At 44.8% G+C, this 69,527-nt stretch overlaps 6 protein-coding genes across 8 annotated transcripts in view; 3 read left to right on the top strand and 3 right to left on the bottom strand.

The window, feature by feature from the left end:
- pigq (phosphatidylinositol glycan anchor biosynthesis, class Q) overlaps positions 1-454 on the top strand; it is a 7,515-nt gene extending 7,061 nt beyond the window's left edge. The window contains exon 15 of the mRNA XM_068578143.1: positions 1-454. This exon is cut by the window's left edge and continues 554 nt beyond it. The gene's annotated coding sequence lies outside the window, so the exon portion shown is untranslated.
- Positions 455-2,104: 1,650 nt separating this feature from the next.
- On the top strand, positions 2,105-11,267 carry rab40c (RAB40c, member RAS oncogene family). Its single transcript, XM_068578147.1, has 6 exons — positions 2,105-3,329; positions 7,882-7,942; positions 8,165-8,225; positions 8,336-8,413; positions 8,509-8,731; positions 9,275-11,267. The coding sequence occupies exons 1-6, from the start codon at positions 3,176-3,178 to the stop codon at positions 9,544-9,546; spliced, it is 849 nt and encodes a 282-aa protein (XP_068434248.1). The 5' UTR covers positions 2,105-3,175; the 3' UTR covers positions 9,547-11,267.
- Positions 11,268-18,890: 7,623 nt separating this feature from the next.
- On the bottom strand, positions 18,891-21,944 carry sstr3 (somatostatin receptor 3). Its single transcript, XM_068579204.1, has one exon. The coding sequence runs from the start codon at positions 21,773-21,775 to the stop codon at positions 20,345-20,347; it is 1,431 nt and encodes a 476-aa protein (XP_068435305.1). The 5' UTR covers positions 21,776-21,944; the 3' UTR covers positions 18,891-20,344.
- Positions 21,945-35,574: 13,630 nt separating this feature from the next.
- On the top strand, positions 35,575-46,341 carry LOC137786645 (cytohesin-4-like). 3 transcript variants are annotated; one of them, XM_068578655.1, is made up of 13 exons: positions 35,575-35,861; positions 36,619-36,701; positions 37,065-37,126; positions 38,878-38,944; positions 40,661-40,779; positions 43,439-43,519; positions 43,673-43,785; positions 43,953-44,101; positions 44,364-44,475; positions 44,588-44,664; positions 44,759-44,830; positions 45,070-45,218; positions 45,840-46,341. In XM_068578655.1, exons 1-13 carry the CDS (start codon positions 35,822-35,824, stop codon positions 45,916-45,918), a joined length of 1,203 nt encoding a protein of 400 aa, XP_068434756.1. In that variant the 5' UTR covers positions 35,575-35,821; the 3' UTR covers positions 45,919-46,341. The 3 variants fall into 3 exon arrangements, with proteins under 3 accessions (XP_068434756.1, XP_068434755.1, XP_068434757.1); XM_068578654.1 differs by having other exon boundaries at positions 37,062-37,126; XM_068578656.1 differs by lacking the exons at positions 35,575-35,861; positions 36,619-36,701 and adding an exon at positions 36,825-36,886 and having other exon boundaries at positions 37,062-37,126.
- Positions 46,342-47,057: 716 nt separating this feature from the next.
- Positions 47,058-58,253, bottom strand: fam83fa (family with sequence similarity 83 member Fa). The gene is made up of 5 exons (XM_068578653.1): positions 57,428-58,253; positions 51,183-51,350; positions 49,398-49,519; positions 48,119-48,984; positions 47,058-47,325 (listed from the first exon to the last, which is right to left on the bottom strand). Exons 1-5 carry the CDS (start codon positions 57,899-57,901, stop codon positions 47,276-47,278), a joined length of 1,680 nt encoding a protein of 559 aa, XP_068434754.1. The 5' UTR covers positions 57,902-58,253; the 3' UTR covers positions 47,058-47,275.
- A 1,698-nt stretch (positions 58,254-59,951) lies between these two features.
- Positions 59,952-66,192, bottom strand: grap2a (GRB2 related adaptor protein 2a). The gene is made up of 8 exons (XM_068578873.1): positions 65,984-66,192; positions 63,634-63,733; positions 63,459-63,550; positions 63,176-63,295; positions 61,504-61,693; positions 61,312-61,410; positions 61,068-61,178; positions 59,952-60,463 (listed from the first exon to the last, which is right to left on the bottom strand). Exons 2-8 carry the CDS (start codon positions 63,709-63,711, stop codon positions 60,284-60,286), a joined length of 870 nt encoding a protein of 289 aa, XP_068434974.1. The 5' UTR covers positions 63,712-63,733; positions 65,984-66,192; the 3' UTR covers positions 59,952-60,283.
- Between the last annotated feature and the right edge of the window lie 3,335 nt (positions 66,193-69,527).

Here is a 69,527-nt window from a genome sequence, read left to right as displayed (position 1 = left end):
TAATTATTTCTTTATATTTTGTGTTTAAATCCTTAATAGTTTTAGTTCAATTAAATGATTTGTGTTTTGATTTAAGTTCATTTGTCGTCATTTTTCTTCTAACCAGGAAGTGAACGGTCGTCTTCTTCCTGTTGCGATGTTGACAAAATCTTTACAACAGTGTGAACGTCAGCTTTTGTGTGTTTTTTAAGTAACTTGTTATGTGCCAATTAATGTTATTTTAGTTAAATATTGTCCTTTATTGAGTCTTCATAACAACCGACCTCTCCTTAAATGTAACACTGATGTAGAAACCTGAACCGAGGAAGATTTTTACAGTTTTTGTGCTAAGCTAAGCTAACCACGCCGCGGCCAATCAGAGATGAAAGTGATGTTTTAATCCGATGATGTATTTACAGTTTAAACTGTTGAATGTGAATTCTCCTTTTTGTTTATCGTTTCAAACTAAATGTTCCTTCATCGTTTAATAAAAATCTATTTAATATTCCTCTCTTCTTTTCAAACAAGGCTTTTCTTTGTAAACTGATAATAATATAATCTCATTTTTTGGGAGCTTTTCTTCTGGTGTCAGAAACGACCTCTTAAAACACGCGTCTGGCTGTAACTGCAGAATTCATTTGCTAAATATAAGAAAGCTTCCAGCAGATGGCTGACAGCAAGCAGGGATTAATGAACCAAGAGGTCAGAGGTCGACTTCTCTGTGACCTCGTTTCTGTTCTGACCAGGCGGGAGGTCGTGACCTCGTTTCTCAGCGTCTTGGTGTCGCAAATTCTCAGATTTAATGTCTTTATTTTTATCATAATGCCCCATAAAGCAATTAATTAAGAGGGGTAACACTCGGCTCTAAGCAGCTTTTCAGAATAAAAGCACTTGGCTACCTATAATTAGTTGTGACAGCTTGAATGTTGTGTAGATGTAGTTTGACTCAAAGCTTCAGGTCACGAGCAGCGTCCTGTGTGGAAGATTCATTCATCTGTATCAGAACTTTTTATTTGTGATAAATTGGATTTTAAATATCAGTCGGGTCATTTTTTAATCGTATGGTAATTGAATAACTACTTTCCTAATAGATTCATCTTTGATAAAATACCAGATCTAAACGTATAGCTGTGACCTGTCAGAGCCTTTTGTGTACTAGAGATATAGATGTTGTATATTCTGTATAGAGTAGATCTCCCTCGTTGCTTTACATGTGAGATCATATCTTCTACTGGAGAATGTTTTCATTTTATGGGCGATAACTAACTAATAAACGATCAATTGATGCGACTCTGCAAGCTCCTCTTGACAGGATTTTTATGATCTTTATGATCTCATTCAAGTTGTCTCTTCCATCCACCTCTCTGGTGATGTTTACGTCGGTGTTGGTCCTCTGAGCTTCTTCTGCTGTCAGCGGTGACTCACGATGTTACAACAACAGCTTTGACTCAGAAGCATCACACACACAGTGTTACTAATGTGGCGGCAGTTTCTCTCCATCAAACCACAGGGAGCGGTATAAAAACGGGTTAGAGGAGTGAGTGAAAGTAAAAGGAAGGGAAGGGTAAATATAACTGTCGGCTCCATTAGATCAGTTAATATGAAACTAATGTATTATTTTATTGACTGAAACTAATTAAAAAATACACAATGTATTCTGTAGTCCCTCTTGGAATAGAAGGATATACGTTTGATAATAATATGAAATAATGTTCACAATATGTATTTTCTTGTCTATATTAATGCATAATAATAAGTGATGCGTCCATGTGTTGTCCAAAATCACCAAATATTGTGTCTTTAATTTAGCTAAAGGCCCTCTTAAAATGTCAGAATTGTACCCTGAACAAAATAACGTGTCTTCTCTTTAATGTAATCATGTTTTTCACGCGTTATTTCCATTGTTCTGCTTGTATTCATAAACATAAATGAATCATCTTTGTTGTGCACGTTCCCCCTCACCATCTGCGTGTTGTTGACAGCGGGCTTTGACGGACGTCTCTGCTCAGCCAATGGGTTCCCCCCCGCGGAAGCGACCGCGGAAATGGCGTCCAATCGGCTGCGCGGAAAGGCGGGGCTTGTAGTGAGAGGGCGGGAACCAAGAGAGTGCGGTCGAGTAGCGCGATCTGTCAGCGGCGCAGTCTGCGTCGTTACGCGGCACGAAGAGTCACAGCTGTGATTATGGTTCAATGCGATGGAGGAAAATGGACAAATCACGGACTGAGATTGCTGAGTACTCCCACGGAGATTTGGACTGGACTTAAAAGCGACGCGAGCTTCTGATCCCCTCTGCAGATTTCGGTGTTTTCTGGATAACAAAAACGCAGTGAGGTTACGGGAATCTTTGTCACCCCGGACTAAAGAAAGACCCCCGAAAGCGGCCTGAAAGCTACGCAGACGTGGGTTGAAGTTGAGCTAAGTTAGCGTCGGTCTGCACAGTTTATATCCAGCGGGACGTGGGCTGATACGGGTCGTTATTAAGGTTGTTATAACCGGAGCGTAACGCGCGACCAGTGACGTGTGTCTTTAATAACTAGCGAGTCTGATGCCAGCGTTAGCTTCGGTGCTAACAGCTAAGCTAGTCGGCTAGCTTGTTGTTCCCCTGAGAGCTTTCTCTCCTAAACGGGAACAAAAAGGTAGCAGAAGCGCGTTTGCTGGCTAGAAAACATATGTCAGCGCAGATATCTGCTCCTAACACTGGCAGAAGTGTCTTTTAATAATTCTGATACTGAACAATGAGCATGTTTTTCTTCCCTTCGTAGACTTTTTGCAGCCCAGAGGCATCCTGTCCGGATGCAGCTCCAGTTACACTCCGACGCTTCTACTCTTTGATATATTCTAATATATCGTGTTTTTATGGCTCAAGAAGGGAATTCATCGTCACGTTGTGGTTAAACGTATTTATAAGCTGCCACTCATCCGCTTGAAAGACAAACACCATTTGTTTACGTTAGTTCAAAGTTCCTCTGACTGAGCAAACTATTCTAATTCTTGCTTTCATCAATAAGGATGCGTTGCTCCTTCAGAACCACGTGGTTGCCCTCCAGCTGGTTGATCAACTAGTCTGGCCCTTCTTAGCGCTGCCTTTTTCTGGAGGACTTTTTAAAGCTGGTGGACTCACCCCTTTTTTAAGCACGTTCATGGGCTAAAAGCCAGCGCTGCGGTTGAGTGAGTGGAGGCGACCCTGTGCGCTCCGATGGGAGACAGCATGGTGAGCCAGGGCAGCCCGGTGAAGAGCTACGACTACCTGCTCAAGTTCCTGCTGGTGGGAGACAGCGACGTGGGCAAAGGAGAGATCCTGGACAGCCTGCAGGACGGATCAGCCGAGTCCCCTTACGCGTACAGCAGCGGTGAGTTACTGTCCTGCTTGAGGTGATGATGATGATGATGATGATGATGAGCTCCTTGTGTTACATCATGCTCGCTCCTGAGAAAGGCCTTGAACGTACTAGATGTGCATTTTGCTGCGTGGACACAGTGGAGGACACACACAGCTCAGTGAGCGGCTGGTGAGTCTCTCTGTCCTGCATTGTAGTCCTGCTGCCGACGGGACAATAGAGTTTACACACACAGTAAACACACTGTACACACACTGTACACACACTGTACACACACAGTAACACCTCAATGACACGGTTCCTCCTTTAAAAGCAATACAGGAAGTGTTGTGTACTCGTGTGTGTGAGTGCAGGCTGCTTACTCAGACCCATGAGGAGTGTGTGTGTGGTTTGAGTTGGTCCAATACATCCAGGATGTTATCGCCGAGTCGGCTGTGTTGTTACTTCAGAGTAACACAACCAGTTTAACGCTTCCTGCTGGAGGAGCTTTAGTGAGCTGGAGGTCAGCGGCACACACATGGACCCACACATACACACACAGACTCACACAGACTCACACAGTCCATCAAAGTGAAGCCCGAAAGAATTAAACCTCTAAAGGGACCAAACACCAACGCTATTAGGTTGTTTCAGCTCATTGAGGTGAATTGTTTAAGCTTTTGTTTTCATGGTATGGTAGTGACAACTGTGTGTGTATATATATATATATATATATATATATATATATATATATATATATATATATATATATATATATATATATATATATAGTTCTATATCTAGTGGACATGCTTGGTGGTTATAAATAACACATTACTTCTGCTCCCAGAGGTTTGCTTTGTTGTTACTTCACTGTTTTCTGTTTTTATTTCTTTAAATGATTTACAGCCTGAATGAATAAATAATACATGAACAAATACCACAGAAAGCCTCGTTTATGTTCCCATAAACTTCATGTGACGGCTTCTCCAAATGAATCCTACACACAGAAAACACTTCAGCGTGAGCTCCATCCTGTTGGTGGTGCCTTACTTCCTCCTTAACTTAACTTAACTTAACTCAACTTAACTCAGTGGCCTGCAGGTGATCCTGATGCATTGACATGAAGTGCAGCGGCTGCACAGAAGAAGAACGAGGCTCTGAAATGTGAGCAGCAGTGTAGTTGCTGTGTACATGTTGGTCACCGGTACTTCTGTGTCTCTGCTGGTCGGGTTTGTGACGCGGCATCGGACCACCTTCCAGCGTCTGAGAGGTGAAGCGTGAAGTGGTGAGGTATTCGCTCCACAGATCGATGCTGCCCTCAGTGTGTCATGTCAGGAAATATACACGAGTCAGCAGAACCAGCGCGCCTCAGGAATCCTGCTTCCTGTCGGCGTTCGGCCGTTTCTACACACACACACACACACACACACACACACACACACACACACACACTCACTTACAGGAGGCCGACACTTTATTCACTCAGCGGGGATTTTGTTTTAATTCTTCGTCTGCTTTAAGGCGGGTTGACTTCCTGGTGTCGTGATGTTTTTAATGGCTCATGAATGTGTGTATAATGTAGGAGGTTGTGATCTGAAAGGGTTTGAAATGTGTTTTCACATATCTGATTTTCGGGGTGAAAAGATTTGATGAGTCGATCAGCAAGTATTTAGATAATGAAAGGGTGAATAAATCAAACTCTCTACTCATAAACATGGAGTAGATGTGGATGTGTGTTTCAGGACTGTTGGTATTTAAAGACGTCGTCTCGACTGATGAACTATTTCTGCTTTTCTCAACATTTAGAGACAAAACGTTGTCAGATTAATAATAATAATGAAAGAAAGAAAACGTCTCATTGTTTTTCTGTTCTGACATTTTCTAAACAAATGATAAATGGTAAAAGTCTGCAGATGAATGGCTCTGGGATGAGTTGTTGTTGTCCTCTTATTATGGGATGTAATGGCACATTACTGTCTGGGACCAAAAGGACCGCTGGAGATCAGACGAGTCATTAAAGTCATTAAATATGAGCGCAGCAGAAGAGGTTTGAGCTCTCAGGAGCCGCTTCAAGCTTCAAGAGCAGAGAACCAGGACACAGGAGCAGCTGTGATTGGTCGGCTCGTCCTGGGCTGTGATTGGTCGGCTCGTCCTGGGCTGTGATTGGTCGGCTCGTCCTGGGCTGTGATTGGCTCCTGGTTTCTCTTGGAGCCGGTCGGTGACTACTCCTCCTCTGAGAGCGTTATTGATCAGAAGTGTTGCTGCTGATCAGAGCGCTGACAGACACCATGAGAACCCCCAATCTATCTATCTATCTATCTATCTATCTATCTATCTATCTATCTATCTATCTATCTATCTATCTATCTATTCATATATATATATTTATATATAGTGTTGATATGCATAATAACCACAAACCTCCTGAGGAGCATTCCAGCAGATGAATGTGTGATGTCGCCCACAGAGGCTGAACGCAGCAGAGCTTTCTGGGTAATGAGCGTGTGACAGTCTGTCATCACAGTAATGAACCCCAGCTGATGCTCTGGGGGATGATGGTGATGATGATGATGATGATGATTTACCAGAGCCGCCTGAGAGACTGAACTCTGTGGTTGGTTCGGTGCTCGCTAACAACGGGTCGTTCCCCCGGGAGCCTGATGCCGGGAGAGGAAGGTCTAATCCTCCTGACACACACACACACACACACACACACACACACACACACACACACACACACACACACACACACACACACACACACACACACACATATTCTTGTGTTGCCTCCTCTGCTGCAGATGTTTCTCTCTGGTGTTCATTTATTTTACATATTAAACCCAAAGAGGAGCGTCTGGTGCTACAGGAAGCGCTGCGCGGCGTTAGCTTCAGCTCCTCTCCGAGTCAGAAAGCTGAACATTTATATTTGTAAAGCGTCCTCGCGGCTCTGAGCGCATCCAAAAGAACAACAACAAAGTAAGCCGAGTCCCAGAATAGCAGCAGCAGCTCAGACGTCACATCAGAGCAGCCATTGATTATCTGAGGCTGAGCAGGAAGCAGCGCTGGCTACCAAGTCCTGCACTCTCTCTAACTCAATTAGCTTAGCACGAGCTCAGCACTTTGCTGCCTGGAAAATTGGAAGATATTGCTAATTTCGTTAGCCGGCAGCTTCTACCTGCCAGAGGCCAACGCGGCCAGAGGCCAGTGTTTTATCCCAGGAGTCTGAGTGTGTAACGGGAGACTCCTCTGGTTGCATAGAAGTCTCTGCTTCATGTGTTAGAACTGCATTCTCTCTCCTGACCACCAGGGGGAGACTCCTCTGGTTGCATAGAAGTCTGTGCTTCATGTGTTAGAGCTGCATTCTCTCTCCTGACCACCAGGGGGAGACTCCTCTGGTTGTATAGAAGTCTGTGCTTCATGTGTTGAAGCTGCATTCTCTCTCCTGACCACCAGGGGCGACTCCTCTGGTTGTATAGAAGTCTGTGCTTCATGTGTTAGAGCTGCATTCTCTCTCCTGACCACCAGGGGGCGACTCCTCTGGTTGTATAGAAGTCTATGCTTCATGTGTTAGAGCTGCATTCTCTCTCCTGACCACCAGGGGCGACTCCTCTGGTTGTATAGAAGTCTGTGCTTCATGTGTTGAAGCTGCATTCTCTCTCCTGACCACCAGGGGGCGACTCCTCTGGTTGTATAGAAGTCTGTGCTTCATGTGTTGAAGCTGCATTCTCTCTCCTGACCACCAGGGGGCGACTCCTCTGGTTGTATAGAAGTCTGTGCTTCATGTGTTGAAGCTGCATGGTCCCCAGTGAAGATGGTTCACCAGTGTGGGCCTCCGTGGCGGCGGAGGAGACGGGTTTGTTCTGTTCTTCAGGCCGAACACGAGGACTCTCACTTCCTGCTGTGGTGTCATCACTTCCTGCTGTGATGTCATCACTTCCTGCTGTGGTGTCATCACTTCCTGCTGTGGTGTCATCACTTCCTGCTGTGGTGTCATCACTTCCTGCTGTGGTGTCATCACTTCCTGCTGTGGTGTCATCTCCTCCGGACAGACGCCACACTGAGCTGCAGAGAAACAGCTCAACAGCTGATTGTGATGACGTGATGACTCACACATGAAGAATAAAGACATAAATGAGCTGAATAGTATAAAATAATTAATCTTACACCAGCAGCGTGTGAAGGAAATCTTGAAAATGATCAGAAATATAAATTCTAGTGTAAAGTTTTCTAAAGCAGCAACATAAATGAAAGAGTCACGACGACCCCAGAGTGTAATGAATGAATATTATATCTGTTATGTTATTATATATGTAGCGACGCCTCATTGAACCCTCACTGACATCAAACATATATTAAATATATAAAAATATGTCTTCAGAGTCAGAAACATCTCTTGTTGTCGCCCGTAAACATGATCGTCATATTCTCTGGAAGACAATCGCAGTTCTGTGCAGTGCATTGTGGGTAAAGATGTACACTTATGTATGTGTCATTTAGCTGATCTCTCTCTCTCTCTCTCTCTCTTTCTCTCTCTCTCTCTCTCTCTCTCTCTCTCTCTCTCTCTCTCTCTCTCTCTTTCTAGGTATCGACTATAAAACCACGACCATCCTTCTGGACGGGAGGAGAGTGAAGCTGGAGCTCTGGTACACACACACACACACACACACACACACTATTGCAGAGCCTGTGACCCTTCTGCAGCGTCACTTCTCTCTCTCTCCCTCTCTCTCTCTCTCTCTCTCTCTCTCTCTCTCTCTCTCTCTCTCTCTCTCTCTCTCTCTCCCCTCCTCTCTCTCTCTCTCTCTCTCTCTCTCTCTCTCTCCTCTCTCTCTCTCTCTCTCTCTCTCTCTCTCTCCCCTCTACAGGGACACGTCGGGTCAGGGCAGGTTCTGCACCATCTTCCGCTCGTACTCGCGCGGCGCTCAGGTGAGAACGCCGCCTGCTCGAACCCGACTGGCCTCGTGTGCGCCGCCGCTCTGTGGACGTTGTGTTGTGTTGTGTATCTCGTGGACGTGACGTTGTGTTGTGTGTCTCAGGGCATCCTGCTGGTGTACGACATCACCAACCGCTGGTCGTTTGACGGCATCGACCGCTGGATCAGAGAGATCGACGAGGTGAGAGCAGACAGTCTGTCGTGGGATGAAGAGAGTCTTTTCTCTCTTCTTCTTCTTCTTCTTCTTAATTCCTCTGTCTCTTGTTTATTTCCCAGCATGCTCCGGGCGTGCCGCGCATCCTGGTGGGTAACCGGCTGCACCTGGCCTTCAAGCGGCAGGTTCCCACGGAGCAGGCGCGCGCCTACGCCGAGAAGAACGGCATGACGTTCTTCGAGGTCAGCCCGCTGTGCAACTTCAACGTCATCGAGTCGTTCACGGAGCTGTCGCGCATCGTGCTGATGCGGCACGGCATGGAGAAGTTCTGGAAGCCCAACCGGGGTGAGGACCAGAACCTCTGGAGCGCACCTCCTGCAGGGAAGAACCCTCGCGGAGAGGTTTCTGCACAGCTCACCGACATACTGGAAAGAATCAGAAAACTATTCAAATGATTTGAAAAATATAGATAAGATTTAAAAAAGATTTTTAAAAAAAGTGGAAAAATAGATTTGAAAAAAAAAATCCTAAATATCTGTAAAATGTCTAAATGGCAGAAAAAAAATAATAACTGTTTTTTTAAAATTATATATATATATATATATATATACATATATATATATATATATATATATATAATTTTTAATTGATAAATATCAGAAATATGTGAAAAACTAATTGGTGAAAGATATTTGATGAATATGTGAAAAATGTATGAAAAATATTCCAAAAATATACGTAACACATGTGGTACATTTCTTAAATATTGTCAACATGTTGTACATTTGTTCTAAACACCTGACTCCTCCCTATGTGACTCCTCCCCCTCTGACTCCTCCCTCTCTGGCTCCTCCTCCCCCTCTGGCTCCTCCCCGGCCCCTCCCCCAGTGTTCAGCCTGCAGGACCTGTGCTGCCGGGCCATCGTGTCGTGCACGCCGGTGCACCTCATCGACAAGCTGCCGCTGCCGGTGGCCATCAAGTCCCACCTGAAGTCCTTCAGCATGGCCAACGGCATGAACGCCGTCATGATGCACGGACGCTCCTACTCGCTGGCCGGCGCCGCCGCCGCCAAGGGCAACAGCCTCAAGCGCTCCAAGTCCATCCGGCCGCCGCAGAGCCCGCCGCAGAACTGCAGCCGCAACAACTGCAAGATCTCCTAGTGGAGGAGGAAGAGGAGGAGGAGGGAGAGATGAAGAGCGGCTGCAACAACTGCAAAATCTCCTAGTGGAGGAGGAGGAGGATGGAGAGATGAAGAGCGGCCGCTCGCATCCTGTGGAGAACAGGAAACTCTTCCTTTTCTCCAGAGTCGAGAGAGAGAGAGAGAGAGAGAGAGAGAGAGAGAGAGAGAGAGAGAGAGAGAGAGAGAGAGAGAGAGAGAGAGAGAGAGAGAGAGAGAGAGAGAGAGAGAGAGAGAGAGAGAGGAGTTTAGAGACACAACATTTAGCTTCTCCTCATGACGCACACCTCAGTGTCCACCTTCCTTCCTTCCTTCCTTCCTTCCTTCCTTCCTTCCTTCCTTCCTCTCCTCAGACTCCATTTTGTTTCCTGAGCGTTCCATTGGGTGATGCTTGTTGCCATGGATACGCTCCTCCTCCTCCGGGAGGAGTTTATTAATAACTTGAAGGAAATAAAACACGTTTCCTGTTCGTCTCGTTAAGAAGCACAAGATGGTTTTTCATATATTTTATTTGGACCCCAGGTGCTTTCTGGGAGTTGTAGTCCAGAGACCAGGGTGTCACCCCAGCGTGCTGCTTCTGTCTGTCGCTCTAATTCACATCTACAGCTCCATCAAAAAGCCTTCATCTTCATCTTCATCGACCCTCTACAACCTCTTTCTTTCTTTCTTTAAAGGCTTTCTAGTTTATTATTATTATTATAATTATTATTAATATTGTGTTTAATTGTGGAGGTTTTATATCGAAGGAAAAACAAAGAACGCCATCTTTGTTCTCTCTTCCTCCTTCTCTTCCTCTCTCCTCTCCCCCCTCCCCGCCCTGCTCGATCTCCCATGATTCATAGCTGCTGAATAATAGATGTTCTTCTCTCAGATCTCTGCAGTTCTTCATCGTTCTCTTTCATCTCCTCCTCTTCTTCCTCTTCTTCCTCCTCAGCATCTCTGTACTTTCTGTAAACATTTATTGTTTCAGACTAAAATAATTTCAGAATTTCTTTTCTCATAATTTCACAATTTAAATCAGTTTGTTTTCTCAAATTTTATTATTATATAATCTCAAAATGTTGAGGTTTTTTTTTTTAATGTGACATTTTAAATAATTCATCAGCTTCTAGTTTCCAGACGCTGAACTGGTTTCATCCCAGTTCATTCAAACCATCACTTCTTTACTTCAATAATAATAATAATAATAATAAGTCATATGATCATTGAGTGAAATAAAGCCGCTGCGCTTCACAGGAAGTAGATTTGTTCTACAGGAAGTAGGATGGTTCTACAGGAAGTAGAATGGTTCTACAGGAAGTAGGATGGTTCTACAGGAAGCAGCAGGTTGTCGTGTTGTCAGGATGTCAGACGAGTTTCTGCTCAACAGGAACGGCTTGTTGTTGTTGTTGTTGTTGTTGTTGTTGTTGAGCTTAATAACGGCTTCATGTTTCACTTCACAGACGTCAGCTTTGTTTTTAAAGACTTCAAGTTTGTCTCCAAACGGAGTTTCATTCTGGACTCTCTCTCTCTCTCTCTCTCTCTCTCTCTCTCTCTCTCTCTCTCTCTCTCTCTCTCTCTCTCTCTCCACCTTACAGGTGTAGTTTAGAAGCGTGAGAGGTTCAGGGACACCCTGTGATGTTTCTGTTGTGGAAGTATTTGTAAAAAGAAACAGACTGTTGTGATAATGACGACGACTTAAGACACAAAAACACAAAAACACACTTGTAAAACACTATTCTGTTTTTTGGCTGCGAGTGTGTATGCGTGTGTGTGTGTGTGTGTGTGTGTGTGTGTGTGTGTGTGTGTGTGCGCGTGTGAATGTTCTTAAACACAAAGCTGAACTTGTTTTTTCTTTTTTAAATTATTGATTGTACAGTTTTGAGTCGACGTTCCGATGAGATGCGACTTTTTTCACAATAAAACTTTGAATGTTGAAGTCATGACGTTGTTGTTGTTGTTGTTTTCTTCCTCAGTGTCGTTTCTTGAGGAAACGCTGCCTCCTGCTGGTCGCTGCCGGTCACAGCTCATTTCTTCATGTCTGTCTCCTTTTATTATTTAAAAGTCTCTTTTGTATTCTTACTACATTTCACACTTTTATTTCAATAAATACGACATGGTAGAAAAAGACATTACGACTATTATATTTTACAAAGGAAAATATACACAAACATGTATTTACAGTAAATGTAATATGCACAATATCACAAAGCTGAAAAGCAATCAGAATAAATACATAGAAACAAAGAAGACTACTTATATATTTGATATGAAAAGTCAAAAACTAAAACATAAATGTTTTTAAAATAACCCAAAAGTCTTTAAAACTTAAATCAACAAAAAAGCAAAGTGATATATAAAAGCAATGCATATTTTCTTGAAAAAAATATTTTTTTTTCTTTCTTAAATCCTCTTTATTACTGTTAATCATGTTTCATTCGAAAGGGGAAAAAAGCTTTTATCTATTTTCAAACTAAAACGTTAATAGCTTAAAAATAACCAAAAAGTATATAAAAGTTAAATAACCTAAAGCTATTAACTTGATTTATCAATACTAAACACTTCTTCATTCATTTCTTGAATCATGTTTTCTTAATCCTCTTTAATGTTGTTCTATTAAAAAAGAGAAAAAAAGACGTTCTTAAACCATCAGCTTTTATTTTGAAACCAATAAACTCTGACCGGAAGTGCTTCGCGCCAGCAGCCGAACACGAGCGCTTACGTCACGAGAAGCTGTTGGTGTCGAGTAGCCGTTTTCACGACAAACACAGCGTATAAAAACCCAAAGAAACTCAGTCCGGTTTGGTCCCTGAACGCAGCCGCGGGTCCCTGAACGCAGCATGTCCGGCGTGAAGTGGCCGCAGAGGAGCTGTTCGAGGCGGTCAGAAGCAGCTCCGCCGGCGGCTCGTCAACCCGGAAACGAAGATAAACAAACCGTCAGGTTCGTGAACGAAGCGCGGGGAGAACCCGCATCGCTGTGCGTGTGCGGGAAAGGCTTCGACCGCAAGACCTCCGTCTGCACCTGAAGAGCCACCGAGAAGTGACTCTGGGAAGAGTTCTGTAAATAAAAGCCTTGAAATGTGAAGTTTAATGTGTCGATGTCGTCCTTTCTTTCAAGTTCCTGACGGCTGTGAACCGACAGAAGAGGCAAACTACTGTTTACATGATGAAAAGTGTCAAAACTACGGAAGCCCATTTCTGCCACAAAAAAAAAATTAAGACCAAAAAAAAAAAACTTTTTTTTTTGTTGTCGAAAAATTTCCGCCAAACACAAAAAAGAGGACAAAAAAAAATTATGGACTTTTTTCTTTTTTTTTTTTCGTTGACGAAAGTAAAAGAGAAACATCTAAGCAATTTCTTATTTCATCACTTTGGTTTTACAAACCTTCATTTAAATGTAAATATGTATTGTTCATACAACAAAACAAGTACAAGTCAGAAAATAGTCCAATCTTGTTTCAATTCACGTATTCTTTTAATTTAACATTGCAAGCACTGTTTTATATTCAAGTGCTCGTGTTATTTACCAACAGATAGCTTAGCATTGTCAACCACCTGTAAGCCTGTTGATGGTTACATTGAAGTAAATAATTCATTCATTATATGTGTGGACTTTGCACACATATATGTGTGCTAGTTGTTCTTAAAAATGGCCAATGGAAGGACAACAAAGTATTTTGTGTGTACAAATATTAGCTACAATTATATTTAGGCTGTAACTGTAATTTTGACGATTGTCGTCAGTAATCAAGTTCTCATTTCTCTCCTAGAATGAAACGGGAAACTTTTTTTTCTTTTTCGTTGCCTTTCTTCAAGTCGACGGAAAAAAAAGACAACGAAAAAAAATAAAATAATTTTTTATTTTTATTTGTCCTAAATTGTTTTTTTTTTGGTCCTAATTTTTTTTTTGTCGAAAATGGGCTTCCATACTAAACAACTACAAAGAGATATAAAAGAAATACAAAGAAACACAACAACTACAAAGAGACGCTAAACACAAAGCAAAAAGGTTAGCCTCAGTGCTAAAGTTACTGGGTTAGCCTTTGTGCTAAAGGTGCTAGGTTAACCTTTGTGCTAAAGCTGCTGGGTTAGCCTCAGTGCTAAAGTTACTGGGTTAGCCTTTGTGCTAAAGTTGCTGGGTTAGCCTTTGTGCTAAAGGTGCTTGGTTAATCTTGGTCTTGAATTTACTGGGTTAGCATTCTTGCTGAAGTCACTTTCTCTACCTCCTCCTGCTCCATATATGGTGGTTATCTGGATGGTGTACCGTGCGTATACTACTCATTGAATAATACGTCATATTCATGTGATGTGCTGTAACTCGGTCACGTTGCTCTCTGTGGCTCCATGAAGGTTTCTGCTGTGTGTTTGAAATGATTCATGTAGAAATCATGTAAACCTGGAATGTTAATCGAGACTGGATCGGCTGGCAGCGGCCACATTTACAGGAAACACGCCAGTTAACTCACACCAGAGTTTTGTTTTCATGGAAATGAAGAACAAGTTAACGACAACAATGAAAACATGAGCAGCATGAGGGCGTTCCAGCAGTTAAAGATGTTTCCTCTTGACGTGGAAACGAAAGTGAAAGATGAACAGACGTTTCCTCCCAAGGTGCTTTATAAAGAGGAGTGAACGCCCTCTCTGCACTCCTGGAGGAACCAAGCGAGACTGAAGGTATGTGAACACACTTTAGCTGTTTATGCATCTTTTTGGTGAAGATTATCAATATTTTAGGATATAGTTCTGTTTAGTTTGTTAGCTTTACACAGAGTTAAGGGTCTCAGGACGCCGGCTGCAAAGTAGAAGCTGAAGCTCTTTAGTTCTTGCTCCTGAAATGAAAAGTCACTGAAGTTATGAATTCATGCTGAATGTTCACGTCTCATTCCTGCGTTGCTGATGTTCCTCCTCATGACTCTTTCCTTGAAGGACCCTGACACCAACATGCAGTACGAGTGGGCTGAGGAAGACTTTGTGCTGCCTGAAGGGACTTTCCGCCTGGAGCTCTCTGAGCCGCGCAGCAACAGGAACTACATCATGTACCACGGCACCACCAGGGCGGCGGCGGATAAAATTCTGACAAGCGGTTTTAAACAGTCTGCAGACGGGATGCTCGGCCGCGGCGTCTACCTCAGCAGAGACCTGCAGAAGGCGAGCCGCTATCCCATCGGTCACTCGGAGTCCGACAAGGTCGTCATCAAGGTTAAGGTCAACGTGGGGAAAGTGATCGCCATCAATTACCAAAAACACCCACGTCAGAAGACCTGGCACGACAGCAGATACGGCGAGGCGTTCGACACCGCCTGGGTGCCGCCCAACTGTAGAATGGTGCCGAGCGGTTTGGAGGAGGATTGTGTCTGGGACCCCAACCGGATCCAGATCCTTAAAACCATCAAGCCACGGCCGGTAGCGCGGCAGGGTTGGCAGCCGGGTGCGTGGGGCTACAAGTGAGCCCCACCACATGCTGCAGATTTTACATGTTCAAATGTATTTTTCTATATTTGGATGAAAACAAATCACATTTTGTTACTGTGTCATCGAAACCTGTAAAATAAACGGTTCTTTGCAAATCTGAGTTCTGTGTGTTCATGTTGAAGGTAGAGAGTGATGAGCATGAGGAGGATCACCTGATCACAGCTGAGACACAAACGGAGAAAGAATGAAAGTGACCAAGACCACAGAAGAAGTTGGAGTAAACAACATGATGACTATTTAAAGACAACACATCCAGTAGCTGTTGGGCTCTCTCTGGTGTTGCGTCAACGAGATTTAATTACAAATGAACTCTGGCCTGAAATAAAGGAGCTAAAGTTGCTGTGTTAGCCTTTGTGCTAAAGTTACTGTGTTAGCCTTTAGCTAAAGTTACTGTGTTAGCCGTTGTGCTGAATGTAGTGGGGAACGCTCCCTAGAGAAGAGTTTTTGAATGCAGCCTTCGGGCTGGCTCCGCCCCTAATCAGTGTCAATATAAAAGTCACCTGTTAGCAAGGCCTCGCCCCTCTCAGTGCCTGTGGAGGCTGCTGGTAAGTTTTTACATACTTATTTATTATTAAGTTTGTTGCAGCGTGGTGTTACCCTTTTTAATCTTTGTTTATCATTTATAGCTTCGCCTGCTGCTGTTGTGTTTGCTAGCTGTTTTGCTTGTGCTAGCTGTTTTGCTTGTGCTAGCTGTTTTGCTTGTGCTAGCTGTTTTGCTTGTGCTAGCTGTTTTGCTTGTGCTAGCTGTTTTGCTTGTGCTAGCTGTTTTGTTTGTGCTAGTTGTCTTGCATGTGCTAGTTGTTTGTTTGCGTTAGTTGTTTCGCTTTTGTTGGATGTTTTGCTTTTGCCAGTTTCTTCGACTTCATCTATTTGACCTGTTTACCCTCTGGTATGGAAGCTCATGTCTGCCACCATTTTTTAAAATTAGGACCAAAAACAAAATATGATAAAAATAAAAAAATGTAGAAAAATCTTGACCAAAAAAAAAATCATGACAAAAAAAAAAATATTTTTATGGTCCTATTTTTTTTTTGTTGTCATGCTTTAATTTTAATTTTTTTTAAATATTTTGACAAAAAATAAAGCGCAGCTCTTTTGACATAGGTTCTCTTCTATTTGACACATAAATGGATTGTGAGCACGGTGAGGACTTTAAACGTGGCGTCACAACAGATGAAACACTTCACAGGAATTAAACTAAACGATTTTTTTTTTATTTGGCCTTTTTTCGTCAAAGAGAGAAAAAAAAGTTTCCAAAAATTAATTTTTTTTGTCCAAATTTTATTTTTTTTGGTCCTAATTATTATTCCTTTTGTGCGGAAATGGGCTTCCATACTTTTTCTTTAGTTTTAGTGTTTATCTGTTGTACTGCGCCTGTTTTGCCGTTTTGTCTTCAAGTTGCTGCGTTAGCATTCTTGCTAAAGTTGCTTTACCTCTTTCTGCTTCATGGATGGTGGTATCTGGGTGGTGTACCATGTGTGTACTACTCATTGCATGAATAGTTTCTGTCATACTCATGTAATGAGCTGTAACTCTGTTACGTTTCATGACATCTGTTGCTTCTGTGCATCCTGGAGAGGCTCGTCCTCGGTTGCTCTATGAAGCTTTGCTGCGTTTAAAAATGCTAAATCATGTGAACCTGGAATGTTGAAGGAGGCTGGATCGGCTGGCAGCGGCCACATTTACAGGAAACTCGAGCAGCATCAGGGCGTTTTCAGCAATTAAAGCTGTTTCCTCTGGACGTGGAAGTCCTTGATTAGTCCTCCTCACTGACTTGAAGACTTATCTTTCTGTCTTTCAGTAGTAAATCATCTGACTTCATAATGGAGACCAGGAAACTCCTCCACACTCACATGAGCAGATGACTAAGACCCTGAAGTCCCATAGATACATAAATAGATATGAACCGTGAGCTCTACGACATGGATGCATTGTATTTACTTCAGTGATCCCTTTACTGTGTATGAAGTTTCTAAAAGCTTCACTAAAGATCTTTCATGAACACACGTTAGAGTGGCATGAAGAAACAAACACATCAACATAGTTCCTGGTTGAACGAACACATCCGTGTTTCATTCTGTAAAGTTTTCATGAGGAAACTGTGCATCAGGTTTAACAGCAGCTGTGATGTTTCATCCTCTGGTCTGAACTCGTCTTGCTGACGTGTCGATGATTATTTATTGAAGTGAAGAATGAAATGCTGCGATGCGTTGAGGCGTCTCTCAGCGGCGGCGAGCTGCAAGACCTCTGGAGGTAACTCAATAAACTGAAACGCTTCCTGCTGATCAGAGCCGACAGTGTGGAGCTTCTCGTGATGATCTCAACCTCCGGCCTGCTGACGCCGTCTGCTTTACCTCCTTCTGCTTCATGTGTGGTGGTATCTGGATGGTGGACCATGCATGTACTACTCGTTGTATACATAGTTTCTGTCATATTCATGTAAATCTCTCAGGTTTGTTCCTGTTTTCCCTGTAAAAGGTTTTTCAATATCTTCATCTGGGGAGTTGTGTACAGATCCTAAAGCCCTCGGAGGATGATTTGGTAACTGAATTGACTTTAATGTGCAGCAGGATGAAGCCGTGATGTTTCGTCCGACTCCCAGAAGGGAAACAGGATTGTTCGTCATGCGGCGTGTTAGTTTTTCTTCTTCAGGGTTTCCATAGTTTCTCAGGCCAAAAGAAAAGTGAATAACAAGTCAACTCGTCCGTATTGTTCGTGGGCGAAAGTCTGTGGGCGGAGAATCTCACTGAGTCACCGGCAGCTCATCGACAGACCATCAGGAAGCACAGGTGTGTGTTTATACACACACACAACGAGTAAACACACACACACACACACACACACACACACACACACACACACACACACACACACTCTGTGCACTCGGCTTGAACAAATCTCCGCTCATCAAACTGTCAACACCCCCCGAGGGGTTCTGGCCAATAAAGTGCAGCCAGCGAATCCCTTTTTAATGTCCTGTAACGACGGTTGGAGCTCCTCGCCGGGCGCTGCCGGCGTGGGCGAGCGGGCCGGCGCTCTCTCACCGGCTCTGCAGCTAAATATAACCGACCGGTCGCTGCGTTTGCTCATGAATGGATGCGGGGAGGCCGGCGCCTCCCGGACGAGGAGGCAGTCAGATTGTTCAGTTATCAGCCGAAAGCAGTAAAAGTACTCTTTCCCCTGTTTGAGTCGTCGTAGGAACCCCAAATTAAATCCAATACTTGTGTTTGTTGTTTGTATTTGTTCAGCAAAGTCTTGGGAAATAAATGTATATCTGCAAAAAAAATCACTTTTAAAGATATTTTGATGGTAACTATGAACATCCAGCGTGATATGAGCCAGATTCCCCAAAAAAGCCTCCTGGAGCGTCAATAAGACCTTTATGGAAAGATTATGACCTAAAGAATCAGAACCTGCAACAACAATCACAATAAAACAAAGTCTTGTCCTGTTAGGAAGGAGCTTCAGTCAGAAAACTGTGACGTTTGGTTCAAAAATGGAAAAATTATGTATTTTAAGCCAAAAGATGGTCTGAATGGGGCATGCTGGGACTTAAATTGGCCGCGGGAGGATTTCCGCGCACGGTTTCCAAAACGTTAAAGCTGTGAATGATTTCTTGTAAAGAGGAACACAAGAAGCAGCTGAACCAGAGATTTAGTCTTTTTTTAATTCCTTGTGTTCTTCTTGGCAAATCCGGCGCTTACATTACCCACAATGCAACTCAGCCACCAACACCAAGGAGTGTTGTGCTAGTTGCGGCTAACGTAGCCTGGAGCGTCTGCGTTCAAACTGAGACACGACATCTCTACAAACTCCTGAAGCTTAAAGTTTGATAGAAAACTGAGAACAAAATGGTGAATTATGAACCTTTTTAATTTGAACATTTTTGTACAGGATGAAACACAGAAAATAATCTTAAACAAACTTTGTTGCACTGGATCGTCCACGTTGTGTCTTTTTGTTCATAACAGAAATCATAAAGCATCATCGGCTCCATCGTGTTTTATTCTTCAGTCCAAAATAATTCGTCATCAAGAAGTTTCAGTTACGAGAACGACGGCAACACGGCGCTTTGCATTCTGGGAAAGAAAGAAAACCTTCAGCAGCAACTGCACACGGTGAGAGAAATACACACTAAAGCAATTAATTAGATCTTCGTCTAGAATAGGAAACATTTAGTCAACTCTAACGTTCATTTTATTCTACGACCCAAAATCATAAAAACTAAATTAAACTATTATTAATTATCTGTCTAGGTGAAAGATATCCTCGTAATTACACTTTAACCGAAAACACAACGTATGACTACAGCAGACATGAAGCTCTTTGCTCTTTATATAACTGGAATATTTCAGTCGAACGCCTCCTTAAAACCAAAGATCCTGGCAGCAGTTTTACCTTTAAAACAATATCACATAATAATAATAATAATAATAATAATCATGTTTAGGAGCTGAGGTTGTCGTCTCCTAACAAAGTGACGCCGTCAACGTTCAGCTCCAGGTTGCAGTGAGCGTTTAAGTTGATGCAAATTTTATTTTGAGCAACAGATTGACACGCTGAGGAGAAAGGCTTAAAGTACAACGATCAACAAGATACGTGATGAAAGTAAACAAAGGCACAACTTTGTACGTTCATATTCATGCATATGTACACTATGTACACGGGAATATTTATTTAACTCCTTCAAATGTCACAGAAACTTAGTCCACTGATCCAAGAGTCTCGTTGACATGAAAGACGTGATGATGTTCTGCAAACAGCAACGCCGACGTATTCACACAGCCTCCAGGCTACGTTAGCCGCAACTAGCATAACACACCCCGTTAGCCGCAACTAGTGTAACACACCCCGTTAGCTGCACTAGTGTAACACACCCCGTTAGCTGCAACTAGTGTAACACACCCCGTTAGCCGCAACTAGCATAACACACCCCGTTAGCTGAACTAGTGTAACACACCCCGTTAGCTGCAACTAGCGTAACACACCCCGTTAGCTGCAACTAGCGTAACACACCCCGTTAGCTGCAACTAGCGTAACACACCCCGTTAGCTGAACTAGTGTAACACACCCCGTTAGCTGCAACTAGCGTAACACACCCCGTTAGCTGCAACTAGCGTAACACACCCCGTTAGCTGCAACTAGTGTAACACACCCCGTTAGCTGCAACTAGCGTAACACACCCCGTTAGCTGCAACTAGCGTAACACACCCCGTTAGCTGCAACTAGCGTAACACACTCCGTTAGCTGCAACTAGCGTAACACACTCCGTTAGCTGCAACTAGCTAACACCCTCGTTGGTGGCTGAGTTGCAGCACCACCCGCCTCCTCTACAGGTAACTTATCTCCAGCGAGGCGCTGTGGTCCAGCGGTTCCTCCGGCAGAGTCTTGACGCTCCCGTTCTTGTTGCCGTTGAGCAGCAGCGGGACGGTTAGCGTGGAGCCGTTGGCGGCGTTCTTCCCCTTCGGCTCCCCGGCCCCGTCCCTCCCGTCGGGGGTCGACAGCTCCGTCGCTCCCCTCTCCTCCGCCTGCGAGCTCCGCGGCCGGAAGCCGCCGTTGCCGTTCTGGGCGATCCGGTAGATCTCGGTCATCTCCGAGGCGTCTTCTTCCTCCTCCTCCTCCTCGTCCTCGTCGTTGTGGCCCGCCACCGCCCGGCCCAGGCTCTCGCGGGGCATGAGCGCCGACCGGCTCTCCTTCTGCTGGCGCGCCATGGGCTCGTGGCTCTCCACCTTCCTGGTGGAGCGGCACAGGGCCTTCCGGAAGCCCCGCTTGAAGTTGTCCGACAGGAAGCAGTAGACGATGGGGTTGGCGCAGCTGTTGGCGTAGCCGAGCACCACCACGAAGTAGTAGAGCCCCTGGTACTCCGAGGGCAGCGACACCAGCAGGTTGATGATGTTGAGGGCGTAGAAGGGCAGCCAGCAGAAGACGAACACGGCGACCACGATCACCACCATGCGCGTCACCTTGCGCTCCGACTTGCGGCGCTTGGTGGACGTGGCGTGGACCTTCTTGCCCGAGCTGCGGATCTTGAAGACGATGAGCAGGTAGCAGAGGCAGATGATGAGCAGCGGGCAGAAGAAGCCCACCGTGGACGTGTAGATGATGAAGGCCGCCCGCCAGATGTTGGCCGGCGTCGGCCAGGCGATGTTGCAGGTGCCCCCGGCCTTCTGGATGTTGGCGAAGATCACCACGGGCAGCACCACGAGGAACGACAGGGCCCAGACGGTGCCGTTCACCACCTTGGCCACCTGCGGGCGCCGCCACTTGGACGACCGGATGGGGTGCACCACGGCGAGGTAGCGGTCCACGCTCATCACCGTCAGGCAGAAGATGCTGGTGAACTGGTTGATGGAGTCCACCGTCATCACCAGGCGGCACATGAAGGAGCCGAAGGGCCACGACTGCAGCGAGTTCTGCACCGCCAGGAAGGGGATGCCCAGCATGAAGAGCTCGTCGGCGATGGCCAGGTTCAGGATGTAGATGTTGGTCACCGACTCTATCTTGGAGTAGCGCAGCACGATGTGGATCACCAGCGTGTTGCCGCCGAGGCCGATGACGCACACCACCACGTAGATGAGCGGGATGAGGACGCCCGCCACGCTGGGGCCCGAGGACGCGTCGGCGCCGCTGGAGTTGGCGGCGCCGATCAGCGTCTCGTTCAGATCGCTGTCGTTGAACATGAGCGGGAGCAAAGCGCCGCCGGGCATCGGGCCGCCGGCGCCGCCCGCCGAGCTGCCGTTCTCCCAGGCGTCGTCCGTCATCTGGAGGTCGGCGGTCGCGGATCTGCTCTTTTTCAAACCGCGTGGTTCCTCCTGGCGCCTCAGCTCGCGCCCGTCGGTTCTGCTGCGGCACAAAACATCGATTAGTTATCAAACCGAATGTTTCGCTTTTATTTTTGTTGGAGCTCGGAGGAAACTGAAGGGAATGAAACATCTTTGTCTCCCAAGGACTCGCCACTTATTCTTTCCAAACACACTGGAGTTATTTCCAATGCTAAAGTGCTGCTGACATCAGAAGCATTTATAGATTTATTTATTTATTTTGCACATTTGAACCTTGAGAAGCTCCAGCGGGGACGTCAGCAGCCGCGAAGCAACAAAAGAGCTTTGTGTCTTTCTTTCTTTTGTTTTCAGGGACATTTTGGTCCAATTTATTTTGAAAAGACTCACTTTACCTAGACATTGACTTCAACGGCTCGACAGATTTTATTAGTAGTTCATCGTATCAAATCTGCTCCGAAGTCGTGACTGAACGGGGGAAACTTTCATTCATAGTTACTGGATATATTTATTTATATTTATCTACTTCAGGGGTGTTTTGTGCTTGTAAGAGCATCTCCACACGGTAAATGTTTACCACTTGGTTTTAATTCATGTTAATTCACAAAATAAATGAACACTTTGGTTTCCTCAAAAGAGAAGATGCATTTTTTAACCTTTTGAGCCCCAAAAAAAATTGTTGTTCGGTTAAAAAATGTAAAAATTATAACCTTTATGCCCAAACCTGCTCGGATTGGGGCATGCTGGGTATTATTAGTCACATAAATTTCTGCTTAAGACGTGTGACGCGTTCTATGAAACTTCAGGTACTTACATACAACAAGGTACTTATATACAACCCACAAGGACCCATCATACTTGAGACTCCTACGAGCTGGTAGGTTTACAGAGAGGAGTCTTTTACTGAGAAGACTTTGTAAAGTATTTATTTACCATCTAATGAAACGTTACGGTGAGTTTAATTTGTTCTGTTGGGATAGAACCATTCCCACAATGCTTTGCTGTAGTTTAACAATTTAAATGAAGTGAATCAACGTCGTGCTTCTGGAGATCCTTTAGGAGACGTCACATGATTTATTTCTGTCCGTTAATGGCCGCCGCGGGGGGGCGGGGCTAAAGAGGAAGCGTAAGAACGACTGAAACGTAAATTTTACATATTGATTTTCCCGTTTTCCTGTCGCAGTAAATCGTTCACTGATTGCTTTTTCTGTTCCTGAATGGATCCCACAGAGTTTTTTTAGACCTCTCCGTCGTCAGCGAGCAGCAGCGAGCTCTGAGGGGAAAGTTCCTCATCACAAAGTCACTGACGGTGATGAAGCTGCATTCCTGTTTCCAATACTGTTCAGGTGAACGTCTGCGGCGTTGACACGTGATTAGCAATCATGTCGCAACCCGAGCTGAGCGAGAGCGGCGACACTGAAAGGAGTGGAAGCGTCTGCTCTTCAGTGGCGCTGAACAATCATCAAACTGTAACGTCGCTGTGGAACACACAGGAAGCACCGAGATAACACTCACAACACAAAGAGACACACAAAGGATGAGGCAAAGGTGGACGGGAGGCGACGGCCCGACAGGAAACAATGAAACCGGCTGCAGCCGGATGTTTACAGGAAGATTGAAGCTGCTTCCCGCTGGACGGTCGGCAGGTAGAACAAACACGGCGCGTTCCCACAGCCTGAAGTGAACGTCTCACTGGTGCTGGCTCGATCTGAGCAGACGTTCATGCTCCCCAGAGGATGAACCTCCTGAATGTTACTGCAAAACCATCAGCTGTGCGGCGTGTTTAGCGGCGTATGAGTTAGCGTTAGCGTTAGCATGCTGTTACTGATGGGGGTTCACGGGGTGAATTAATCCACGTTGGTTTCAACGACTAAAAGACTAAAAGATGTTTGTTTGTTGGACTCGTCCGCTTCCCTTCACGCCAACAACACACCTCTCAGGTATTGCTATGAATGTTGGCTCCAGGCTGCTTCAGTCGGGGCGTCTGCTTCCTCTGAAGCGCCTGAAGTCTCACGTCGGCTTCGTTCTCCACACTTTCAGAGACCTTTCAGAGGGAATCTGTTCTGGTTGCCGGTGGTGTCCTCGTCTGTATGGAAGTAGATTTGTGTCTTTTTTTACCCGACCAAATTTCTTGTTTGTAAGTAAATTATATCAAAAATCTTTGCTCTCCAATTCAAAAACTTTTGCTCGAAAAAAAAAAAAATCTCAATTCAAAAATCTTTGCTTTAAAAAAAAAAAAAAAAAAAAAAAACATTTTCAAAAATTTTTTTTTGAGAACTTTTTTTTAAGAGCGATTTTTTTTTTTCTTTTTTTTTCGAGCAATTTTTTTTCTTTTTTTATTTTTGAGAACATTTTATTTTTTAAATTGAGAGCACTTTTGTTTTAGAGTATTTTTTTAAATTGAGAATTATTTTTTTTTAGAGCAGTTATTGGAGAGCAAAGATTTTTTAATTGAGAAAAAAGATTTTTGACATAATTTACTTACAAACAAAAAATTTTCTCGGGTAAACACAAATCGACCTCCGTACGTCTGCCTCTTCGCAGCGGCACTGCGAGCGGCTCTGGGTCACGTGACCCACGAGGTCACGTGACCCACGTGACCTCGTGGGTCACGTGACCTCGTGGGTCACGTGACCCACGAGGTCACGTGACCCACGTGACCCACGAGGCCGTTCGGCCCGAACGCCTCAGAGCTGCGACTCTCTGCGGCAGGAAGCAGAACACTTTGTGGCGACGTCTGATAAACAGGACGACTATAAATAAATCTGCGTCTGATCCGGCGGCGCTGTGGACGGCCGGTCTGATCCGGGTCCAGGACTCGTCTCTGGAGCTCACGCTGCGACCGCTGACACATTTATTCACTTTGTTTATCCACCGATTCAAAGACCGACGGCTTTAAATGATTAAACTCGTCTGCAAAGTCAATAAACAGACAGAAAATACTCATGTTTTATATATGAAGGTTGACTAACTTTCAACCGCAGTTCTGATTTAAAGGAAGTTATTTACAGGCAGATCAGTAGCATGACGAAGAAATGTTCAGTAAAGAATCTGGAAAGTCACAAAAATGTTGGATACTGAATAACGCAGTAAAATGTTTAGTTGGATTTACATTAAAATGTACAATTGTGCAAAATAATTTTAATCTAATATGAATGTAATGCACACCACTGAAGGCCTTGCTGTGTTTTTAAAACCTCTTATTATTAAAACAAATACATAAAACCTTTTCCTTCGGTGGGTGTCCCCGCTGTACTAAGCTAGCGCTGCTGCTAGCACTAGCTAGGTACAGCGGGGAGCTAGCAGCATTGCTAGCTTGCTACGAGGGGACACCCATCATAGGGAGGAGCGGCTTGTAGCCCAACCTTTATGATACTCATTAATTTATTATTTATTCTTTCCCTCGTTTGCTGGTTTGCTCTGCTGTCGCGTTTCTCTGCTGCAGCTCAGCGTCTGTCCATGAAACACACTTTATAAATAAATCTGCCTTTGTTCAGTCAGATTGGCTCTCTCGCTTCGTCCACACAATCTCTCATAATCATAACCGTGTTGTCGCTGCGGCGGCCTGAAGGTGAACGTCTCTTTATCTCAAGCGGGTTCTTGGAAGTGACCGATACGCAGATTAGCGACGACAAACGGGAAGCTCGGCGCTACACAACGAGTCCAGGAACAATCGTGCAAACACCAGAATGTTTCACCGATCAAACAAACCAACAGCGACGTCTGAGAAGATCACGACTCACAATGTGGACGACCACCTCGATGCTTCTGTTTTGTTCTATTGTTAGACGTTAGCACAATGAGTGTGTTGCTTTCCTGATATGATGTTTAGTTGAGAAGACAAAGCGCGCTGTTGTCATACTCTAAACTGTCTTCACAGGAGGAACAATGACCTCGTATAGAACATGGATTCAATGTTTATAGAGTGCCCATAATGTGTTCATGTAAATGTCCTCGGCGCGAACATGAAGCCGTTGATACGACATCAATCATCAGCGACGTGAAGATAAGCCGCGAGGAAGCCAGGCCAGGAAACATTTTGTGTGTCACAGGTTTGAGCTGCAGCAGCGGAAATGCCGACATCGTCAATCCCAAAGGTCAGAGCCTCTGACGCCGCTTGAAAGGATCATTTCAGAGAGGAGGCTGAGGCGAGAGAGGCGTTCAGGGGCACAGCGAGAGGCTCGTCCTGTTCAGTCCTGTCTTTTCATTTTGAACTGGCTCGTCGGCGATGAACGGACAGAGAATCTCCTTCAATCTGACGCTCGCCTCAGCGTCACTATTTCGGTTCACCGTCATTTAAATGTGCATTTTCAAATTTGCACATACTGTAAAAGTTGTCTTATAAGCGGCTAATACTTTCCATGTGTGTCCCTGCTAGCTCCCCGCTGTAGCCCGCTAGCGCTGCTCAAGCTAGCTCGCTCCACAACCACCGAAGGTAGCGAGACGCCTGACTCAGGCAGCGGGCACGTGGACAATAGCAGCTAGCGGGAAGCTAGCGGAAGCCCTCTAGCTTGCTACAGCGTGGCGCTAGCAGCAGTGTTAGCTTGCTACAGCGTGGCGCTAGCAGCAGTGTTAGCTTGCTACAGCGGGGAGCTAGCAGCAGTGTTAGCTTGTTACAGCGGGGAGCTAGCAGCAGTGTTAGCTTGCTACAGCGGGGAGCTAGCAGCAGTGTTAGCTTGCTACAGCGGGGAGCTAGCGGAGCGCATCCGGCTGCAGGTATAACAGCTTGTAATTCGACTTTTACGGTTCAAAAACAGGCTAAAAATGCCAGAAAACGAAGGGAAAAGCATCTCGTTTAGATGATGAATATGTTGAATTTCTGCAAACTGCAGTGAAAACTTTGTGAATAAAAGTTTCCGTCTGTGAAGCAAGTGATTCAACGAGCTGAAAGCATCCGATCTGTGCGATGAGGAGACTGTGACCTTCCTCACATTAATACATAAAAATAATCAGCGCCACCAACTCCAGATGTTCCTCAGGGGACTCGAACACAAAAGGTTCCTCGTGACTCTCGCCGTCGTCTCCAGACGCAGGAGGTTAGCGGCCCGGCTGAACCCGGCGTGCACCTCGTGCACCCGGTGACTCAGGAGCAGGTGAGGGTCACGAGGAAGGACACGAGCGGCTGTTTGATTAGCGCTTATTTGTTTAGCTCTCTTTTGTGTTTTCCCTTCAGAGAGAGAGAGAGAGAGAGAGAGGGGGAGAGGGAGAGAGAGAGAGAGAGAGAGAGGGAGAGATCTGACCGACCCGACGGCCCTGAGCACGAGAATGAAACCTGTTATTATGTTTTACAACACAGAAGGTTAAACACAAAGAAATGTGAATGAATGCTGGAAAAACAAGTCCATGTTGAATCGTGTTTCTCTCGTTGGACTCGTGTTGAGCTGAGGTGACGTACGAGAACAGAAACATACGTTTTACTGAATGAAAGACGGATCTCTTCTTTCTTTCAGCCTGGGTCCAGAGCTGTGTGTTCAGGTTTGAAGCAGGAGGATCCGCTCACAGCTGGACTGTAGAGTCAGCGCTGCAGCGTCTCAGACGTGGACGTCGCTTCAGAGTCTGTCATCCCTCACATCGAGGAGACGACCTGAAGTGTCATGGCACGTTCAGTTAAACCAGGAAGTGGTTGAAGAACGCCATTTATTTGCCTGAAGACTGATCATCATCGTTGTATTTAATTATTTCAATACCGCGTCCCCTCCTCATGCGTCACAAGGCCAGCGGTGAATTCTTCTGTTTCATGAAACCAACATTCAGGATTATTCTAGACTAACGTCTGCGGCTTGAACGAGTTTAACGTTTAAGATTTGACATAATTGGAGCTCCGAGTCTTATTTCATCCTGTAACTGGACGGATCGTCTCGTCTGGCGCTTCCAGATGAAGAGGTGCGTTTGTTTTAACCACCTTGATGGTTAATGAGCTCACTGCTCTGACTTTCCATCAGATCTCTTCTCTTCCTGCAGCGACGCAAAGAAACCAGTTCAAGTATCGAAACCCTGAAACACTGAGGGGTGTGTGTGTGTGTGTGTGTGTGTGTGTGTGTGTGTGTGTGTGTGTGTGTGTGTGTGTGTGTGTGTGTGTGTGTGTGTGTGTGTGTGTGTGTGTGTGTGTGTTATAATTTCCAGGATCACAAACTGAATAACTAAATCTTTTAAATACTATTAAAAGCGTAAAGATGATCATTAACATCAAAGGGTTGTTGTTGTTGTTGTGTTGTTCTTCCTCTGAACAGAACTCATCATCATGATGTCATAAACACTTCTCATCTTTTCCAAGAAAAAAACGAGTTTTCCCCCAAAAAATCTGAAGTGACTCAAAAAAATCCTGATACGATGCTCGTTGTGTTGTGTTGTTGTGTTGTTATGAACGATGACACATCAATTTGAGCCGAACAAAAGGAAAATAATACTCACAGAGGGGAAGATGAGTGTGATAGCAATAAAACTACACAACTGCAGCAAAGGGACACACAACATCCACAGAGACACAAAGCGGCTTCAAGGACACACAAAAAGACCACACACACATTAAAAGTTTGTGAACGCCTCATGAACATTCAGGATGTGTGTTTACATGTCTTAACACGAGGACACACACACGCACACGCACACCTCCTCTTCCTCTGGACTCACATTTCTGAAGACACACACTCTTCCTCACAGCTTTGGACTCACCTTTAAGAAGAGACACACACATCTTCCTCCTCTTCTTTCTCTTCTTCTGGACCCTGATGAAGACTCACACTCTTCCTCTTCCTCCTCTGATGAAGACTCACACTCTTCCTCTTCTTCCACTGATGAAGACTCACACTCTTCCTCCTCTTCCACTGATGAAGACTCACACTCTTCCTCCTCTTCCACTGATGAAGACTCACACTCTTCCTCCTCTTCCACTGATGAAGACTCACACTCTTCCTCCTCTTCCACTGATGAAGACTCACACTCTTCCTCCTCTTCCACTGATGAAGACTCACACTCTTCCTCCTCTTCCTCTGATGAAGACTCTCCTGAAGTCTCTTCCTCTTCAGGATGAATCAGGTTGAAACCTCGCGGGACGAGCGCCGTTATCTCCTGGTCAGCACGCGTCCAGCCGGCATCCTCGGCTCCTCCGGAGTGTGTGAGCGTGTGTGTGTGAGCGTGTGTGTGTGTCTGTGTAAGTGTGTGTGTGTGTGTGTGTGTGTGTGTGTGTGTGTCCCTCTCCGTGTGCTCCGGACCGACTGATGCTCAGAGTCTCTGCAGCATTGTAGCTCTTCTGGTAACTAGGTAACAGCTCAGCCTGCTGGAGGAGGGAGGAGCTGCTGGGAGGGTGTGTGTGTGTGTGTGTGTGTGTGTGTGTGTGTGTGTGTGTGTGTGTGTGTGTGTGTGTGTGTGTGTGTGTGTGTGTGTCTCAGTATGTGAGAGTGTGAGTTTCTGTGTGTGTGCTGTTGGAGCGGTTCCCGTCATGTGCAACACGTGTGCTGCAGTCCTTCACACGCTAACAACACGCCTCGTTGGAAACAGCCGGCTCTGGAGAACAGAATCTGAAATGAAAGTCATGATAAACAAAGTGTTGAAGTGATTTGAAGGTTTTCAGAAAACAAAACGCAGTCAATCGGTTCAGAAATGGAAAAGTTGAAAGTTTCATGAGAAACCGACGTTGCACTAAAGCATGCTGGGAATTATTCTCTCCAGCAGCTTGAGCGCGTGCTGCATGACGCGGTTTGAACGTTCTGACAGGAACAAGAAGGCAACAGGACCGAGGAACGGGACGGAGTCAACAACAACAACAACAACAACAACCCCTCGGTGGTTGTTGGGGAGCTAGCGGGGAGCTAACGGAGCGCTAGCGAGGAGAGCGCGGAAAGCTAGCGGGAAGCGTAGTGCTAGTGGGTAGAGAGCGCAGAACTTTCGGAGAGCTAGCGGGCAGAGAGCTAGCGGGCAGAGAGCTAGCGGGAAGAGAGCTAGCGGTGAGTGAATAGACAGTCGGTGTTCTAACGGGCTGATGTTAGCTCACATGTCCGTTATCTCAGAGTATGAATCTCTCCTGAGGATCCTGAACGTGTTTCTTCTCCTGCGTGCAACAGGCCGACAGCTCCAGAGAGCTAGCGGGTTCCTGCAGCAGCTAGCATGGACGCAGCGTCACGTTACACTCATGTGGCGTGTGGAGGGGGAGCGGCCTCCCGCGGCGGCGTGAAGGTCGTGGCGGCGCTGAGCCCACGGCCTCCTGCAGAGAACATGCCAACATGTGAACGACAACATGTGAGTCACCGCTTAACTAACCCCTCGCAGCAGCCGGCGGGCGTCTTTGTCTCGTGGTCGCGTCTCCGCGATGGAAAAAGGGGGAGGGGCTCGGCGGGGGAGGTGGAGCGCCAGCAGGTGGAGGACTCGTTGGACGGTAATCGCTCCATCACACGCTGTGATGAGTCAGACGTGAGCGAGGAGGAGTGGGCGAGGCAGAAGGAGCATCTCCTTAATGAGAGCTCTGCTTCTCTGATGCGACTCAAAGACTCAAAGACTCAAAGACTCAGCAATCAAACGGATGTTAAGTGTCTCACGGCTTCACTACAACTCAGAGTACGTTCACTCAAGAGGTGGAAGTCACAGGGGAAGGTCCTTAATGCGGCTTTATCCTTCTACTTTCTACTTTAATATTGATGTTATCATGTAAACATCAACGACATAAACACCTGAAACTACAGAAATACTGATGTGACCAGTTATCTTTCTCAGTTTCCTCCGGTTTGGATCTTAATTTGTCTGGGGATTAGAAACTCATCTTTCTTCCAGATTGACTTTGTAACTCAGATTGATTATACATCTCGCTTAGTGCAGGTTTAAAAAAACAAAACAATCATTCTGATAAACAGATGGTTCCACCCTCAAGCGGAAGCCACCAAACCCAGAGAGAGAAGCATCAATCAGTCAAAGCGATGTGCAGCGTTGTGGAGTCAGAGCTCGTTCTCATACATCCAACACAGGAAGGATTGTTTGTTGCATAGCTCAGTAACACAACTCTCCTCCTGCTGCTGCGTTCGGGTGTGCAGGTTCAGTGCTTATCACTCGCTGCTCCAAATTAAAAAAGTGAAGCAGTTTCCGTACTGCTTTTATCCGCTCTGAGGGGAACCGGCTGCTCCTGCGATTAGATAAGTGCTCTCTGTGCAGGCCGCCACCTTCAGGGCGAGCAGCTCGATCTAATCCCACATGGACCCTCTGTGCCTTTTCTCTGGCAGCTCCAGAATGTCAAAAACACAAATGGAGACCAACAGACAAAAGGAAGATTAAGTAGACGGATGTAGTTCTGCTAGCTGACGTTCAACACGTGAACGTTCAACACGTGAACGTTCGACACGTGAACATTCAACACGTGAACATTCAACACGTGAACATTCTCTCTGTAAAGGTTGACTTTGATGAAGTGAAGCAGAACAAAGTTACACAGGGTTTAGAAAAGAGAACATTCAGGTGAGGCCCTAATGGGGCCATTGGACTCATTGGACCCATTGGGGCCATTGGACCCATTGGACCCATTGGGGCCATTGGACCCATTGGACCCATTGGGGCCATTGGACCCATTGGGGCCATTGGACCCATTGGACTCATTGGGGCCATTGGACTCATTGGGGCCATTGGACTCATTGGGGCCGTTGGACTCATTGGACTCATTGGGGCCATTTGAATTTTCTCATGTACCAAACCGTATGTTTCACTTGTATATTACTTCTGGTGTTCAAGACTTCCAAATACAGCAGTTTTGGGCTCTTTTTTCTTCATAAAACAAGCTATGATTCACAGTTTTATGCAACAATGGCTCGGTCTTCCCCTCTGGAGGAGGTTTGGTTTTTAAAAGAAGGATTCTCTCCACACTTCCTCCTCCAGTCCATCACAGACATTCATGATGGACACATGTGGAGATGGAAGGTTCCTCCTGGACAGAAAGGTGGTCAAACATCTGAAGTAGCAGAAACAAGTTGTTTCTACTGATTTAGAGCATGAAACCATATAAATCTTAATGTGTACGGCTCACAGTCCCATGTGATCCAGTCTTCACAGACTCACACTAATCAATATTTCCATATGTGTGCAGATATGAGATGATAACTGTGTATTATTTATTATCCCTTGAGTAACATGTTTTGAATCAGCCATGTTTTTCTTCCTGCACATTGAAAGCAGTTTCTGTGTGGACCGGCTTCATAAATGAGCAACACAACCTTTGGCTTCGTGCTTTGAAGCGCCGGCGTTCTTCTTGGCCGCCGGCAGCGAAGCGGCGAGATCGCTCTCGGCGGATCCCCGATCCATTTTTGTTCAATCTCAGTGTTTACAGCCGACTCGCTGCATTAATTATGTCCAGTTATGGCCGAGAGGAGCTCCTCCTCCTCCTCCTCTTCCTCCTCCTCAGAGATGAATGTTTGTGTCTGTTTCTCATTCAGGAAGCACCGCCAGGGCATCGCATCATCTTCTGCTCGACCGGGTCGTCTCATTGAGGAAAGAGTCCAGAGACACATTCTCACTTTTACACTGCTGCTGGTGGTCAGGACTGGATTAGCAACGCAAAGATGGAATAATTAGACAAGCAGAGATGTCCACTTTCTATCCTCAACCCGGTGAAAACTGTGGAGCCAGTTCTGTCCTCCTTTCCCTGGTTTGAACCCCAAACTAATTCCAATACTTGTGTTTATTGTGTGTATTTGTTCAGCAAAGTCTTGGCAAAAAAATGTATATCTGCAAAAAAAACATACATTAAAAAGATATGTTGATGGTAACTATGAACATCCAGCATGATATGAGCCAGATTCCCCAATAAGCCTCCTGGAGCGTCAATAAGACACCTTTATGGAAAGATTAGGACCTAAAGAACCAGAACCTGCAACAACAATCACAATAAAACAAAGTCTTGTCTGTTAGGAAGAAGTTTCAGTCAAGAAACTGTCGTTCAGTTCAGAAATTGAAAAATATGACGTATTTTACGCCAAAAGATTGTTTGAATGGGGCATGCTGGGTATTAAAATGGGAGCGGGAGGATTTTCACACACGGTTTCCAAAATGTTAAAGGGCCAGTGCATCATTTATGGGGATCTTCAGCAGAAAAGGAAGATACAGAAGCAACAACCAGTCAGAAGCTCTGTCTCCTTCAGCCATGTCCACAGCACACAGCTGGATGTTTGTTCATCACAAATACATTTGAAGTCTTTCGAGGTTTGATGGCTCATAAGACACAGGCCTCCACCAGGAGGCTTCTGTTCATGCTTCATCATGATAAACTGTTTTGTTGCTTCTGTGGTTTTGTGTCCACCAAACAAGGTCAACGTTGCCGTGAACCTTGAAGAAAATCTGCTTCCCTCCAAACGCTCGTGAGCGAGCGGCGAGCGTGTGAAGGACGCCACACTGAAGTAACTTAAACAATGCGCTCGACCTTTGACCCGCCACCCACTGCAGCGCTCGCTCGTCTCATGTGTTCACGAGCGACGTGCAGACTCAGAGCGAGGAAGACCTTCTGCTGCTCACGATGAAGAAACAAGGTCACGTCCTTCAAGCGGCAGCGGTGAGGGCGAGGCGGGACTGATGGAGGGAGCAAGGAGTCAGAAGGAGCTGAAACCAGCTGCTAGGAGGTGAACATGAGGCCGTCATGCACATGCAAATATAAATATATAGATATGACCTGACAGCTGCTTTCATGCTGCCAGTTCATACCTGAAAGAGTTTCGTCCAATCAGATTCCTCCTCCTGTGTCTCTATGGGAGCAAAGCAGTTTAACCCATTGTAGGTTAAAGTACACGGGGAGTGGACGTTGTGGTGATGTCATGGACTTCAACCAATCAGAGCTTTAGTTTGACATGTGGGCGTGTTCTTTACGTGCAGCGCCGGAGAGGTGGCGTGGACGTGTGATTGGTCAGTGGGGCAGCGGAGCTGTGTGTGTGTGTGTGTGTGTGTGTGTGTGTGTGTAAATAAAGTGCATGAACTTGCTGAACTTTGAACAGTGAAGTAATGTACTACAGCTTCAGAAACAGACATCAGCAGGAACATGAAGAGACGACGGACACGAGACGAGCAGGTCCAACCCACGGGGGAGGAGCCTGTGGACACAGGTGGACACAATGAGGGCGGGGCTTCACAGGGACAGGAAGTGCAGGGGAACCGAGGACTCCAACATAAAACAGGAGACTAGAAACACTGATCCAGACGGCCTCCACAGCTTCACTCAGCAGCTGTTGTGTTACAGAGAACAACACAAATTCATTTGAACTCCAACAGCAGCATCCTGGTTTGAGTTTAAATTCACGTCGTTAGACTCGACAGCAGCAGCTCCGGTGCTCACGTGACTCTCCTCATCCTTCATCATCCTTCATCATCCTTCATCATCGTCGTGCGTTGGAGTTGAACCTCCCCGGTGAGCTCCTGGTTGTTTGCAGACTGAACAGCTCTCAGCGGTTCACACATGATGGACGAGCTGTTTTTGGGGGCGTTCAGGTCCCCTCTGGACATCTGTGTTTCACCGCCTCTGACTGACGCTGAGGAGAAGCTCAACCAGGAGTTTATTTATAGGCGCAGCAACACCTTCACTGGGCGAGTCTCTGCTGAACATCGTCATCTTCAGCGCTGAGAGACGAGCGATGTGAAGCGCTGTGCAGCAGGAAATGTTTTGTTTGCCATAATTGTCATCCAATAATATCTATTTCAACTCCATATACCTCCTAAATATATCAAGCGTCGCTAAATATGAACACGGCGACACTATGGGAGGCCTTGAAAAGCTGCTGTGAACACAAACGCACTCTAAAGACATTCATACTCGTTAAGGGACACGTGCGTTCTGCCGCTGTGCTGCAGGGCAAGAAAGGATTAAATATCTTTCAGCAGCGTTAAGGTGAAGCCTTCTGCACACAATGTTACACCGATGGAAGCCCGTCATGGAGGAGCAGCTGCTTGGTTCATAAGAGACCTCCTGAGGTCGGCAGGAGGGATTTGGTTTGTCATTAACGGGTCAACTCAGAACCAGCTGCAGACTCTCTGCGGCGTCTTCGTGACGTTTCATCACCGGCAGTCTGAGACGACGATGTCGGGCTTTTCTGTAAAATCCATGTTTACATCTTTATATAACTCAGCTTTAGTCTCCATAGCATTGTGTCTCGTTTCTGAGCTCCAGTGAAGCTTTAACCCTCCTGGTACCTTCAATGTTCAACGCCTCTAAATATATGATTGACATCTTTTTTTTTGTTTCATATTTCATGACTTTTCCTGATTTAATGGAACAACTGAGTGAACGTGAGCACGATGACATGATGTCAGTGTCCTGTACGCGTCTCGTACACGCCGGTGTTCTTCAGGGTCACTTTGACCTCTTTTGTTGGTTGTCGGGGAGCTAGCGCGGAGCTAACAGGGAGCTAGCCGTAAGCTAGCAGTAAGCTAGCAGTACAGCGGGGACACCGAAGGTAGAGGTGGAAAATAGCAACAGTATGATGACAAAACTACAATAATCACTTTTCGGTCGGCTGCAATGAGCAGCTCGACACCTTTGTCGTCGGTGTCGTGCTGCACGCTGACTCATCCTCTAAATGCAGCAGCTACACGCTGGAATGCAGCGTGACTCGAGCCGACAGGCTGAGTGAAGCTGTGCGTGAAGCGCCGCTAGATGGGGCCTCGTGTTTACAAATGGAGGCTTCGCTCACGTCGTTTCCTTCCTGCTGAACGGAGCGTGTGTGATGACATCACCTCTTGAACAACCAGAAGGAACGAGCTGCATGTCACCAGCACAGATGTACGTTCATCCCTTTAGGGCCGAGCCACCAGACGCTGAGGGAGAGTCAAAGAACACGGAGAGCGTCTTGAAAAACCTCCTTTAAGTTGAATAATGTAACTTTACGCTGTTGGCGGTCACAGTCCTCGTGGTGGTGCATGTTGAGCTTGTTCTGATGTGTGGAGGAGAGTGAATGACATCGCTGTTCCTTAAAGAAACGTCCACACACACATTAGACATGTTGCCAGCGGCTGCTGAGTGAACGTCTGCAGCTTTTCTGTGACGCGGTTCGTTTCCTGCAGCCGTCAGTCGACAACATGGCGATACGCAGGAAGGACAGCTTCCTCTGGGGGAGAGGTACGCCGCTTTATTCTGTTTTTATCATACTTTGTATTAACATGGAGGGCTGCTGCTCCAAAAGACCGATAGCGTGGTCAACGTGGGAGGATTTGGAGTATTTAAAGTGAAATTATTTGTGTGGTTTTAGTCATGAGGACTTAAAATACATCTTGTTTTGCTTTTATGTTAAAAAAAGTTTGACAGTTTTGAATCAAAAACGTAAATTGTATGATAAAAAATAAATACATGTATGTCGTGTAATAAATTATTTGAGAGCTGCGATGCGCAAAAAATGAACCTTAACATATTATTTAATTAGTTTTATTCTATTTGTTTCATTGCTCAGCTTTTAGGATATTTTAACTGTTATGTAAAGTGACTTTGAGTAGCAAGAAAAGCACTAAATCGATGAAATGCATTATTATTATTATTATTATTATTATTATTATTATTATTATTATTATTAATATGCTGCTGTCGTCCTCCTGTAGGAAACCCGGCTTTGAACTCAGATAATACATTAATGACGACGCTCAAAATCAACCTGACTCAATAAAAATTCAAAGATTGTTTTTTAAAAAGGGGAAGAGAAGCATCTATTTTCAGCCTCTCTTCCTCTCATTCACTGACCTCTTCTAACGAGTGGAGGCCTGCTGGTGTGTGTGTGTATATATATATATATATATATATCTATCTATCTATCTATCTATCTATCTATCTATCTATCTATATAGATAGATCTATATCTCTTGTCTAAAGTGTTGTCGCCTCACAGCTCCACTGAAGCTTCCTCCAGCAGAGAAGAGAGACAGTGACACCGTCAAGGTTCACAAGAGTGATCTGCAGGATGACATTCAGGTAACACTGTGTGTGTGTGTGTGTGTGTGTGTGTGTGTGTGTGTGTGTGTGTGTGTGTGTGTGTGTGTGTGTGTGTGTGTGTGTGTGTGTGTGTGTGTGTGTGTGTGTGTCCTCATTATGCTTCGCTGCCTCTGCACAGCTTTTCGCAGTCACACAAAAAGGCTATTCACCATCTTTTAATTGAGGTACGAAGGTCACAGTTTTTTTGTCGCAGGCCTGATTGTCTCTGGGTTTTGTGCGCCGCCGCGGCGGATAGCCGTCTGTGACGTCACGGCAAACCAAACTTTGGCATCGAAGCTAACAGCTAACCGCTAACAGCTAACTGCTAACAACTTCCTCAACTCTCTCTCTCTCTCTCAGAAGCTGAGGCTGGAGATCGTTCGCGTCACGCCAGAAACCCACAACCCCGACACGAAGGAGCAGAGGTGAGAACATGAGGCGTCAGTTGGAGCGGATGCTCTGAGTCAGCGACCGCAGAAGACTCACACTGCACACGCAACGCACAGCTACACAACGCCCACCTACACAAAGCCAGCTACACAAAGCCAGCTACACAAAGCCAGCTACACAAAGCCAGCTACACGAAGCCGCGGAAAGCAGCTGTGTTTTTTTAAATTTCGGTCAGAAGTCAAAACAGTTTCTAGTAGAAGCGACATGGCGGCTCAAAGCTTTCACCTGATGCTCTTCATGAACTCGCTTCATCAGTAACAGTCTCTGTTTGTACCCACAGTCAGATAAAGCTATGCTAACAATTACACCTTTTATTTATGTTTACGTTAAGATAAATACTTGAACTGTTCATCCTACTTTTAGCTAACGATTTCTAATGTTTGTACATTACTTTTACAAGATAATAACTATTCAACTGTTGATACATTACTTTCACTCGGTAACCCTCAACTGTTTGTTAGTGAACTATTTCAACTATATTTCCGTTAGCTCACTACTTTAATGAGCTAACTAGTTCAACTGTTAATACAATTCTTTAAGATTTCTATTTCAACTGTTTTTCGTTAACTCCCTACTTTAAATAGCTAACTACTTCAACTGCTTTTCCGTTAGCTCACGACTTTAATTAGCTTACTACTTTAACTGTTAATCCACTTCTTCAAACTCTTGCAACTCTTTTTCCGTTAGCTCACTACTTCAATTAGCTTACTACTTTAACTGTTAATCCACTTCTTCAAGATAACTATTTTAACAATTTTTCCGTTAGCTCTCTACTTCCATTAGCTAACTGCTTCAACTGTTAATCCAATTCTAACTCGTAACTAATCCTAACTTGTTTATTCATTGCTTCAATAGCGTAAGAAGCCGGCGAGCTAATCCTCTCCTCCACTAATCTTTAAGTTTTCAGTAATCAATACCTTTAGTTACCGGTTCCACCATCTCTCCTCCCGCTATCTACTCTTGATGCTCTCAACCCGTCAGGCTCAGCACTTACAGCCGACTCAATATGTGGATGTTGTGACTGTGAAGTGACCCCTCGTGTCCCATCGTGGTCATTACTGAGACGTCTTCATGGAGGAAGCGTGGAGCCGCACAGCGACTGTTGGAGAGGAAGTCGTGACATTGAGAGCTCGTGTGCTCGATGCTCATGTCGGTGTGTTCGCTCTGCGTTTAGCTTCGACTGTGTTACTTCTCTTAAACGCCGCCCGCCCTGTTGGCATTATCGCTCATTATCGCTCATGAAACACGGAGAAAAGACTCCACACGTTTGTTTTTATAACTCATGGAACTGTAGTTATGAGCATCTTTATCTTTGATGTTGCTCATTATCTTCTGGTTCAAACCCCTGAAACATATCCATGTTTTTATTTGTATTTTAAACAGTTTAAGATGATTACTCAGATTATTACATGTTGTGCATTTACAAAGCTGCAATAAGTTCATACGCAAATGTCCTGAGATCAATGCAGAATTATCAGGAATCAGAAGAAAGTGTGCACTAGATTTATATTTAAAACATTTGTGGAGAAAATAAAAACAAAATATGATTCACAAACAATTTAACACAAATGAAATACCGGTCGTCATATTTGCTTTCTCCGTCTCTTCTACTTCATCTTGTACAAACAATGAAACAATATTATTTTGAGCATTATTGGAACATTAATATTCTATATTTACATGATATTACACATGTAATAATCTATATTTTGGTCTTTCGTTGCAGTAAAAATGTCGTGAGGAACAGAAGGTTCTTACGTGGGAAAAAGAAATTCAACATGGACCCCAAAAAGGTGATAAATAAAGAGTGAACACAGGATTTAAAGGTTGTAGATGCAGCTGTGGAGGTTTCTTATCAAATTCCTTCATGTACTGTCTTCTGGGAGCTAAATCTATAAATATACCATCGTTCATTACATCATTTATACTTTATATTAACATCTGCACAGCAACAAGTAACTACATGAACATAATAGTACCTGGAAACTCAAGTACTCAGTATTTGAGCTTCTGCTTTGGTACATTCCACCACTGCAATTCAGTAAAACCTGCTTGGTACACAGAGTACACAGAGTACACAGTGTAGAACTTCCTCGAGGTGTCTCCTCTTTGGACGAGCTGCGTATCGTTAGATTGAGCTTTCAGGTAGAAGCATGAAGTCCCAGCGGAGCTGAAACCCTCTGAAGGTCAGCGGGGTGAGTCCACTCAGAGCGGATGTGGGTCAGAGAGACTGTGTGTGTGTGTGTGTGTGTGTGTGTGTGTGTGTGTGTGTGTGTGTGTGTGTGTGTGTGTGTTTGATGTGCAGAAATGCAAACCATGCACAGACGATGACTGAATAGCGAGAAAAGCCACATCCTGTTTCCCTGAAGCGGTGCAGAGGCGCCTCCTCACCACGGCGACCGGCGCCTCTCTCCTCGCTTCCTCTCTCTCGGGTCACGAAGGCCGAGCCCCTCGGCCTGAGGACGCTCGGCCTGAGGACGCTCGGCCTGAGGACGCTCGGCCTGAGTGGCAGGGCGAGAGGTTCAAGTCTTCCTGGAGGCGTGCGGCTCTTCTTGAGTGCGATGCTTTGAAGGAGCTCTGCTGATGAAGAGTCGGCCTTTGAGATGAAGAGAAACAATTTATTTAACCTGCCGGCTGGTGAAGAACCACGAGACACAGAGAACTCTTCCTCTTCCTCTTCATCAACCTGCATATTGTAGATGCTATGGGAGTCCATTACCGCCAACAAAAAAGAAGTCATAATTCTCATTATTATGAGATAAATGAGACTTTTGATCTAATATTTTTTACTTTTTATCTAATAATAATGACTTTTTATTTAATAATTTCCATTTTCTTTTCTTTTTTTGTGGCGTAAATGAGCTTCCAAAGCAATCCTCCGAAATAAGTTCCTAATTTAATCCAGACACGCTGGTGGTGACGGGGTTTGTGGCGCTCTACCTGCACAAACTCAGTGTGTGACGTCTTTATGAAACTCTGAAGTCGTACCTGACACTTTGAACACCTGCTGACCTTTTGTCTGCTGTCCTTCATTCATACTTTTTGTTTTATTATGTTTTTCACGGCTCCATTTCCTCCATGTTCAATCTGTACAGCACTGGGTGACCTCTTTGTCTGTGGAAGGAGCTTCATGAATACTATTATTATTATTATTATTATTATGATCATTATTATAATGATCATAATAATTAATCATGAAACAGGAAGTGTGAGTCACACTGGGCGGACAGGAAACAGCTGATCGTGCCTAGAAGTCAACGCTGATTAAACACGTTTATTCATGAAGTTTATTTTGAAAAGTCGCGTCGAGCAGGAAGTCGACACGTGTTGCTGGACTTTTGGAGGAAACGTGTCAGAATATGTGACGCGAAACAGGAAGTAAATAAATGAACGTTTCAACATTAAAAACAATTCAAAAGGGCCAGAACGCTCAGAACCACCACGCTGCTGAGTGTGAACATGGACGTGGCTTCTATACAACCCTCCTCTCTCTCTCTGCTGTTCTGCAGGGCGTTCGATACCTGGTGGAAAACGAGCTGCTGGAATGGCGAGCGGAGCCGCTGGCCGAGTTCCTTTACAAGGAGGACGGACTGAACAAGACCGCCATCGGGAACTTCCTGGGAGAAAGGTACAGCGAACGCTATGGATGCTAAGTATGCTATGAATGCTATGGATGCTAAGTATGCTAAGTATGTTAAGTATGCTATGGATGCTAAGTATGCTAAGTATGTTACGTATGCTATGGATGCTAAGTATGCTGTGAATGCTATGAATGCTATGGATGCTATGTGAGCTGCAGAGACTCTCTAACAGGAAACAGACGTGATGAGGTCATCGCACAGACACGACCAATCAGAAGCCTTCATTTAGATCCATAAACAGACAATTATATTTAGGCTGTAACTGTAATTTTGACAATTATAGTCAGTAGTCAGGTTCTCCTTTCTCTCCTGGAATGAAACAGGAAAGGTTTTTTTTTTAGGACCAAAAAACAAAACAAAAATTCGAACCTAAAAAAATAAATAAAATAATTTATTGACTTTTTTTTTCATTTTTCGTTGCCTTTTTTTCCGTTGATTTAAAAAAAGGCAATGAAAAAAAAGTAGATTTATTATTATTTTTTTGGTCAGAATTTTTTTTTTGTTGATGCGGAAATGAGCTTCCGTAGAGTGTTCTGATGGTATGTAATATAGATTTTTTTTAAATCTCAGAATTTCAAGAGGCGCAGTGCCGATGTTCTGGATTAAAATCAAGGCAGAACGTCCTCAAACCGCCAAAAAGCTCTGAAAACCTGCAAGAAACATCCAAACCACGAGTCTGAAAACAGATCAGTCGTATAAATGTCAGCCAGTGATTTATGATTTGTAGGTTTTAGAGTCAATTTAACTGTTCAGTGAAGCACAGCCGGCGATGTCAGAGGGCGTGGCTAGTGATGGAGGCGGGCCGACAGCATCCACCCGGTTTGACCCAACCTGGAACACGCTTCTGAAAACATGGAGGGACCCGCGAAGAAAACAGTCCCTTCAAAATAAAATAACAGGACTAAAAAAAAAAAATTCAATTTTTTTTTTTCCTGAGCAAAGACCAGCGACCCAATAAAAACAACAAAACAACCCACCAGTTGAGAAACCAACACTTCAAAGTATTTAAAGTGAAAGTCCTGGTTCTTCAGTGATTATTAGATTATTATTACTGATGCAAAACAAACAGGACTTTCAACCAAGAGCCGGTTAACAAGACTGATGATTGAGACCGGTGATCAATGCTGGTGATCAATACTGGTGATCAATGCTAGTGATCAATGCTGGTGATCAATACTGGTGATCAATGCTGGTGATCAATACCAGTAAACGAGATGAGGACTCTGTACACAATATGTTTCTTTAACGTAAGAGGTTGGAGTCAGTTCATGCGTTTCTGTGAGATCATCAGCGGGGAGCTAGCAGCAGCGCTAGCAGGGAGCTAGCAGCAGCGCTAGCAGGGAGCTAGCAGCAGCGCTAGCAGGGAGCTAGCAGCAGAGCTAGCAGCAGCGCTAGCAGGGAGCTAGCGGAAGAGCTAGCAGCAGCGCTAGCTGGCTACAGCGGGGAGCTGCAGGAAGTGACGTGGGATTTCTTTAGTTTTTTTCTGGTCCTCATGGTCCGACAGGAACTGTTCTGGTTCTGCTATTTACTAATTTCTACTTTGACTTTAATATTTCAGAACATGTTTTTTTTTTTTTTGTTGTTGTTTTTTTACCTTTTCGCCCCAAATGAAATAGTAAAAGTATCACACTGGGTGAAAATCTTCAAAATCCCCAATTAACGACTTTGTATTAGGTCTGGGTTGCTTGATGACACGCTGCATTTTAATATTAAATAGAGGCTCATATCTCTCATATCTAGATATGATCCATAGATACATAGATAGATCGATAGATAGATAGATACTTTATTGATCCCCAAAGGAAATTCAAGGTCCAAGTAGCTCGACACATCACACAACACAATATATACACACAGACACTATTACAAAAGATTGTCCAAGAGAAAAATTACTAAAAAACAAGAAAAAATTGGATGGAGGGAGGGGGCGTGTTGTGCAGGCTAACATAGCCAGTAGCTAGTAGGGGGCGTGTTGTGCAGGCTAACATAGCCAGTAGCCAGTAGGGGCGTGTTGTGCAGGGGGCTAACATAGCCAGTAGCTAGTAGGGGCGTGTTGTGCAGGGGGCTAACATAGCCAGTAGCCAGTAGGGGCGTTGTGCAGGGGGCTAACATAGCCAGTAGCCAGTAGGGGCGTTGTGCAGGCTAACATAGCCAGGAGCTAGTAGGGGGCGTGTTGTGCAGGGGGCTAACATAGCCAGTAGCCAGTAGGGGCGTTGTGCAGGGGGCTAACATAGCCAGTAGCCAGTAGGGGCGTTGTGCAGGGGGCTAACATAGCCAGTAGCCAGTAGGGGCGTTGTGCAGGGGGCTAACATAGCCAGTAGCCAGTAGGGGCGTTGTGCAGGGGGCTAACATAGCCAGTAGCTAGTAGGGGCGTTGTGCAGGGGGCTAACATAGCCAGTAGCCAGTAGGGGCGTTGTGCAGGGGGCTAACATAGCCAGTAGCTAGTAGGGGCGTTGTGCAGGGGGCTAACATAGCCAGTAGCCAGTAGGGGCGTTGTGCAGGGGGCTAACATAGCCAGTAGCTAGTGAACCCCGTATATAAGTTTTGAGTGAGTGGGTTGGGGGCTGAGTTCATGCGTTGACCTTGAGTTGGACAATGCGCCTCATATCTTCTGTCTGCGTGACTGTTGTGGTTCCTTCCCCTCAGGGAGGAAATGCACCTGCAGACCCTGAAGGCGTTCGTGGGCCTTCACGAGTTCTCAGACCTGAACCTGGTGCAGGCGCTGAGGTTGGTGCCGCCGCCAGCGGGAGACTTCACTTTGTGTTGTTTCTTACCCGTTGTTCCTGTGACGCACAAATCCTCCTTCTAGCCAGCGTGTGTTTGACATTGTGTGTGTGTGTGTGTGTGTGTGTGTGTGTGTGTGTGTGTGCCATCTTGCAGGCAGTTTCTGTGGAGCTTTCGTCTCCCAGGAGAAGCGCAGAAGATCGACAGGATGATGGAGGCGTTCGCTGCTCGCTACTGCGACTGCAACCCCGAAGTCTTCCAGTCCACAGGTACGACGACAGAGACGCCTTCATGTGTTAGAGCTGCATTCTCTCTCCTGACCACCAGGGGGCGACTCCTCTGGTTGTATAGAAGTCTATATAAATGACTGTACTTCTCTCTTCAGTTTTAATTGTCTAAGTGTGTGTGTGTGTGTGTGTGTGTGTGTGTGTGTCAGACACCTGCTACATCCTGTCCTTCTCCATCATCATGCTCAACACGAGCCTCCACAATCCCAACGTGAAAGACAAACCCAGTCTGCAGAGATTTGTTTCCATGAACAGAGGAATCAACCACGGGGAGGATCTTCCCACCGAGCTGCTCACGGTGCACAAAGCCCTCATCATGACGCTAATAATCATGCTAATAATAATAATATCATCATGAACTCAGTGTTTACTACATCAACCACTACAACACTGCTCACAGTGGCTAACAACTCAAAGTGCAGCCGAGGCTGATGGGAAGAAAGGTCGCTAGCTTCCCGCGGTAGCCAGCTAGCGCCGCTGCAAGCTCTGTGGGCCCTCTGGGCCTTTTCTTTGTCAGGATTACTAAATATTCCTCCCTTGCTGTGGACCTTCTCTTGCAGAAGCTTTACTCCAGCATCCGCAGCGAGCCGTTCAAGATCCCCGTGGACGACGGGAACGACCTCACGCTGACGTTCTTCAACCCCGACAGAGAGGGCTGGCTGCTGAAGATGGGTGAGACAACCTGAAACTAGCCTGAGACTAACCTGAGGACATGAGACTAACCTGAGACTAACTCCTTCTTCTTGTTCTTGTCCTTCTTCTTCTTCTTCTTGTTCTTCTGCAGGCGGTCGAGTTAAAACCTGGAAGAGGAGGTGGTTCATCTTGACAGACAGCTGCTTGTACTACTTTGAATACACAACAGTGAGAATCTGTGTTTCTGCTTCACGTCCATGAGTAGACGTTAAAGCGTCCCGTCTTTAAACTCCTCTTCCTCCTCCTCCTCTTCCTCCTGCAGGATAAAGACCCCATCGGCATCATTCCTCTGGAGAACTTGTGTGTCAGGAAGCTGCAGGACGCCAGTAAACCGGTAGAGACACTTTTACTTCTGCTCTTCCCACTCCATTCATTTACATAGACTTCTATACAACCAGAGGAGTCGCCCCCTGGTGGTCAGGAGAGAGAATGCCGCTTTAACACATGAAGCATAGACTTCTATACAACCAGAGGAGTCGCCCCTGGTGGTCAGGAGAGATAATGCAGCTGTAATATATGAAGCATAGACTTCTATACAACCAGAGGAGTCACAGAGCTGCATGTGTGTTACAGGATTGTCTGGAGTTGTTTAACCCCAAAGGTCAGAAGATCAAAGCCTGTAAGACGGAGAACAAAGGCCGGGTGGTTCGTGGTAAACATCGGTCGTACCGGCTCAGCGCTGCCGGCGCCGAGGAGCGCGACGCCTGGATCCACGCCATCAGGTGAGACGCCTTCAGGGTCGAGACATCAGCGTCACACCAGGAAGAGACGATGGAGACGGAGCTCCAAACCTCCTTCTGGCTTCTTGAATTGTGAAAGTTCAGCTTGGCGTCTCAGTCCGATACGTGAACGCTTGTCTGAGCTTTAAAGCTAGGCTAGCTTTTCTCCCCCGTTTCCAGTCTTTGTGCTAAGCTAAGCTAACCAGCTGCAGCTTTATAGTGAAAAATAAACGACTTGAGAGTTGAGTCCATCTTCTCCTCTAACAGTTTACCAACATGAAACATCAACGTTGTATTTTACAATATTATATTAAGTTATAATATGTAATATTATATGAAGTTATATTATGTAATATAACATTAAGTTATATTATGTAATATTATATTAAGTTATATTCTGTAATATAATATTAAGTTATATTCTGTAATATTATATTAACTTATATTATGTAATTAGCAATTAGAAAATGTTTCTATGGATTCTGGGAATTTTGTTTTTTACAGTATTATTCAACGCTCTGTGGACTCGGCTATTAACCAAGTTAATAACTAATAAACAGATGGATTAATATCCTCTTCAGGTGTAACATGGAAACAGATCTGAACTCTTCTTCTCTGCTTCAGGTCGAGCGTCACCAAGGACCCGTTCTACGACCTGGTGTCTGTGCGGAAGAGGAAGGTCTGCAGCAACGCAGCCGTGTAGCGTCAGGACAACACAAAGACACACAACACAAACGCACAAACACACAAAGACACACGACGACTGCAACACAGAGACACACAACGACTGCAACACAAAGACACACAACGACAGCAACACAAAGACACACAACGCCTGCAGGAGCGTCATCTATTGTCTTTCAGTCCTTTGTCTCCTGTCTGTTGTACTCATTGACATGACCCACATTATAATATTTTAATGAGTTTATTCTGTATTGTTATTCATCATCAAAGCTTCACAAAGTTTCCTCTCATGAGGATCAACCAGGAGCTTCATCCTCTTTACTTTATTTATACTCTTCTCTCTACTCGTCATCACATCCTGTAAACGTGTCGTTTCATCACATCTTTACCTTTTAATACTCAAATTATTGTAAATAAAGATAAAACAAAGTATTTAAATTAACTTACGGTCTCGTGGAGTTGTACAGTATATTTTCTTCTAGCTTGAACATATTTTTAATAATGACTGTAATTTAATGATGGAGAATAAAAAGTTATGTACATTAATGTGTTTGTCCAGCAGGAGGCGTCACAGCATCACTTCTGGTGTGTGTGTGTGTGTGTGTGTGTGTGTGTGTGTGTGTGTGTGTGTGTGTGTGTGTGTGTGTGTGTGTGTGTGTGTGTGTGTGTGTGTGTGTGTGTGTGTGTGTGTGTGTGTGTGTGTGTGTGTGTGTGTGTGTGTGAACCTGAATGCAACTCATATTTTTGTCTGAATAGTTCCACGTTGGTCAAACCTCTCAGACGGTTTGAGACTTTTCAGCGACTCATTCTTTCATTCAAACTTTTTACTCGACCAAAGAAAACACTGACACACGTTCACGGTTCACACGTTCACGGTTCACACGTTCACGGTTCACACGTTCACGGTTCACACGTTCACGGTTCATACGTTCACACGTTCACGTCTTCATGCAGCTGGAGCTCCAGCAGCAGGATTATTTGCATCTCAAGTGTTCTCAGGGCTTCACATTAAAAACTTTGTCCGTCTTAAACACACAAAGTCCTGTGTGTCACACACTCATCCTGTCACGAGTGCTTCCTGTGAGGCGACGCCCAGCCAGGTGTGATGCCCCCCCCCCTTCATTTCCTCCACCCCCCCCCCCCGAATATAAAAAACACTCAACTGTATTAATTTAATACACAAACATAGAAACAGCTGATAGATTTTTCTCCATCAGCACTTTTTGGCTTCAGCGTTGAGATTCTCTGGAGTTTTTGTCCTCACAAGATCAGTTAAACGACGTGGCCTCCCGCCAGGACCGCTCGCCCACAATGCAACGGGGCAGCGCGTCACATGGTCTCAGTGAAGCATGCTGGGACTTTACGGCCGTCTGACCTCAGGACTGGATGCAGTTCTTCTTCTGATGCCGCCGGCGGCCTTTAGATCCTGATGAGAAGAGAAACCAAACGATAACTTATGATGGATTTAGTGGGAAAACAAAGTTATAAAAGTTATAAAGTTATAAAGTTATAAAGTTATAAAAGGAGTTGCTGGCTCTGGAGGTATCGACTCAACCTGGACTAAAACATTCAGTTTACTCAGGTTCATTTTTCAATTATCAGCTGCTCATATTTTAATGTTTTAAAAATATTTAATGTTTTAAAATATATATTTTTTAAACTTTTTTTTTAATAATAAAAAATGTTTAAACAATATTTTTATGTTTAAAAAATATTTTGTTACAAAAATAATTTTGTTTTAAAATTTATTTTAAAATTTTTTTGTAATTAAAAATGTTTAAACAATATATATATTTTATGTTTAAAAATTTTTTTTCTATGTCTTAACTGCTCACATTTTTCTGTTTTGTGAAACTGTACGCGACATGTTTTTGCATTTCAAAAAACTTTTTTTTTTTTCCACAGATGTCATTTTATAGACAAAATAATGAATCAAGGAAAAGATCTGCAGATTATTGTTAATAAAAGAGATTACAGTAAAAGTCGGGTTACAAGCTGCTACTACCTTTGGTGGACGCCCCCGCTGTAGCAAGCTAACGCTGCTGCTAGCCCCCCGCTAGCTCTGCTGCTCAGCGCTAGCTTGCTACAGCAGGGGCGTCCACCAAAGGTAGTAGCAGCTTGCAACCCGACTTTAGCGCTACTAGCTGTATTTCAGACCAGACCAAACCCAACAGAACAGAACCCAACAGAACCCAACAGAACCGCGTGTGAAGACGCACCGTCGTTGTCTGCGGCGTTGATGGTCTGCAGCGACATGCTCCTCTGGAGGAGCTTCGAGGGCTTCTTGGTTTTAGCTTTTATTTGAGCCGGCGCCTCGATGATCTCAAACGAGTCCTCCGCCTCGCTCCCCGCGAGGCCGTTGGGCTCCGGCGCCCTGTAGGCGACGGCGGGGGGGGCGGGGCTCTGAGGCGTGACCACGCCCTCCACCAACGTCTCCGTGGGGCCTCTGGACTTCAGGAAGTTCCTGAAGGAGCTGCGTTGCTTCTTCGCTCCGAAGAGCTGGTTCTTCTTCGAGCCCGCCTTCCCGTCCTCGTCCTCGTCCCCGTCCTCGGCGGGCGGACCGGGACTCTGTGGGGGGGCGTGGTCCAGCTTGGCCCCGCTGTTCCTGCTGACGTGAAGGGCGTGGTTCTGCAGGATGTGGTTCTGCAGGGCGTGGTTCTGCAGGGGGTAGTTCTGCATGCCGTGGTTCCGCAGGCCGTTCCTCGCATGCAGCCCGCCGACCAGCGAGTCCCTCGGCGTGGACAGGTCCTGCAGGGAGCCCGTGAGGCCCGTGCTGTTCCCGAAGACCAGAGAGTACTTGGGGTTGTGGTACTTGTGCGCCGGCACCTTGAGGTCCACGTGCCGGGCGTCGCCGACAGAAACCTGGAAGCGCGACCTGGAGACGGGCGCCGGCTGGACCGTCTCCGGCGTGGGCTTCCTGATGGGCGCGGCGGCCGGCGGCCTGGTGATGTTGAACTCGCCGTAGAGGTCCACCGGCTCCGACACGGCGTACAGCTCCCGGAAGTCGTTGTCGAAGGAGTCCACCACCTGCCCCGACATCACGGTGATGGTGTTGCGGTCCATGCGGGACGAGCTCCAGGTGAAGCTGCAGGACGAGAGGAGGCGGCGAGAAGCGTGAAAGAAAAGACGAGCGAGACGCATCGACTGCCCGCTAGTTAGCTAACGGGGGGAAACCGTTAGCTTGGTTGTAGGACCCGGACTGACCTTCTCCCCGTCTACTTGCTGATGCTAATGCTAACGCGTGGCGGGGCTCACCTGTAGGACCCGAACATGACCTTCTCCCCGATTAGCAGCATGTACTTGCTGATGCTAATGCTAACGCGTGGCGGGGCTCACCTGTAGGACCCGAACATGACCTTCTCCCCGTCTAGCAGCATGTACTTGCTGATGCTAATGCTAACGCGTGGCGGGGCTCACCTGTAGGACCCGAACATGACCTTCTCCCCGTCTAGCAGCATGTACTTGCTGATGCTAATGCTAACGCGTGGCGGGGCTCACCTGTAGGACCCGAACATGACCTTCTCCCCGTCCAGCAGCATGTACTTGGAGCACAGCGACCCGGGCAGCTTCCCAAAGGACAGCGCCAGCCCCGACCCGCTCACCGTGCGCACACGCAGGTTCTGTGAACACACACACACACACACTGCCTAGTCACACACACCACTTAGCTTAGCATCACACGGGCGAGCCAGAGTAAACGCTGCGGTCGTCACAGCGCTGCATTGTGGGTGACTAAGGACACAAGGAGGCAAACAGCAGCATAAAGACAACGCTCTGGAGAAGTAAACCCTGTGAGCGGTGTTTACTTAAAGGGAAGAGAAAGGAAAGGAGACACAGAGAGAAAGGAAAGGAGACACAGAGAAAGGAAAGGAGACGTAGACACTCTGACGAGGCTTTCCTCTGCCGGCGTCCAGTTTCAGACGCTTTTGTTCTGGACTCTCTGAGCGTCACTGAGACGTTAGCTAACGGAGCTCTGAGGCCTTTCAGCGCCTCGACACCCGACACCAGTACGACCAGCTGCCCCAGTTCAACCAGACCGGAGCTGCTCGGCCCGGACCAGGCCGAGCATGGAGAGAGGACTCTGGTCCCAGATCAGATCTTACGTGTTATTCTATGTTTAACCCTTAGAGGAGCAACAGCATCAGAGGATGTTCGTTAGCATCCAGCTAGTCCGCTGCTAACCTCCAGATACACGTCATTCATCTCTTATACTTCTTTCTTTTAGGAAAGTTAGTTTTTTGGATTTGTATCCCAATTTCATAGAAGTAGAATTCATCATTTCCTATAGTTTTACTGGTGTGGAATTCATTTATTTTGTATTTTACCATTAACATATATTTAAAACCTTTTTGTGTGGTTTCTTTCCTCGTGGCCCTTTTGGCCAGACGCATGTTTAGTTTCTTGTATTCTTTCTTACTTTCGAGTGTTGTATCTTTTTGTTGAACTGCAGAAATAACTAGATTAAATATCAAGTATTAAAAAAATAACATATTTAACATAATCAATAACTTCTAATAAGAGTCATTTCTGATCTACGTATAGAAGAACAAAGGCCAAAGGGTCACATTTCCTTAAACGGCGTTCCAGCGCTCGCAGCACGTCCTGCGTTGTGTTGCAGCGTCGACGCCGAGGGAACGAACCTGAAACCTCTTCATGAAACAACGAGCGCTTTGTTCAGACGTGTCGTGGTTTGAATGCAGCAACCGATAAAAAGAGTCCAGCGGATACTTCTCACCAAACTGTTCAAACTGCTCACCAAACTGTTCAAACTGTTCAAACTGTTCACCAAACTGCTCACCAAACTGTTCAAACTGTTCAAACTGTTCACCAAACTGTTCAAACTGTTCACTAAACTGTTCATCAAACTGTTCACTTTTCCATGACTTTAAACCAAATTTCCATGACCTTTAGAAGACTTATAAGACTTTTCTATGACTTTAAACCAAATTTCCATGACTTTAAATGAAATTTCCATGACCTTTAGAAGACTTTTAAGACTTTTCCATGACTTTAAACCAAATTTCAATGACTTTGAACCAAATTTCCATGACCCTTAGAAGACTTTTCCATGACTTTAAACCAAATTTCAATGACCCTTAGAAGACTTTTAAGACTTTTCCATGACTTTAAACCAAATTTCAATGACTTTGAACCAAATTTCCATGACCCTCAGAAGACTTTTCCATGACTTTAAACCAAATTTCCATGAGCAAACATTGTGTGAAATGTGTGTGTAAACAGTAAAAAGTCTGTGTCACGCTCTGCATTGTTTGCTGAGCTCACCCGCAGATGCACAGCGCTGATCTGCAGCCGAGTGCACATGTCCAGGAAGTGGGGCACGCCCCGGGCCTCCAGCAGAGTGTACACCGCCACCCCGCGCCGCACCGTCGCGTCCAGCAGGTCCTGGAGGATCTGCAGGTCCGTCAGGAGATCCATGACGATGGCGACCACCTGGAGAACAGAGGACAGAGCTGCGAGTGAGGACGTTACATCCACAACATGTGACCAGCTTGTCCAATAAAAAGCTTTGTTAGCAAACCAGAGCTCCACAGAGCTTCCTGTCATCAGGTGAGCTCCTTCCTTCAGTGTCCACCGTGAAAACTCCTGGTTATTAATGTCTACTAACTATTAACCAGCATTCAGCTACATTTCACCACATTATCTTACATCCTACCCCGTATCGGTTAGCTAGCTATTTTAACCATTTAGCAATTAGTTTGAGCGAGCTAAATGTTGCTATGTAGCTATACTTACTTCATCCGTTTCACTTGTAGCTTACGTTTCAACTGTTTATTCATGACTTTCCTGCCAATTATTTATTTTTAACCGCTTATCCATCAAGTTTTGCCAAACATTTACTTTAGCTAACCCTTTCACTTGCAGCGCTTTTAGCTAACGGTTTCAACAGTTTCCATTAGCTTACCATTCCAGCTAACCTCTACTTTCCTCAGCTGTACTGTTCCTGACGCTCACAGGACATTTTGTTCAGCTTCTTTTTTTGTACTCTTTGTGGGCATTTTGCCAATAAAACATACTTTAACTGAACCTCGGGGCCATCTTTTATTTCAGGATCGCTTCGTTTCACTGTGAAACATCCCCAACCGAACGCTTTGGTGGAGATGTACGTGTGCACGGCTCTGATGTCTCATCTGATGATTTACGTCTCACTCCTCAGGACTCGTCGAGGACGTCTTTCACCACCGTCGATCAACACAATGGCACAATCATTAATAAGCTGTTGTGATACTAACAGGCGATCCTTCCGGGGAACCGGTTTTTCCAGCTGATTCAAAGGTCAGACGAGAGAGACGAGATGCAGCGAAGCGACGGATAATTATCGTTTCAGCAGCAGCGTCTCAGCTCAGGATCGCATCGGAGGAAGAAATCAACCGGTCACAAGACGCGATATAAAGTAAAGTGCAGGAATCACTCGACGTCCACACCTGTTGGGCCGGAGCCAACAACCTTCAAACAGCTTTTTCAGGCAGACGCACAACGTTACGTGTGACAGTCGTCTGATAACATTTTAATAGACATCATTTGTCAAAAGTAAACCATGCGTGAGTCTAAATGAATTAGACGTCAACACATACTCGTCCTTACTTAATAGGTTGAGTATTGAAGACAACTTTAATCCAGTGAAGGAGACAGTCTGTCAGCGTACATTCAGGTGAAACACTGCGGTGAATGAAATAGTTAAACATTTCAGGAACAACACTCAAGTTCCAATGTTGAGGGGCCAGTATCTCTGAAGAGTCAACTTTTAACGCTTTACTTCCTGTTTTTATTCACTTCTTTTAGCTAACTGTTCATCCATAGCTTTCAGCTCGTGATTTCAACTGTTTTAATTTGGGTTTCTATGTCTTTGACTGCAATTTAGAGTTAGTCCTGTGCGGCTTTTTATGATTTCCTTATCACGGCTCTCAGCTTGGAACGAATCCAACAACCTCCAAACAAGTTTTCCTGGCAGGCCGACAACGTTACGTGTGAAAGAGGCTCAGTGAAGTTTTAATAGGCGTTAATTATCAAAAGTAAACCTTACATGAGTCTATAATAAGTACATGTCAACAAATACTTGTCCTAACTGGTTAGTGTAGGTTGAGTATTGAGAAAAACATTAGACCAGACAGTTAGTCCGTCCGTGTTTTTAAGACGGGTAACCACTTTGGTCTAACTTAAATATCTCAACAACTATCTGATGGATTTCCATTAAATTTTGTACACGCGGTCATGATCCCCAGAGGATGAACCCTAATGAGTTTGGTGATCGTCTGACTTTTCCTCTAGCGCCACCATGAGGTTGATATTTGTGCCATGAACTCTGAACCTGAGGGGACGTCGATGAACGAATGTGAATCACCTCGGTGAAGGAAATAGTTCGACATCTTGGGAACAACATTCATGACGTTGTAGGCCAGAATTAAAGGGCCAGCGTGGCTAAAAAGTCAACTTTTATTGAGATGAGAAAACAGCCGTCTTTTCAGCTTTGGACGAAACATTTTCAAGCTGAACCAAGAAGCTTTTCAAGTCGTTCATTGAGCTTGAGAAGCTTTCAACACTTCATCCTCAGTTCATCTCAAAATGTCAAAGTAAGCACTCTGAGTTGTCGAGGAACAGAAATATAAAGTTGCACAAAATGGTAACTCAAATTTGTACTGAAGTACACCGCTGAGTGTTTTATTTTACATAGTTTGGAAGAATAAATACTCCAATAAACACAAGATATAAAGCTGTAAAGGCCTTTAGACACTGGCGTGACAATTAAACACAATGCAAAACACTCGCCAGCAAATCTGAAATGTCTTTATGAAGCGTCGTATTGTTCATGTAAGAACAGAAGATCTGGTCTGTCTTTGTCAAGAGTGAAAGGAAAGGAAGCGTTACGTCCTCTGTGCTGTCGTCTCATGAGTACGACTGCGATCCTTTTACGCACAAGTTGATGGTTTGATGCCTCCGTTCACGGTGCGGAAGCTCAGAAAAAAAATCCTCTGTTCAGGATAAACGTTTGTGGTTTTTGGCGCCACGTAATGTGACGTAATGAAGTGTAAAGGAAACATCTTGATGTGTGAATTAACTGCACAGAAAGAACTGGTTTCAGGGCCTTAATACTTTGTGCAGAGATTATTTATATATCTAAATACTCTTCATTTTAGCTGAACAAGAAGCATACACCGTCATGTTTATGCACAATAACATGCTGCAGCCTTTTCCTCCTTCAGAGGTGGGAGTGTGTGTCTTCCTGCATGTACAAAGAAACTCTTAACTTCAGGATACTGACATGCAAATGTTCCAGTTGTTTGGCAGGCTCTCAGGAGAAGATGATTTACTTCCCTTCAAGCGGAGCAATCAGTGTCTTCATCACGCAGCCGGCTCATGTCACAGGATCCACTCGCACGTCTAAACCAGATCCCACCGACCGATCCCTCGGCAGTGGACCGGTCTTGTGCAGGGTACGTTCTTCCTCTGGCGCTGAGGTAATCTCTGAGTGGGCGAGGGAAACATGCAGCGTTGTCCCGTCTGTGTGTTTCTGCTGCAAGTCCTGATGTGAAGTTGACATTTAGAGCTGCGTGGCCTTTTATTACAACAGCTTGTCTGAACTTGCACACGACTCGCCCGTCGACGTGCGTTTGTTTTATTCACGCTGTGGGCGAGCAGTTAACCCTTCCCTGTCTTTGAGTCTCACTGGGAAACTGTGAGTGTGCAAAACGTGATTCTGTGTGCACACGTCAGGTTTTATAAGTGTTCCATGTGTGTGAGTGCGTTATGTAATAACTGCAGCTGACAGTTGTGTAATAACATAAATGCTTTAGGTTCAGAGTGCCTGGGGATATGTCTGTACCTGCTCTACCTACACATCCACCTGAACGCACCGCATCGTACTGCCATGTAGAGTAATGATGGACGTAGCAGTCAAACCTCGCAGCAGGAGCAGCGATGACTGTTTATGTGTTTACTATCTTTCTTCTTGTATTAACTCATGACTTCATGAACAGGTGACGGAAAAGCAAATACACTTCCAGCCAATCTAAAATAATAAAACTGCAATGAAAATAATCTTTGACAGGGCAAACAAAAGCGAGTTTGTGAATCATGCAACATGGTGTGACGCGAGCACGAGGCTCCGGTACGATCAAACAATATGCAGAGCACACAGATTGAGCGTTTTAGCATTAAGTCATGTAGCCGTTAGCCATATGGCTCTGCAAGCTTTTTGCTTAAAAGATGAGGAAACGATTCAAAGTCAGCTGCTGACAGTTTATCTACGACTCACAAAAGAAAGTTGTAATTTAAACCAACTGAATGTAAAGCCGTCTGAAAGTTAGCTCTAAAAATGACAAATTCTGTCTGAGACTGTTTGTTTTCAACCGACTCGCAAAGCTAACGTTAGCTAAATTAGCTATTTAGCCACAGCTGATTAAATCTGTCAGAATCAGAAGTCATTTCAGTCAAACATCAGAAAGAGTCAGCTGGACGCATTTTAAAAAAGGTGTTTACTCACAAGCTAGCATTCACTGAGTTAGCCGGTTAGCTCGAATTGATTAACTCTACCAAGCTACCATCAATGTCACCGACGATGAAGTGAAACACTTTTGTTTACGTAAAGCCATCATGTATAACATGACAATGCATCTTTATGCTAATCCTGCTAGCTTCATCGTTGTAAACCATGTTTTACACCATGTAGCGCAACAGGAAGCTAGCTTACTTTTACATCCAGTTTGAGCATGTGAAGGATTATAAAACCTGGCAGACGCATCAACATGATGGATGTGACACACAAACAAGTGATGAAGAGCGCATGAAGAGCAGCACAGCATTCATACTGAGGGTCATAACTCATAACTCGTCTTCATTTGAATTTTCTTGTAAAGTATAACAAACACGTTGAAACCCGCCTGAAGCGTGTCAGCCGGAAGCTCAGTGGTTAAATCCTGCAGACAGTTAACTGGATTTAAATCAATATTATATAGAAACGAAGAATATATGTCCTGTACACATGTGTCAATATATATATATATATACTTTACAAAAGGTTTAAAGCAATAGTTCAACATGTTTGGAGAAACACAGGTGAAATACGGGTTTGTCTTAGCTGTTAGCTGTTAGCTTAGCAGAAAGACAGACATAAAGACCGTTTGTCTTCCTTTTAATTATAACAGTATAGTTAAACAAATACATTAGCATATTTCTTGACTAAACACACAAGGGAAGAATATTCTTTTATATCTATATTTTACTCAGGTCGATGTCTCCGACAACTTGTTATTCTCAGTAAAACCGTCCTGTGGTTTAGTTCAGATTCAAAGCATATTAACTTTATTTAAACGCAGTCGTTGCCTTCAGGCCGTCTCATGGACTCAAACACAGGACACGTGTGGAGAGATTTACAGAAACCTCAGCCGGGGTCTTTGTCTGTTTCACCTGCTGGAGGCGGGGCCACGGTCACCTGCAGCCAATCATGAACATCTCAGAAGCATTGTTCTGCTGCATTGTTCTGCTGCATTGTTCTGCTGCATTGTTCTGCTGCATTGTTCTGCTGCATTGTTCTGCTGCATTGTTCTGCTGAGGCCCAGTAGGTCAGCGACACGGAGCCCACACTTTACTGCATGGTGGTTATTATTCTACTTTCTCTCTTTTTCTCTCTCCAGGGCCACCGGAGGGCTTGTGGTTCAACAGAGCTCCTGGTGACACAAACTCTGGCTCTGGGTTTAGTCGATTTAACGGTTCTAACCGGGAAAATCTAAGAAATCTGCATGCGTCATCATTTGCAGACGCGCAGCTTCTCTGGATTTCTTGGCGCATCGTGAAAAGATAAAAAGGAAGAAAGGTTTGACCTCCGTTGTGCACGAAGGAAACAAATACATCCTTGTTTTTACACTTCAATAGTCAACTGTTTGGGTCTTTTCTTTCAAATATGAATATGTGTTGCTTTAATCTGAATTGGAAATTTGTGAATTAAATTGTTGGGTTTGAGACAAAATAAGATATTTTAAGATGTCACTTTTACTTCAAACAACTGGACATATTAGACATAACTTGTGTTGTTTTTATGAAGGTCTGTTTTGCTCATTTCTTTCATTTCGTTCTCATGATTCTCACAATAAAAAGTATTAATGCAGAATTTACCAGGAAGAGAATTTAAACAACGAAGCAACTGATGCTAAAGAATAGCTTTGCTTAATTTATGAAAACAATATTAATAAGGATTAGAAACAGGTTGAAAATGTAAACTTTTGAAGCGTAGTGACTTGAATCCAGTTTGTTTTTTCTTGTGTTGTTCGTGGCTTTTCTCTTCACATCAAACTAAAAGCTCTGAACGCAGCAGTAACCAGGAAGAGAAGCAGCAACGAGGAGGCAACTGATGCTGAATCAGTTTCACTTCATGAATGAAACACATTAATAAAACTGTATTTGAATTAGAAAGAAAAGAGAAAAGTAAACTTTTGAAAGTGGCTTGAAGAGTTTGTGTTGAGTTCACTCGTCTCTTGTCATCAGAATAAAGGTAATGGACAGAAGAGTCTCGGTACCTTGTGCGCCTCCTGGATCAGCCTCCTCACCACCTCCTTGATGTGCGGCCCCGGCTCTTTGGGCGGGTGCGAGTACACGGACACGCGGGTCACGCCCCTGTAGGCCCCGCTGCTGCCCGGCCAGCCGATGTCCAGCGCCGGCACCTCGGTGTCGGACATCTCGGGCCAGTAGGTGGAGTGCACCCCGGAGTCCGCGCTGGGGGACTCCTTGGCCTTGTCGGGCTCCCCGGACTCGGAGTCGCTGTCCGTCTCGTACTCCTGGAAGGTTTTCCGGAGGAGCGAGACCTCCCGGGCCGACAGGAAGTCCTTGGCGTTGTCCTCCCGGAGGCGCGTCCGGAACGCGCCGTCCCCGCTGCGCAGGAGCTGCTCCAGGGCCGCGCGCTGCTCCTCGCTGTAGTAGAACTCCGGTTTGCTCTCCGGGACCTTCTCGTTCACGTGCTCCTCGTCCATGCACAGCAGCTGGGACTCCGCCATGGCGCAGGAGGAGGAGGAGGAGGAGGAGGTGCAGATGCGGAGGAGGTGCAGATGCGGAGGAGGTGCAGAGGAGGTGCAGGTGCAGGTTCTGCCCGGGCCGCCGCTCGCTGCTGCTCGGCTGCTGCTCTCGGCTCCTCTCGGCTCCTCTCGGCGCTCCGCGGGCTGCAGGTACTGCGCGGCGCTCAGGTGAGTCTCTCAGGTGAGGAGGCAGGAGGCGGGGTTTGGAAGGCCACTTCCTGTTGGAAAACCTTCGCAATAAAATAAACTTTTGATGTTAAAAGTTGTGCTTTGTAGATTTGTAGCGATGCACAGAGCACTTTATACACAGATTGTGCAATACTGTCATCACATGTTTGTCTAATACTGTTACTATGGTTACCTTTTATTGTAATTCTGTTTGTTAGGATGCAGCAAAATACAAAATACACTTTTCATTGTACAGAGTAACTCTGGTATCTATGGAAGTATGGAAGCCCATTTCCGCTACACAAAAAAAATTATGATCAAATAATAAAAGAAAACTACTTTTTTTTCTCCGTTGTATTTTTTTTCCGTTGACTTGAAAAAAGGCAACGAAAAGAAAAAAAAAATATTTTTTTGTCCCTAATTTTTTTTTTTTTTTTTTTTTGGTCATAATTTTTTTCTTTTTTTGTCCTAATTTCTTTTTTTTGTCCCTAATTTTTTTTTTTGGTCCTGATTTTTTGGTGTGTAGCGGGAATGGGCTTCCATAGTGTCTGTGCAGACATTACACATATCTTGAATCCTGGTTGTTTGTATAGTTATTTTATGTTATGTACTTTTCTTTTTGAGGTTAACGTTTAGCATGTAAAGGAAAAGAAAAGGATTGAAAGAAAGAACAAAATAAGTGTGTTGGGGTCTGACCTGCATGGCTGAACTCACTATGAGGAATATGAACCATCTTTATGTTAGTGAGATTATATTATTTAACGATACACAATTGTGCTGGAAAACACTAATAAACTGTAATATTTCAGCGCTAGCTCGCTACAGCGGAGACACCAAGCGAAGGCTTGAAACCGACTCTCACGGGTTATCTCATTATTTTCCCGAAAAAATGATAATTTTAGCAGATCATTTTGGAGGGCCCGTGTGATGGTGCCTTCATGTGATTCTCACCAACTTGTAAAGATGAAAACTGCGTGTATCGTGCGCTGAAGAAGGAAGTACTCATTGTGGGTTTGATCTGCGGCTCCTGCGGTTCTCCAGTGAGGCCTCATTACTGCCGACCAGGCGGCCATTCATGGCTCAATGACAGCACTTCACTGTGAAAGATTTAAATATAATTGCACTCCATTGTATGTCAGCGCGGGTGTGTTATTAACGTGTACTTGTTGAAGTGTACTTAATGTCCTGTAATCTTCTAAAAACCACACACTCATTTGTCACACAGTGATTACAGTGTGTTGAGGGAAGCGGCTGAAATACAATGAGACATTATTTTTTACTGATTCAGCCGTCGCTGTTTTAGCTTTTTGCAAACGGTGAATGAAAGTCACCATATTTTAATTTGCTTTTGTCTTCAAGGGACGTAGAGACAGTGTATACAGCGCTAGTAGCACCCTGCTAGTAGCACCCTGCTAGTAGCACCCTGCTAGTAGCACCCCGCCCTAAAGCATCAACACATGAAGCATAGACTTCTATACAACCAAAGGAGTCGCCCCCTGGTGGCCAGGAGAGAGAATGCAGCTTTAACACATGAAGCATAGACTTCTATACAACCAGAGGAGTCGCCCCCTGGTGGCCAGGAGAGAGAATGCAGCTTTAACACATGAAGCATAGATTTTACTTTCCAGAACCAGAGGTTTCCATCTGATTTGGACAAAGTCTTTACTGCAGCTTTTATTTTGAAGGCTAACTTTCTTTACTTCTGGTTGTATTTCATCTGGCTGCCATCGTGCAGCTTGACAAGTCTATTACAATAAGTACAGAAATCCCCTAATAATCAATTTCAGGGTTCCATGGAAGTAATTAAAACAAAAGATCTAGGAAACAGAAATGCCACCAAAGGAGGCTGAACCTGTGAGTCGTCCCTCGTCGTCGTCATCGAGGGTTTTATTGCGAGGAAGATACACATCAAGCCTTTAGGTTTCTTGAGAAATCCACTAATTTATTTTCATACAAAACTCTTTGTGGTATAAAACGTGACTGCATCAACAACACGAGCAGAAACAGGCAGACGACCGGCAATCTGCAAATAGGCCAAAATAAAAAGTTTCCTCGGCGCCAGACGCCGCAGGTTTTCAAGAGTCCCCGTTTCTGTTCCTCCCTGAATATTACTGTCGAACGCTAAATGACTCGGCTCTTCGCGCCCCGGCTCGAGGTGCGAAGATTAGATGAGTTTTAGTTTCTGTCTGCGTGGCCTCACAGCCGCATTGTGTAGTTGGCGGGAAACAGCCCGCTCTTCCCCCGCAGCCGCCCTCGCCACCACGAGGCGTCGGAGCGGTCCAACAGCTCGATGACGTCGCCGGCGCTGAAGCCGAGTTCGTCGTCTTCTTCCGCGTGGAAGTCGTACAGCGCCTTGACTTGCTGCATGGTCGCCCTCTGTGGGACGGAGGAGGAAGCACGGCGGTCAGTAACGGGCGACCCGTTATCCTCAGCGCTGAATGTGAGTTCAATGTGGTTTCTAAAATGGCCGTGTTAAAGTTTTTTTACTACCGGAAAAGTTGGGTTATAAGCAGCTACCACCTTTGGTGGGTGTCCCTGCTAGCTCCTCGCTGTAGCCAGCTAGCGCTACTGTTAGCTTTCTGCTAGCACCCAGACAACCACCGAAGGTTGCGGGACCAGCCCGGCTCGACGCTGGCAGCGGGGACGCGGGCAGTACCAGCAGCGGGGAGCTAGCAGCAGAGCTAGCTTGCTACAGCGGGGAGCTAGCAGCAGAGCTAGCTTGCAACAGCGGGGAGCTAGCAGCAGAGCTAGCTTGCTATAGTGGAGACTGAAGGTATTGGAGCAGCCTGTAACCCGACTTTTACGGTATAAAAAAAACATTTGAGTACATAGAAACAATAACTCAATAATTTCTGTTAATTTATTTTAGGCGATGAGAGTATTTGTTGTTGTTCTCCATTTTAATTCCATTTGAGTCTGAATGTAATCTGACATCTTGACATGTCTGTGTGCACACGCGTGTGGACGCAGAGCGGCTGACCTGAGGCAGCGGCATGGTGTCAGATGAGCGGTGGTGAGCGGCGGGCAGCGGACTGCTTCTTCCTGTGTGGCCGATGGTGTGAGCGCGCTCCTCCAGACCGGCCTTCTTAGCCTGCAAGAGACTTCTGCAGCTCAGTGTTTCATCTTTATTAAACATTGCAGACCACAGCGGACATAACAATGGACACACATAAAACAAACGGATCTGCTCTGTGATCAATAGACTCAGACTGATGGAGGCGTACCAGCTGGTTGTGAGGCTGGTCTGAAGCTCTGCGGCCGCTAGCGGCGGCGGCGGCGGCTGCAGATGCGCTGCGTTGCTCCGGCAGACTGCCCCTCTTCACCTGGAGGAAGACACCTCAGCTGTCACTTCCTTCCTCATTGATCTGATGTTCATCACCTGGGCTCCTCGTAGCGGCTGAAGTGGAGCAACTCACCGACGGGGCGACGGCGGGGTTCTTACTGTCCGAGCTGCCGTCGTTGAGGAAGATCTCCCTGGTTTTGGAGATGGAGGTGGACTTGTAGAACTCCACCAGCCGGTTCAGGGAGGTGAACTTCTCCGACCACAGGAAGTACTGCCCCTTGTTGTCCTTCATCACTTTGAAGTGCTGAACGTCGCTCTCGTGCCTGAGGAGGAACAAAGCTAATGTGAGCTAACGCTAACAGCTCAGAGCCGCTAGGCCTCGACACATCACAAGGATACAGATACTTTATCATTAAAAAAATACATCGATATTTTCTTTTTATTCTATTTTATACGCTGAGTACCAGAGCCAGGCCCAGAACCGGGACCAGAACCAGAACCGGGTCTAGAACCAGAAACAGAATCAGAACCAGAACCAGGCCCAGAACTAGAACCAGAACTAGAACCAGAACCAGAACCAGAACCGGGAGCAGAACCAGAACCGGGACTAGAACCAGAACCAGAACCAGGACCTGAACCGGGACCAGAACTAGAACCAGGACAAGAACCAGAGCCGGGACCAGAAGTAGAACCAGAACTAGGACCAAAACTAGAACCAGAACCAGGACCGAGATCAGTAAAATAAGCATATTTTCGTGGCTCACCTGATGGAAATATTTAAAAACTAAAAGTTAAACTTTTCCTTGAGACCTTTGCTTCAGAAACATTTACACACATTTATTACTTCATAAAATTATGTTGTATTTTATTGTTAATTGATCAATCACTTTGTCTTTAAGTTAACTTAAAAAATATATAAATCACCTAATTTATTGTACAAAAAAGATGCTACTGCTGCAATCATAGCTTTTAATTATATCTAGTTATTATTTACAACAATTATTTGATTGCATTTAAGTTAACATTTTGTATTCTTCTTATATTAATGTTTGACTCTTTTTCCAATATTAGCTTTTATTTCTATTTTATTAAACGTTTTGTTAATTCGTCTCAAATTGTTGAATTGTCTTTTCTGTAGTTTTCTCGTCCAAATAAGGTTCACTAGAAGGTTCAATAGATCGATTGATTGGTTCGTGTATTGATTGACTGCCCTCTGCTGGTCGTTGTGAGGAACTACAACCTCTCGGTTAACTGCAGAGGAACAAGTCAGTAAAGTAGCAGCAGAGGAAAGAGACTGAGACTCTGAAGTAGAGCGACTTGTTTGCGGCTTCGTCGCAGCTGCAGCCGCCTCACACATGGAGACCTCAGAGTGAGCAGCCGGTCAGAGACCCCACGAGGGCAGGAAGACCAGCTGCAGGTGTTAACACCACATGGACCATGGAGCGGTAATAACACACACTGTTTGACTCCGTCAGGAGGTTCAAGACCCAGAGGAATGAAGATAATGGAGCATCTTAAGTTACGTCACAGTTTGCTCTACAGGTTCCTGGAGCTGATCTCAAGTCTGCCTGAAAAGTGCTGCACCTTCACCTCTTGATGACGCTAACAGCAGCTAGCGTGCCAGCTAGTTACACATTAACTGATGAGTCGGCTCAAAGAGGAAGTTTGTTCAGTCGCAGGAAGCGACCGAGATAGCGTATCAAAGAAATGCTCTTTCATCCGGAGCGGTACGCCGAGTCTGCTTCATTAAAACAAAGACTTTGTGTTGTGAAGCGTCTCAGGTTTCTTTAAAAAGCTTCACTCACTTCACGGAGATGGAGAAATCTCCTGGAGAGCTCTGACAGCCTCTGATCACAAAGTCTCCCAAAGACTTGTGACGCAGGACTTCCTCTGCAGCGCTGCGGGACGAGTTCTCCTGGAACCACCTGGAACACATCGTCTGATGTTAACTACACACACACACCCACTGACACACACACACACACAGACACACACACACACACCCACAGACACACACACACACACAGACACACACACTATTACGAGGACCTTTTCCCTTCCGGGTCCTGCGTGGTCTGAAGCTCTCACCTGGGCGTCTGCATCTCGATGTAGTTCTGCGGTATGAATCCTTTCTGTCCGTTCATCTCGGCCTCGTACCAGTCGTCTTGCGGGCTTAAGATCTGACCCCAGAGGAGCAAAAGGAACCAGACGTCAGACACTAGAACATCTCTGGCGGCTCTTTGAGAACAGAACCTCCTCTGACCTTCAGGACGTCGCCCTTCCTGAAGCTCAGCTCGTCGTCTCCCGTTGCCGTGAAGTCGTACTTCCCTCTGGCCTCCATCGCTTGATCAGCCACACGGGTTCTGCACAGGGAGGAGAAACATGAACATGTATGACAATAACAAGGATAATAATAATAACTTCCTTTTATTATTAGTTATAGTACAGCTGTACCTTTTGCTTTTTTGACCCAAATGTTCTAATGGACCAAAGAAGGAGTGGTTTGTCCCTCACAGGGACCCTTACTACTGAACATGGACCAAAGAAGGAGTGGTTTGTCCCTCACAGGGACCCTTACTACTGAACATGGACCAAAGAAGGAGTGGTTTGTCCCTCACAGGGACCCTTACTACTGAACATGGACCAAAGAAGGAGTGGTTTGTCCCTCACAGGGACCCTTACTACTGAACATGGACCAAAGAAGGAGTGGTTTGTCCCTCACAGGGACCCTTACTACTGAACACACTGTTTATGTTGTTCCCTGATCAAATACTAGTAAGGTTTAATAAAAGATGGACGTCAAAGGGAAGGCATTGACACGTAGATGTGTAGAAGCTGTTGTGAGGCTCTAACGTTCCCTCCTGCAGAACCTTAACTGCCCCGTCTGCTGTTTGTTTTCAGGGGGATGTGATGGGGGACAGGAAGTGACTGAATGTAAACACTGAGCACAAACAGCAGCGCTCGGCTGTCTAATACTTCCGTCCCTAGTGGTCTGGCGGCGTGAGGTCATGTGCGGCGAGGAGGAACCCGTCCACATGACGAGGTTATAGGAACTGGAAAAATAAATCATTTGAGATCTATTCTTACATTCGGAAGAGCCACTTCCTCGCTGGCTGAATGTTCACTCACTGATGACCGAACAGGACGGGACGCTTCAGATGGAACAGAGACGGAGTGAAAGAGTGAAAGAGATGGAGCGCAGACGAATGAGTCCCGTCATCAGGACAGCCAGCGAGGTGGAGAGCAGCTCCGTCTGCGGCTGCAGGTGGAGGATGTGGTGTCGAGCAGTGAGCTCAAGCTCTCTGGTTTCACTCCTGCAGCTGGAGAACGTTCTGCAAGCGGAGAGAACTTCCTCCACTCTGAGGACCCGACCCCGATCCTCATGAAACACTCTGATGCTCCGCTAATGTTACACATTCAATCTGGACATTCAACCACAAGAAGAAGAAGAAGAAGAAGAAGAAGAAGAAGAAGAAGAAGAAGAAGAAGAAGAAGAAGTAGCTATTCACTAGCACTTCGCTATGTTTCTCCACAAAGAATCAGAAAGTATAAAGAGAACTAACTCTTTATGGACTCATTGGTTCTCTTTATGGACTCATTGGTTCTCTTTATGGACTCATTGGTTCTCTTTATGGACTCATTGGTTCTCTTTAAACATGTTTGAATGGATGTAAAGGGAACCAATGGGTCGGTAGAGGAGCACAGCAGCGTTCCCTTCATAAACACTCTGTTGGGAACCAGAACATCACAACATGGAACCACAATGGTTCCATGAGCAACATGATGACAAGCATCTACAGAGATTATGTGTGTGTGTGTGTGTGTGTGTGTGTGTGTGTGTGTGTGTAGACTGAGGAGAGGAAGTCGATCAGACCGCTTTGAGTATATTTAGATTTTAAAGATACTTTGTGGTTCATAATTAGTATGCAACATTATTTTATCATAGTGAGAGCCACCGCTGTGTTTATAGCTGTACAAGTACATGTACTTGTAAGTAGCAGTAGAAGTACATGTACTTGTAAGTAGCAGTAGAAGTACATGTACTTGTAAGTAGCAGTAGAAGTACATGTTCCACAGCGTGCACCAGGCTGTGCCATGAGGTTGACCTCTGACCTCGGTCCACATCTGATTCACACCAAACAGATGAAACATATTATTCTGAGATGATGAAGATGATGGCGATGGCGTCATCCTCTAACTCAACGTTACAGACTCAGTAAATACCCTGGACCCACTTCCCCGAAGCAAGGGAGCACAACATGAACGACACACGTGAACACACACACACGAACAACACACATGAACACACACACATGTCTGTTATGAGCTCAGCGGCTCCACATCGTGTTTGAATAAAAGATTCTGTGAGTTTAATGTTTCTTCAAGTGAAACATGAATAAAAAAGAACAAGATAGATTGTGAAATATTACTAGAGAGAGAGAGAGAGAGAGAGAGAGAGAGAGAGAGAGAGAGAGAGAGAGAGAGAGAGAGAGAGAGAGAGAGAGAGAGAGAGAGAGAGAGAGATGAATAAAGAGGAACACTGAGCTCTACGGTTTTATCAGGAAGTGCGCTTCTTCTTTTCATTATAAAATATTAATATTTAATGTTCTCACCTTTCCTCTCCGCAGCAGAAAGACCTGATGACTTCACTCTACAGATGTCTCCTTCCGCAAAGTGAACACAGCGGCATGCTTCAAAGATCTGTGTGTGTGTGTGTGTGTGTGTGTGTGTGTGTGTGTGTGTGTGTGTGTGTGTGTGTGTGTGTGTGCGTGTGTGCGTGCGTGCGTGTGCTTAAGCAAATAGAAGTGCTGGTCTCTGGTGTCGGTGTTCCTCTGCTGTGTCTGTGGGTTGCAGTGAGTCTCTGCTCCGCCTCAAGTAGAACAAGAAGCTACAGAGCGCTGCACTTCCATCCGCGTTTTCAAAATAAAACTCCCAACTAATAAAATAAAACTCCCAACTAATAAAATAAAACTCTAACTAATAAAATAAAACTCTAACTAATAAAATAAAACTCTAACTAATAAAATAAAACGCCAACTAATAAACTAAAGCTGTTAAGTAGAAGTAATGTATGTGAGTAAAAGTACAAAATAAATAAAAATATGAATTAAAAAACTGCAAAATGTTGTGAAGTAGAAGTACACAGTGGTATGAAACCAGAGTACTAGATAGAATAAGATCAAATATATTATTAAGATTAAAGCAGCAAGAGACACAAAGTTAAATAAAATAAAAAACAAGTAAAACTATTGCATCAACTCCGATAAAAGTTACTTCTTATCGGCTTAAAAAAAGAAATGAAGCGCAGGCAAAAGTAAAAGTAGCCCACTAGTTTCAGCGTTTAAACAAGCATTTGCATTTTGGGGAAGTGATTAGCTTCCTTGCAGATCGGTGCGTTCATGCTCGCGTCAGTGCGTTTAAACATAAAGATACAGGAAACAGAAATGTAAAAACATTTTAATATTAAGACTCACGTCCCTGAGTATCAGAGTCCCAGAGGAAGAACTGTTTACAAGAAGGTTAGTTCTCAAACTGTGTTGTGTAATTGTGGCTTTTATATTTTGGATTAAATAAAACAGACAAGGTCAAAATGAACTACTTGCATGTTCATATATTCTAGTTTTAATGGCTGAATGTAGCTTCAGATAATATGAACAACTATAATATAGGTTATCAAACTTGTTGATGGTAAGGAAACAAACACAAATCATTATTATAAGCATATTATAATATTTTGAATGATCTTAAATAAAGTCTGCAAGCGATCTTTAAGATGTAAAACATGTTTCAGTTGAAACTCTCTTTGTTTCTGAGTGTTAAACTATAAATACTATAAATATAGTGATACATCAGTATGCTGTTGAGGTCAATGCAAATGTGTGTGCGGTGCACAAATATATCTTCTTTTTTATATCAATAGTCATACTGAAACGTGCCAAAAGCCTCATAATGTTGAATTGTGTTTTTGTAGTTGACACTTTCACTAATCTCCTTTTATTTGGCTGAAAAATCTGAAAGTTCTGGTTCTGGTTAAATTGATGCAGCTTCCTCATCATTATATCAGTAGGACACAAATAAACCTCAGCACTTCTGCAACTGTGGTTTAGTCGCACATGTGCGCACAAGAACACACAAACAACTGGACGTGAATGTTAAACATCTGAATCAGATCCTCACACTGATGATGATCAGCCAAAGTAACTTCTAACGCGTCTGATAGAAGCTCGGTGCAGTCCAGCAGGCGAGCTGCAGACTGCAGCGCTCTCAGTCTGACGGCAGGAAGATGTTTTGACGTTTGCAGACAGAAAAAATGAAGATGCAAGTTTGACCTGAATCTCCAAACCGCTCGCTGTGCACAGCAGCTGCAGGAGGAGCTCAGTCACATCCGCCTCTCAGCCCGTTACTCAATACCACAAAACTACAGAGGCGTGTGTGTGTGTGTGTGTGTGTGTGTGTGTGTGTGTGTGTGTGGGAGTATGTTTGTCATGTACTGCAGGTGTTAGTGGTTGCATATCAAAAGGACATTTGTGTGAAAGTTGTCAGGAAATACTGAAACTTGGAGCATCTCAGTGATCAAGGGGTTGCAGCCCCATCGGCACATGACACATGACTGCAACGTCCCTGTAATCTTGCAATCTTCCCTGTTTCCTGTCTGTCTCTCTCACTGTGAGCTGTCCAGCAAAGGCAAACATGCAAAAATAGGAGAAAAAAAAAACTTTATCTCAAATCATTTTCAAACCAACAGATCATTACAATTATTTCATTATCATTATAGTATAATTTCATCATTATTTCATGAAATAATATACATATTATATATGCATATATATATATAATTATATATATATATATATATATATATAATTATATATATATATATATATATATATATATAATTATATATATATATATATATATATATATATATATATATATATATATAATTATATATATATATATATATAATTATATATATATATATATATATATATATATATATATATAATTATATATATATATATATATATATATATATATATATAATTATATATATATATATATATATATATATATATATATAATTATATATATATATATATATATATATTGTAGTTTTCCCTTTTGTGAACAATTGCAAGATAGTTCATACTTGAATGTGTGTTTATTGTAAGAAACAGTGTATGGTGTGTGACAGTTCATCTTTACAGCCACTAGATGGCGCTCTGGAACAGGTAAAGTAGACCAGTCAGGAAAAGACGACATGAGCGCTTCATGCATCTTTAGTATTTAGATTTTTTGCCACTTCAGTACATTCTCATCCAATATTCTGCTTTTCATTCTGTTACATTGATTTGACAGCTTTATTCACGAGTTACTTTACAAATTCAGATTATACAAGAATAGAGAAGATTATACAAAAAATAAAAAATTCTCCTTGGAGATTAATAAAGTACTTTTTATTCATTCATACAAGATTATACATATGACAATCTTACAAAATGTGATACAACAGAAACACAATAAATTTCCTATATTTTATATATTATTATAAAATATTATAATATAAAAATGTATTTTATGTTATATATTATCTATTTTGTTTCTATTTCAACTGAAGTCTTTTTGCATAGTATTTGTTGACATGCACAAATACACCAAGACACTTTCCTTTTATGTGCAACTCTACTGTCTGGATTCTGGAAAGCAAAGGGAGCTAGCAGCAGTGCTAGCTTGCTACGACAGGGAGCTAGCAGCAGTGCTAGCTTGCTACGACGGGAAGCTAGCAGCAGTGCTAGCTTGTTACGACAGGAAGCTAGCAGCAGTGCTAGCTTGCTACGACGGGGAGCTAGCAGCAGTGCTAGCTTGTTACGACAGGGAGCTAGCAGCAGTGCTAGCTTGCTACGATGGGGAGCTAGCAGCGGCGCTAGCTTGCTACAGCAGGGAGCTAGCAGCGGCGCTAGCTTGCTATAGTAGGGAGCTAGCAGCAGTGCTAGCTGGCTACAGCGGGGACACCCACCAAAGGCATAGGAGTGGCTTTTATGGCACATGGCAATAAATGATGACTCATGTTCCAGCAGTTTGATGGTGTTTTATGAGGACACAGACCCACAAGGACGCGAGGGTCCCCGAGTGGGCGCGTACTTACGTGTGTGTGTG

The sequence above is a fragment of the Clinocottus analis genome, unplaced genomic scaffold (assembly GCF_023055335.1).
Source record: "Clinocottus analis isolate CAN_PGR_092001 unplaced genomic scaffold, fCliAna1.0.p SCAF_16, whole genome shotgun sequence".
Classification (NCBI taxonomy): domain Eukaryota; kingdom Metazoa; phylum Chordata; class Actinopteri; order Perciformes; family Cottidae; genus Clinocottus; species Clinocottus analis.
Note: the sequence above shows the minus strand (reverse complement) of the source record. Positions and strands in the feature narration are given on the sequence as shown.

Coding starts and splice junctions, on each gene's coding strand:
- fam83fa (XM_068578653.1), bottom strand. CDS start 57,901: ATGGCGGAGTCCCAGCTGCTGTGCATGGACGAGGAGCACGTGAACGAG. Junction 51,351..57,427: donor TGATCCAGGAGGCGCACAAG/GTACCGAGACTC, acceptor TCTGTTCTCCAG/GTGGTCGCCATCGTCATGGA. Junction 48,985..49,397: donor GTCATGTTCGGGTCCTACAG/GTGAGCCCCGCC, acceptor CTCGTCCTGCAG/CTTCACCTGGAGCTCGTCCC.
- LOC137786645 (XM_068578654.1), top strand. CDS start 35,822: ATGGCGATACGCAGGAAGGACAGCTTCCTCTGGGGGAGAG. Junction 44,476..44,587: donor GGGCTGGCTGCTGAAGATGG/GTGAGACAACCT, acceptor GTTCTTCTGCAG/GCGGTCGAGTTAAAACCTGG. Junction 45,219..45,839: donor GCCTGGATCCACGCCATCAG/GTGAGACGCCTT, acceptor TCTCTGCTTCAG/GTCGAGCGTCACCAAGGACC.
- grap2a (XM_068578873.1), bottom strand. CDS start 63,711: ATGGAGGCCAGAGGGAAGTACGACTTCACGGCAACGGGAGACGACGAG. Junction 61,694..63,175: donor GATTTCTCCATCTCCGTGAA/GTGAGTGAAGCT, acceptor GTTCCTCCTCAG/GCACGAGAGCGACGTTCAGC. Junction 61,179..61,311: donor ACCAGCCTCACAACCAGCTG/GTACGCCTCCAT, acceptor AGTCTCTTGCAG/GCTAAGAAGGCCGGTCTGGA.
- sstr3 (XM_068579204.1), bottom strand. CDS start 21,775: ATGACGGACGACGCCTGGGAGAACGGCAGCTCGGCGGGCGGCGCCGGC.
- rab40c (XM_068578147.1), top strand. CDS start 3,176: ATGGGAGACAGCATGGTGAGCCAGGGCAGCCCGGTGAAGAGCTACGAC. Junction 3,330..7,881: donor CCCTTACGCGTACAGCAGCG/GTGAGTTACTGT, acceptor CTCTCTTTCTAG/GTATCGACTATAAAACCACG. Junction 8,414..8,508: donor GGATCAGAGAGATCGACGAG/GTGAGAGCAGAC, acceptor TTTATTTCCCAG/CATGCTCCGGGCGTGCCGCG.